This window comes from Mytilus trossulus, chromosome 9 (assembly GCF_036588685.1).
Source record: "Mytilus trossulus isolate FHL-02 chromosome 9, PNRI_Mtr1.1.1.hap1, whole genome shotgun sequence".
NCBI classification, from domain to species: Eukaryota; Metazoa; Mollusca; class Bivalvia; order Mytilida; family Mytilidae; genus Mytilus; species Mytilus trossulus.
The window spans coordinates 34,382,061-34,443,135 of NC_086381.1; the positions used below are offsets into that span (position 1 = coordinate 34,382,061).

At 31.0% G+C, this 61,075-nt stretch overlaps 2 protein-coding genes across 3 annotated transcripts; both read right to left on the reverse strand.

Annotated features, from left to right (window-relative positions):
• Positions 1-5,373: 5,373 nt before the first annotated feature.
• On the reverse strand, positions 5,374-21,162 carry LOC134685632 (excitatory amino acid transporter 1-like). Its single transcript, XM_063545557.1, has 11 exons — positions 20,900-21,162; positions 20,315-20,389; positions 19,171-19,293; positions 17,560-17,638; positions 10,907-10,949; positions 10,047-10,173; positions 8,640-8,766; positions 7,469-7,702; positions 6,696-6,890; positions 6,006-6,140; positions 5,374-5,714 (listed from the first exon to the last, which is right to left on the reverse strand). The coding sequence occupies exons 1-11, from the start codon at positions 21,042-21,044 to the stop codon at positions 5,666-5,668; spliced, it is 1,332 nt and encodes a 443-aa protein (XP_063401627.1). The 5' UTR covers positions 21,045-21,162; the 3' UTR covers positions 5,374-5,665.
• Positions 21,163-25,515: 4,353 nt separating this feature from the next.
• On the reverse strand, positions 25,516-42,221 carry LOC134685631 (excitatory amino acid transporter 1-like). 2 transcript variants are annotated; one of them, XM_063545555.1, is made up of 11 exons: positions 41,959-42,221; positions 39,827-39,901; positions 38,090-38,212; positions 37,526-37,604; positions 36,338-36,380; positions 35,012-35,138; positions 34,481-34,607; positions 33,746-33,979; positions 32,530-32,724; positions 26,696-26,830; positions 25,516-26,154 (listed from the first exon to the last, which is right to left on the reverse strand). In XM_063545555.1, exons 1-11 carry the CDS (start codon positions 42,101-42,103, stop codon positions 25,947-25,949), a joined length of 1,491 nt encoding a protein of 496 aa, XP_063401625.1. In that variant the 5' UTR covers positions 42,104-42,221; the 3' UTR covers positions 25,516-25,946. The 2 variants fall into 2 exon arrangements, with proteins under 2 accessions (XP_063401625.1, XP_063401626.1); XM_063545556.1 differs by lacking the exon at positions 39,827-39,901.
• Positions 42,222-61,075: the final 18,854 nt, after the last annotated feature.

Below are 61,075 nucleotides of genomic sequence, written 5' to 3' on the forward strand. Positions count from 1 at the left end.
TTGTTTATTAAATTATCAATGTTTTATTTTTTTATTAAGGAGGTTTGCTACACAGTTCCAAAATAAAAGCTTTTCATAACACTAAAATATATTGATAAGGGAATAATAAAGAAACAATAAAAAAAAAAATAATAATCGGTCAATATGCTTGTTTTCGGGATATCAGCCATTGGAATTTTGGTGGGAATATGTTCTCTCTTGATTTTACATAGCTTTATCATTGACAAGTTTAAGTTCTCAAAAACTATTAAAAATAACAAAGAATTTATAAGACTTTGACAGGTGACTTATAATGAAACACGTAAAAGATTAATAAAAGGAAAAATGGGGTCAATGGGCAAAATATTTTAAGACATTGAAATGGATAAAATCAGAAGATTCCGAAAATATACCAATATATAGATTAAAGCTTAAGCTGATTGTCGTTCGGAGAAAGTTTCAATAGTTATAATTATGGGAAATGAAGCGGATAGGACTGAACTAATTAACTTTATTGACATGGTGTGCATGTCCACGGCAATGTTAAGTAACGCCTACATCAGATTATTAAACTTATATAAAGCCGGACTTTAATTTCATTATTCATAACCAGCACGATGGTAATCATGATATAAACGATATATAAGTGTAGCTATTTGATGATTATTAAATTTGAAGATATGAAAAAATATAAATTTTCATTATTAAGCAGAAACAACTTCAACATCGGAAAAGAACGGACCCAAGTTATAGAAGTTTGAGGTATGATTTTGGTTATATATCTGTGTTTAATTATCAACATTTAAAAAAAAATTTACAATTTGGTAATTCATGGGTTTATGCGTCATGAATATATATATACTAGTCAACAAAAGAAACGATACACGACTTTAGAATAAAATTTATCAAAAAGAATTATAACTAAATCAAAATGAATTACACTATTTTAAAAAGCTTTCATTTGCAATGTATGCACATATGATAATGAAAATCACAATCTGCTAGAAAGGAACTAGATTCCATGTAAACGATCATAGGGTGCACATTATTTTTGCGGAAAGTTGGACACAAAATCGACACATAATTTTCTAAGGACTAAATGAAATTTCAAAATTTGTTTTAACATATTTAATATGCCAATTAAGTAATGTTCATATTGTTCATATGCAGAAAAAGAAAAGAAATGTTTTCGTCTCAAATAAATGTTTTAGATATGAAAACAACACACTGTAAATATGGAACCTTTCGGATTAGTTTTAAGGTTATTAACGTTTTTTTTAATTCACTTTAAACATACTGTCAATGGTAAATCAATTGATAATGTTTACATTTTAACGATTTCTTGTGGTGCCGAACTTTGCTTTACAAATAAACAAAGAAAATGTACGATTTTAAAAAAGAATTGATGGCAAACATTGTCTTTATCTTTAAATGGGAGGTTGGCATAATTAGTTGGAACTTCTGTTTTTTAAAATGGTCGTTTTATGAAAATTTTGTCAAACAATTTAAATTTCGCCAAATGACGTCATGAGAGCAAAAAAATTATTTTTTAAACGGATTTATATTTTCATGGTCATTAAATATTGCTACCTTCAATATCAGTCCTATAAACGGAAAACTTCATCTTTAATTTGAAAAAAAATCGAGTAGTATCGTTTCTTTTGTTGACTTGTACATGTTGATCATTCATAGATACGATGAATTCAAGGAAAACGGCGATGCATACTCCTTGTTGATGAACATGTTTACATACTCTTTATGGACCTAAATCGTATTAATTTTAATCCAACAATTCAAATGCATGACTGCAATGTTACTTATGATGATTATCCGAATTGTGAATGAGAAATGTATACTGTGTATCATGTTGAATCAGAAGATATCTAAGAATAAAAATTTGCATTGCCCTTACTTTAAGATTCGGTGATAATTTAATGGAACATCGAATTTAAAGTAAGCGGCGCTGCATTTTGCAATTTTCAGCAGCTACTCATTGTACACTTTTCATCATGTGCTCTTTTTCACTTTTTTCACTTTTTAGTTTAGCCTCTGCATGTAGTTCTTTTTTATTTTCTGTTGGGCTTATTTCATTCAAAAAAATGCTCGTATATTATTATAGGCACACGTCTGATACAGTGTACGTTCAAAATAAAACCATGTTCAATCCACAATTTTCTACAAAACAAATGCCTGTACCAAGTCAGCAATATGACAGTTGTTATCCATCAATTCGTTTGATGTGTTTGGGCTTTTAATTTTGCCATATGATTAGGGACTTTGCGTCTGAATTTTTTCACGGAATTCCGTATATTAGTGATTTTACTTTTTAAGTCGTGACAATTAGAATCAATCAATAGTATACCTAATGAAAAATTAGGGGAAGGGTCATTACGGCTTTTTTAATAGTTATCAAAGGTACCAGGATTATAATTTAGTACGCCATACGCGCGTTTGTCTATATAAGACTCATCTGTGACGCTCGTATCAAAATATTTATAAAGCCAAACAAGTACAAAGTTGAAGAGCATTGAGGATCCAAAATTCCAAAAAGTTGTGCCAAATACGGCTAAGGTAATATATGCCTGGGATAAGAAAATCCTTAGTTTTTCAAAAATTAAAAGTTTTTGAGAAAGTTTCAATAAATGTAATGATAAGAGGTCGAGAATTAGAACGGATACAAACGTGTACTTTAGTGTACAAATATCACAAATCCATGTCATGTCAAAGTAAACGACAAAAAATGTTTCCGATGAAGATATTAAAAAAAAGTCCATCATTTGTGAAGACACTGCGAAGGATTCATAAAAGTTTTCCTAGCTATATACGTTAGAACTGATTCATTGCAAAAACAACCCTTTAACCTTGATTGAGATTGCAAATACTTCCAATTTATTCTTTGTGTAGACTACATATCACAAAGTTCAAAAGATGTACTTTGTCTTTTCCGTTTGTAGACACACACAGTAGTTTTTAATACCTTTTTCAACTCTTTTAACACAATAAAATGATTAGGTTACAAAATAAAAGAGATGAGCAATCTTATTTAGAATGAAGTGTCATAAGATGAAGACATAACCTTTCAATCAGTTTAATTTAGGTTTGAAGCTGGCATGTAATTAACTGCTAGCAGACCTTTCTTAATTTATGTATCATTGTCATTTTGATTAGTTTCTTTTTTTACCAACGCCTGTCCTAAATCTGGAGCCTCTGGTTTTTGTTAGTCTTGTATGTTTTTTAATTTTAGTTTATTTATATTTTTTTGCGTTTAATGTGATGTCTATTTTTATTGAACTAGTACACACGTTTTTAGGGGTCAGCTGAGTACCACCTGCGGGTGCGAGAATTTCTCGCTGCGTTGAAGACCCATTGGTGGCTTTCGTCTGTTGTCTGCTCTATGGTTGGGTTATTGTCTCTTCAACATATTTCCCATTTCAATTCTCAATTTAGTTATTTACATTATGTATTATGATAAGAGGTCAATAAGGAAAAGTGGATACAGATGTGTATTATAGTGAACAAATATGACAAGCTCCATGTCATTTCAAGGTTGACAAAAAATATTTCTGAATAAGAAATAAAAATAAAACATGCCAAAGTCTATCATGCTTTCATGTTGCACAAAGTAAATTCACCAAAGCCGCATCTTTTTATTTGGGGGAATACATAATATTCATATATATTTTCTTTTCTTTACGTACTGGTTCCCAATTATGATCTCTGAGTTTCATTTCAAAGAGAAATAACTCTATAGGGAATTTCACGAGTTAAAAAACAAATGGTAGCCACACAATTTAATTCTAAGGCAGACCCAGTTCGAATTTTAGTACTAGTTTAAACTCTAAGAATTTCGTGGCTTATACATGTTTTGAATATACCACACAGTCCTATATTTTGACTTTTGAATAAAATAGTAGTTCATATCAACTTTTCCTCGAGGATAAGATTTTTATCGAAACGTCATTGTAAAAGTCGCAAAGAGAAATTACATTGTCTATATTTATAGCATCACAACTAGAAGAAACGGTGAATGATTCACACAATTTAGTCAAAGATCAGTTGGATGGTTATACGGATGAATACATGAACGGGTAGGCGGATAGGTTTCTATTATACTATCTTTCAGCCGCCTTAAACAACAGAAGTAAAGCAAGATAGCAATACATTGAATGATCTAATGACATGCATACAAATGACGTCATCAGATATTTTAAAACATTTGAAAACCAAGGATGCTATATTGACAACAGTTGTTTACGATGTTTGGCTAGCCACAAAACTAGTTCTCTTAAAATGTCCTGTACCAAGTCAGGAAAATGGTGGTTGTTATCTTAAAGTTCATTTCTGTGTATTTTGCATTGGCTTTATTTTTGCACTTCAGTGTTTCTGTTGTTTTGTTTTGTTCCTGTTATAGTTGATGTGTTTACATCAGTTTACGTTTGTATCCCAGATTCGTTTTCTGTCAATCGATTTACGATTTTCGAACAGCGGTATACTATTGTTGCCTTTATTTACTGAACATTTAGTGGCATGCATCAAGAAAAAGACAAATTCCGGTATTACATAAAACTGATGTCATCACATAAACTTCAAAAGGATCGAAACTTGGTGCTTTTACATGATAAGCGAACACCTAATGTATCCATCACATACTTGATGAAACACCAATGTAAAATACCTTCTTTTGTGGAAGAGACTAGGACCATATTTACATGCTTATCACTGATGTTTAGGTTCATAGGTCTTGGAATGAAACAGTATATTGTTAAATATAAGAGCAATTATAACAATCATATTAATAAACATATTTTCTTTTCATGTTTGCATAACTATTTGAAACTTAAAGAAAAGAAATTTATAGAAAATACACACATGACAATACATACATTACAATACAAGACATATAACTATAATCCTGGTACCTTTGATAACCATATAACATTCATTTATGTGCAGTACATTTAATTCAAAAGGTGTAATTTGGAAACTTAAGCTTGCATCGGGATGATAGTATTATATCCCGCTATAGGAACCGGGATAGTTTGTGCTACCCTTGACCATCCGTTCCATTTTGTTTCGCACTATACTTGAGTTTGCCCATTGCAAATGTTATGAATCGAAAAAAAAAATTGCAGACAAGGTTTGAATTTGGAAAGCGATTCAGTAACCACGTTAGAGTTATGTCCTTTTCCATGTCAAACTTTTTCTAAATCATATTTAATAAAACTCATATAAAATGCTTTAAACTACATAACGCAGACAGATGACGAATTTGAGTTGTGAGTCGTTTGCCGTTCTAGAATAACGCCCTGTTTTAACTTGTAAAGCTTAAGCGAGGACATTCTCGTCTTCAGACACATTCATTTGTTGTTTAACAATAAAAATTAAAGAAATATACAATGGTGGTCAAATATATTGAGTTCATTTTAATGGATTATAACAGACTTGGTATTATGATCAAAGAAAACCTATTTTAATGATATTGAAAGCTACAAACTATTCCTAGGCTAAGGGAAACTAAGCAAATGATATCGAAGGCATTGTTTTAATGTTTACTCTTGTAAGTGTTTTTCATCATCAACCACCAACGCTAATTGTATTCCATTGCCGTTTTCATTTATATCCGGAATGTCTTCCTCGTCTTTGTTTTCAGTCATTAAAGAAGACAAACACAGCCTCTGGGTAACCACTACACAGGTCGATTGTACGCTGTAGTTGTACATGACCTCATTCTGTCTCTGAAACAAGATAAAAAAGACTCATAAAATTTTCAGAAGTACAGTAAAGGTTTGTCCTATGCATATTATTTCATGTCCATTATACGTAAATAACAAGAAATGATATCTTATTTGACGCACATTTTCTCTCTCTGTTTTGATATCACGCGATTTCCTGCGTTTTCCTTTTGTTTTTATTTTACGTTCAAAATATTTAAACGAGATAGATATATTAAAAACTGCAATTGAATTTTTCATATAATTAATATGTTAATGAGACACAAGTAAGATGGCATAGTAAGGTATACTTACAGAAGCCATTCGAATGAGAAAAGAAGAGCTGCCGCTTCCGGTGGGATATTAAGTGCGGTGAGTAAAATGATCACAGTAATCAAGCTTGCCCCAGCCACAGACGGTACAGCCAAGGACGAAAATGCTGTCAAAATACTAAAAGAATTATTAAACAAAATTTAGAAATATATTTCACTCAACAAAGTGAATATGGAAAGCCTCATTAACATCACTAGTAATATGGAACAGTTAATCGGAATGACTATGATGCAATCTTTAAATACCGAGATGGGAATGTATATTTTGAAATAACACAACGTTTTAACAACAACATACAACCCGAATCGTATTCCGTCTTGAGACCTTTAGACGTATAAAAGTATAGCAATCAAGACACAAATTATGTGTGAAATCTAAACCGTATACAATATAAAAAAAAAATACAGGATTTCGAGAGGATGTAGGACCATACTTAGTATTGGTAAATATAATGCAATATGTATTCATTTATGTTTTAAATATATCAAAAAGAAAATAAATGTAGGTACGGAAAAACAATATTTTAAGATCATGTACGACGTTAAACTTATAGCCTTTAGAAATAAGTTTAATCAACGGATTCCTATTCATACTTGTTTCGCTTTTCCTATGGTGCAGCTAACAACTATAAATTTGTAAAACATGTAATATACTTGAATTGTGAACACTCACATGACTAAAATAACGGAAGCAGCGTCCACATCCTGATCGGTGATTTGCATGACAAACAAACATGATATACTTATGTAAATACAGCTTCCACAACGTCCAATAGCAGCACATAAGGGTATACTAAATCGAGTCACTCGACGATCCACTTTGTTTGGTCCTTCTAATTGCCGAATACTCTCAGGAATAGCCATGGCTCTATTATGAGAAATGTTTAAGACCACCATTTTATGTATTGTATTTAGTATTTCTTTATATGCAATAGCGTTTCTCACGAAGGTTACATGTTAAACGTATTGGAACGAGACCATGCGAAATACACAAAAACATTGCCCATCGATTTCTTTCTTATTCATTCTCTGTGTTTTCATTGTCGATTTGTTACGATTAAATATACTTTTCAGGTCCTTTGATTATTTGTATATACAAAAAAAAATACTTCGGTACACAAAGTATTAATTCCTTTCAAAAAGTGTGAACCAATATTTGAAAAAAAGAATGAATTACGTGCTTATTATTGTGTAATATATGTTTTTTGCTGGGGTTTAATTTTATTCTTTGTATTCGTGTGACATGTTTAAGGCTTGGTGAATGCTATATTCAATGATTTGATTGTTATATGCTTGTTGTTCTAATATTGAGATAAGCATTTGACTCCAAAATACTGTAAGTCTCTCTCAGTTACTTTGATAATTGACAAAATGAGTGTCTATATATATTAATAACCACAAATAATATCTTGTCATTAACATGTATTAATATTGTGTATTACTTACGTGCTAGAAGTAGCAAAAACTATAACAAAAGCATTAACCAAGGTGAAAAGGAATTTGAACGGATTCATTTTCATCAGAGTGAAATACGTAATTGGTACTGCTGCTATAACTACGAGTAAATAACCAATCATTTGTGTTGCTATGTATAATCCAAGTCTACTGAAATCATCCTCCAAGTTCTTTGTTCCTCCAATAGTTTTACCAATCAAACTTGCCACACCAATTGGTGTGAACCTGAAAGAATGTTTTTTTAAAATAAGATTATGAGCAAGTACAATCGTAACCTTTATTTCACGGTTCACGTAACTTGAACATGGATAGTACGAGCTTGGAACGTTATCCTATGTTCATTGTTGATTTTACTTGAAGCCTACTCTTAATATCTTTGGTTTTTGAAGGAATAAAATGAAAAAGATACTTTATAATTCCAGGTTATCACCAACAAATTGAGTCAATTTGATCTTATGTCAACTTAATATGAAGAAATTCAAACTTTTTTTTAGAAATTTATAATTAAAAAAAACGTACAATTTAAGAAAGGTTTGTTTTAAAACATTTCAGAAACTAAGTTATAGCTGGAGTGCTACTGAGCTGATGATATCTTCGGGGAATGATAGTTCACCATCAGTGGTATCCATCAGTTTTGTAAATAACTAATGATATGTATGTGCATACAACGAACACTTTATCATGGTTATGAGGACGAACTCAAATTGACACTTAACAAATTGATTGTCGACATTGCGAATTACTTTATCAACATGAAGTGCCCGTGTACGATCTGACGAGTGAAATGTAATCGCCTTCAAAAAATCTAAGGACATAACAATTAGTCGGCTGATCTGTAAATCTGCCGTTAGTATCAGTTTCCAATTATTGAAAATCAGACGCTAGATTTGTATGGTTGGTAATGAATGCATAGCAAAAGTCGCTATCCTCATGTACTCGCCTGTATTCCCTCCTGGCATGAATACTAAATATATATAACTTCCACATGCAATTTGTAAGTCCATATCTTTTTGCACATAAGTGTATTTTTGTATGCAATCACTACTATAGCATGTATAGGTGACTCATGGTGTTTTCCAATGTTTCACCTTAATTCAACTACTAACAAAACATCAAATTGTTAAAACACAAGAAATAACATCCACAAATATATTTTTCTTACCAAAATAGCTTTCCTAAAATCAATAAGATAATTTCAGTAGCTGAGTAGAAGAATTTGAAGAAAGGTTGTCCAATTTCTTTTGCTGATGCTGTGGCAATTCCGAACACAGCACAAGCAATCAAAATACCTGTCATTGAAGAATAAAACCGACCATGTAATTAACCATATTTGGAGAACCTAAATGTAAATGTGTGATAAATAACAGTCGATTTCAATGAGTGTGTAGCTTAAGGAAATATCTTCAGCTAGCTTGTTTGTCAGCTAGACCGTGAAGTCATTGTTAGGTAAAGTATACTACCTCCTTTTGAAGTAGCCTACACAGCTACTTTTGCAAAGGTACTATTTCTGTACTGAAAATCTGTAGCACTGGAAATTTACCTTTAATATTTAATACAATTTCTCTACTTAAGAATTATTGTAATATTCAAGTACTTGTATTTTCCAGTACTTGATTTGTACTTAAAGTATTGGTACAAAAAAAATACCAAAAAATGATCACAGTATTCCATGTTTAAACATCATAACTTTTAGAGAATTGAAATAGACAAGCTTTAAAAATGCTGAAAATGTAACTGTGCAACCAAAAATCTGTATTATTTAAATTTCAAGTACAAATCAAGTCCTGTAAAATACAGGTACCTAAATATAACAATAATTCTTACATTGTAAGTAACAAAATAATACTGAATATCAAAAGTAGATTTCCAGTACTACATATTTTTGGTACAGAAATAGTACCTATGCAAAAGTAGCTTTGTAGTCCTACAGACATATAGATTGGTTATCTTTCTGACTAAACTACTCCCAAAGGAGGATAGTTTACCTAACAATGACTTTACGGTTCATCTAGCAAACAAGCTAACCAAAGATATTACATATGCATATACACTCATTGAAATCAGCTGTAACAAAATTTGAGAATAAATATATTCAAAGTGATGAAATAATTTGTCTCGATTTTATGAGAGTGTTTATATGTTGTTGAAACGGATTCTTGCAACGTAATTTTCAAATTGTGTGACTTTCTGTTTTGAATTATAGTTGTTCAAAGTAATATTTTAGGACAAAGTTACAAAACTCAGATTTATATTCAATTGGTAAAACACTGCATATGTTTTTCGATTGTTATTGTTTATTTTTTTGCTACAGGAACTGAATACAAAAAGTTGATTCACAAATGCAATTTGGATGCCTTGATAATATACAAAGAATAAGATGAGTTAAATACCACCTCTATTTACGTATACTATGATAAAAAATAAAACTCTGTTTGTGCAGAATACATAGAATCATACTAAACATACTAAACTGATAGTTTAATTTTTGTATTCAGTAATTAGTATTCATATTTAATATTTGTTTTATGATAGAAATAATTTAAGTAGCTAGCAAGCTCAATAACTTTACCTAGAATATTTGTACTATTAGCAGACGACAGATTTTTGCCAGTCACCACAGTTTTTATAACTTCTACGATTGTCCCATTTACTGTTTCATTAACCCTGTATTGTTCTGTATCATAGCTCGTCATTGTCTGAAAAAAAACCACCCAAAGTTGTAAGATATATATCTTTGTCAAACTTCAATGTAATGCTTCGGGTAGTGTAGTCAATTTGATAAAATTTTGGATGCTCAATGCTATTCAACTTTGTACTAATTTGGCTTTATTTATGTTGATATGAGCATCACTGATGAGTCTTATGTAGACGAAACGCGCGTCTGGCGTACTAAGTTATGACCGTGGTACCTTTGATAACTATCATGAATCTGACTAGCAATGTGTCTTCAGTGATATATGATAGATGCCTTAGCGTTTTTTCATCCAAATCATGATGAAACCTTGAAAAGTTGATATATCAGAAGAGTTACAAAACTAAAGAGACCCGGGACTAGTAATCAGTGCTATACACGAGGGATAACACTTTTTTTTAAATGATATCCCAAGGTTTATTTCTGCAAATTTTATAACAATAGATATCTGTATTTTGTCTTCACTACCCAAAGTATGTAGGTACCGGGATGATAGTTCCTTCTGGAACTAACAGACATCCCTACTCAAATGTGGATTTCATATCCTATTTGATTTGAGAAATAATATGTAATTTTTTTTACACTAAATGACTTTTCTGATATAAGAGTACATACGCACTTTTATTGTTAGTATCATACACTGGTCAATCTGAAAACGAACCTTTAAGGTTCAACGTGCTATCATGTTTTAAATTAACAGTTTTATTTCCGATTTCATAGATGAATTGCAAACTTACCTTGCGAAATGTCGCAGCTATCAAATTGCCAGGAAAAATGTTTCTATTAAAAGAATATCAAAATGATAACACGATATATTGATAAAAAAACGAAAAATGTACGAACGTATTATCAATACTGGACTTAAATTTATATATGATAATTACCCTTCACAGACTGTAAAGGTAATTAAAAATGTAGGATAAAAAAAGACAACATAATTTATGGCAAATCATTGCAATATTATACATATATAGTCTTCCTGATCGATATCACAATAGCAATTCTAATATCATTATCAGGTTTTTTTATAAGGAAAAAATATGATTACAACGCGTTATAATTGTATTTGTCCGACGCACTCTTCTGGATTAAGATTCATCAGGAATTAACGATAAAAGCCGAGTATTTGACCATCAAGGACGTCTTAAACCCGAAACAGTCAAGGAGCTATATGACCCAAAAAGGACCCAAAGTAACCAAATCAATAAAAGGTCATTTTTGCATCAGGTAGTTGAAAAATATAGCTTCTCTAATTTTTGTGCTATTTTCACATTTCCTGATCGGTGTGAGAAAAATATTTTTCCTCACCAGTGCAAATCGGCAAATGATTAGTCGAAATTTGATTATGACGTCTTACTGTTTTGATTTCTTCTGAATTTTCCTATTGTGACGTCATGAAAAAAGACGACAATGGCTGAGGACGTCGCATATAAAGAACACAAGTTTCTTAAAATCTTTGAAAAAGAACGATAAAAAGCATTTGAGAAACAGATTTCGACACTATAACTCGTGTATTACGATATTTCTCCACTCTCGACAGTTAAATTTTATTATTTAAAGAGCTCGGCAAGCCTCGCGCTTTAAATAATAAAATTCAACTGTCTCGAATGGAGAAATATCGTAATACACTTGTTGCAGTGTAAGAATCTATATTTCTCTGACTTATAATTCCAAAATTTATAAAGGGACACTTTTAGAAATGTTTGTTATGAATCATGTTAATTCCGAAATACTGACTCCAGATGATATTCCACCACAACACGTATTTGAATTTAAGTATAATCCAGAGTTTTTAATGGTCATGTAAATCAACATAAGGTAGAGTCTAAATAATGTATGCTACGACATTGGTATTGTCTAAATAAAACCACGATCGTTCAAGTCAATCAAAAACAAATTCTGTTGTTTGTATTTCACATCTTCAAAATTTCAACACAATAATTAATAACAACACAGTTTCTACTTCTACTATCAGTACTGCTACAGTACTTGCAACCTTAGGCGTTACTGTTTGACGTGAACTTGACTGATCGGTGAATGATCGGTGACGGATGTTTGACTGATCGATGACTGATCGGTGATCGGTGACCCATAGGATCCGTCAGATAAGTCAAATAACCTATGTGAGAGTTACCGTGACAACGGTCATCGATCGATCAGTAAATCAAATTTATGCACGGATCGGACGGATACGTATATATTTCAAATTCTTATGTAAACCGAACTCAACATTGTTTACGATCCATGAACGCGGACCTCGACGAAGACACCATAATTTACACGTTAATTTGGTTGCAATAAAAAAAGTAAAAATAGTATAACAGTTATATTAGATTCTTGATTAAAGCGTTAAATTGTTTGTGTTGATTAATAGTTTTGTATTAAAAATTGTATACATTAGAAACATATATAATACATTATAGGATTATATGTCTCAGTTAACATGAACTTCTACCTACAAAAATGCCGATAATCCGCCATTGGAGTTTTGAACTTTTTATAGTTTAGAAAAGGTCGTTTTTCATAAAATTAAAAGAATTAAAAGAAAGGCATATTTAAATTTTATGCACATTGTTCAAAACTACCAAAAAATTCTCTTTTATTTAAAAAAAATGACACTCTTTTCTTTGAAATCAGTTATTTCAAACAACTGGAGATAAATATTTTCATTAGAATTGAGATAATAAGAATTAAAATACTTAAACTTTTATTTTTATGGAATAAGAATGCAGTGATTGATTTATTTTGATAAACATTATTAACCGTCATATCATTTCGGTACTTTTTGTACATCAGGATTGGCTGTTCTTCATAACATATGCTTACTTTAAGGAAAAAAATATTAAATTTTTGTATGCGTTGCCTAAAATGCAAATATTTCTTCTTTATTCTAAAAAGTATTGACCGCCATTTGATTTTTGTACTTTTTAAAGTTTAAAATTTTTTTTTTTCATGAAATTAAAGGAGTGTCATAGAAATCATACTTAAATTTTATTTCCATTGTTTAAAATAACTAAAATAAGTATTCTTTTTATTAAAAATGATGCTTTTTTATTTAGAATTAGTTATTTTTACAATTTTGAGACAAGTCTTCTTATTAGAAATTACACTTTAATTTTTGTTGAATAAGAATGCAGTTCTTGATTTATTTTGATACAAATTATTAACTGTCATATGATTTCAGTACTTTTTGTACAACAAGATTGGCTGTTCTTCATAAAATATGCTTACTTTAAGGAAAAAGATATCAAATTTGTGTACGTGTTGCCTAAACTGCAAATATTTCTTCACTTTCCTAAAAATTATTCACCGCCATTGGATTTTTGTACTTTTTATAGATTAGAACAGGTTTTTTTTCATGAAATCAAAAGAGTGTCAGAGAAATCATACTAAAATTTTATTCGCGTTGTTTAAAATAACCAAAATTAGTCTTCTTTTTATTAAAAATGAAGCTATTTTATTTGAAATCAGTCATTTTTACCATCTTGAGACAAGTCATCTAATCAGAATTGAGATATACTGATAATTTAAATACTTAAACTTTTATTTTTGTTGAATAAGAATGCAGTTGTTGATTTATTTTGATACACATTATTAACCGTCATATGATTTCAGTACCTTTTGTACAACAAGATTGGCTGTTCGTCATAAAATATGCTTACTTGAAGGAAAAAGATATCAAATTTTCGTACGCATTGCCTAAACTGCAAATATTTCTTCACTTTACTAAAAATTATTCACCGCCATTGGATTTTTGTACTTTTTACAGTTTAGAATAGTTTTTTTTCATGAAATTAAAAGAGTGTCAGAGAATCATTCAAAATTTTATTCGCATTGTTTAAAATAACCAAATTAGTCTTCTTTTTATTAGAAATGATGCTATTTTATTTGAAATCAGTTATTTTTACCATCTTGAGACAATTTTTTTAAATCAGAATTGAGATATACTGAGAATTAAAATACTTAAACTTTTATTTTTGTTGAATAAGAATGCAGTTATTGATTTATTTTGATACACATTATTAACCGTCATATCATTTGAGTACTTTTTGTACTTCAGGATTGGCTGTTCTTCATAAAATATGCCTACTTTAAGGAAAAAGATATTAAATTTTTGTACGCGTTGCCTAAAATGCAAATATTTGTTCATTTTACTAAAAATTATTGACCGCCATTGGATTTTTGTACTTTTTATAGATTAGAATGCTTTTTTTCCATGAAATTAAAAGAGTGTCAGAGAAATCATACTAAAATTTTATTCGCGTTGTTTAAAATAACTAAAATTGGTCTTCATTTTATTAAAAATGAAGCTATTTTATTTGAAATCAGTTATTTTTACCATCTTGAGACAATTTTTTAAATCAGAATTGAGATATACTGAGAATTAAAATACTTAAACTTTTATTTTTGTTGAATAAGAATGCAGTTATTGATTTATTTTGATACACATTATTAACCTTCATATGATTTCAGTACTTTTTGTACATCAAGATTTGCTGTTTTTCATAAAATATGCTTACTTTAAGCAGAGACATATATTATATGTCTCTGCTTTAAGGGAAAAGATATTAAATTTTTGTATGCGTTGCCTGAAATGCAAATATTCCTTCATTTTACTAAAATTATTGACCGCCATTGGATTTTTGTACTTTTTAAAGTTTAGAATAGTTTTTTTTCATGAAATTAAGAGTGTCAGATAAATCTCACTTAAATTTTATTCGCGTTGTTTAAAATTTTATAGGCTTTGATTGTGACAGGAATATAAAAAGTCCTTGCATTATGATAAAAAAAAAAAATTAAAGGATTTTATCATGATAAGGATACAAAAATTTTGAATATAGACTACATCTTTCAATAACTGATCCTTTCATTTTGCTTTTCCCGAGTATGTTTGGAAAATAATAAAATCAAAATCGCGATGTAGACGCCGTTTTAAAACCCGCTGGGTTTGAAAATATATTACCTAAATAAAACAAAAAGACCATTCTTTAATAATAATATATTTATGTTAGGTTTTATCGGTACATTTCTTTTCAATTAAACTTTGCTAAATTATTATTATTAAAGCAAAATGTATCATCATGATCATTGAACGTTCGATTTTCACTAGTCGCCATTTTAATTAAACAAAACGAAACTAAGATTCCGTAATTTGTATTAGTTTATCATGTGACGTATTACAGGTCAATCCGTCATCAAGGTCGATCGGTTCTATCCGTCCGATCAGTCCGATCAGTCAATTACTTTTACTATAAGTCTGACGGATTGCTGACTTGAGTTTGACGCGAACTTGACTGATCGGTGACTGATCGATGACCGCTGATTGATCGCTGAAATAGTAACGCCTAAGGTTGCAAGTACTGTAACAGTACACATATTTCGTGTTTCTTGACTAAATTGGGCTCCCAATAATGATAATAAAAATAATTTGAATGTTCCCTTTTTTACCATTATGCAAAAGGATAGTGATCTCAATCGCACCCATATTTTTTTTAGAGGTTTCATTTCAGAAAAAAATATTGAAAAACAGCTTTTTATATATTTTATTTGTCCAAAGACTTTTCTGGCTTATTTATTAATCCGAATATTTTTAAAAAAAGTCAACGATGTAAAAAGAACTTAAACAGTTGAAAATTGTTTTATAGTACTTCTTCGTTTTTACTATTCACATTTGATTTCTAACATTTAATCAACTAGACAAATGTATTCTCAATGCTAGATATCGTTTTATTCAATACTTATGACATAAATCGAGAAGAAAAGTTCCTGGCAATTTTACCCAAATGAATATACACTTGACTTGATGTATTTTTATTATCACATAAATAGACAAAATGCAAAGTGTATCATATTTTGATATTGATACGAATTGAATTCGCTGAAGTATAGGGTTACAATTGCAAAAAAATTTGCCTATCTAAATTTGAATAGTCATGATAATTGATCTCTTTTAATTTTGATACGTAATTATAAACAATTTTCACATTATTCAATGTATTCATTTCAATGTGCCATATGCATTCCAGTGAACAGAATGTTTTAATTTCGATACAAGTTTTTCCTTTATTGTATAATTTTTTTTCCAGTATGCATTGAATGTTAATTGTTCTTACTTAAAAATATCAACCTATATTCCTTTTTGGATTATGGATACATCAACATGAGCAAAAGTTACACATGCTGCAGCTGTAGAAGGAACCTTTACCTTTTCTGAAAAAACAGTATAATTAGGTACTAGTTGTCAGATCCTAAAATGTAGCTCTTTATGGACAACTATTAGTCTTTTCGTATGGTTTTCATTTGGTCATTGCATTTTTTGATTTATTTCGAGATAGGATCCCTCTTATTTCTTGTGTCCCTCTTTTAATTACTCCTTATTTAACCCTCTTTCTTTTTTTCAACTGAACTCGGTAAACAAAAGAGAAAGTCGGTAAGGGCCGATTTTGTCCTCAAATTTCAAGTTCATCTAACGAAAGATTTTGAACACTTTGTAAACAATTAAATGTCTATTTGAGTTGATTCAATTAGTTTATGTGAAATATTTTTTACTGATTAAGTCATTAAATACGCTTCGATTCAAGCATAAATATGAAAAATATGTAAAAGAAAATGTCACTTTTCAGATGGTTTTTTTTGTCAAAAAAAAAAGTGGCCGCATCCGTGTTTATCCTCAACCTGTATATATGTTATGTATTGTCATCAAATACAACTTACATTTCAATATTAAGAATGATCACGAATTCGTCCACTTTTATTTAAGATGGAAACCGTCTAAAATTTAACAAAAATGCTAAAATTGTGAAGATTTCAGTAATTTAGCATGACTTAATGATGCTAGTACCCGATATATGTGCATTATATTGTCTAAAACAGCCCATATTTATGTAGCAGAAGCATTCTACTTTCGAGTAAATAACTAAAAGTTGACATTTTAACAATTTTGTAAAACTGCTTTATTTTTGGGACAAAAAGGGGTCTTACTGGACATAGTCCTCTCAATAAACAACACAGTATATTTGACTGATGAAATGGAATTACAGTTTAAACAAAGGTAGATCAACGGAATCATTCCTCGATACAACAAATCAACTTATATAATTTAAATTATTGTGTAAGGATACATTTTTTTACTTTTAAAAATGCTTATAATAACTATTGAAATATTGAACATGTCCCCATGAATGTTCAATAATAGGAAAGCTTATAATAGTAATATATCTAGAGTGGTAAAATAACAATAATAAAAAATCCACAATGTTTCATAAAGAGAAACATAAAAACACTGCTTGTAAATATACTCATCATAGATCCCAGGATTAACATTTGTATATATTGAAGTTTTGATATGTGTCTGTACAGAATATCAAACATTATTTCACCACTAGTTTACCTCAGTAAATCGGCAAAAATATCCTCCGTTTCTAAAGGAACTGAGTTAAAAGCTTGGACTTCTGTTTTATCAATTTCCCCTAAAACAGAAAACATATCACACTTTTCTTAACTTCGATTCACAGAAAATGCATTAAATGATAGTATCATGTGACTAATACATAAATCATGAACCAGAAAAGGCTTTTACATGTATCAGGCTTACAGTTCTCTACAAAATAAATTACACATTTTTTATATTTTTTTTTAATGAAAACACAGATACTTTCTAATAAAGATATATGAACTCTAAAGCAACTGTATTTTTGATTCATTGTTATGAAAAAGATTGACTATGACATAGCTACTAACAGTGCACCATTAAATGAAAGATTGAACTACTTGCGAGTGTAGAAGTGCCCTTGATATATGTCGACATGTCTAAAGACTACAATTATATATCAGTTCAATTTATGCAATTGAAATTGTTAAATCCATCTGACAGGGTTTGTTAAAATTTAATAAAAATATCAGAACAGAATCCTACATGTGACTATGACTTCACAAATGTTGTTTGACAGGACTACGGATTGAGATATTATTATCATTATAAAACTCTTCAGGCAAGACTTTTTTCTATCAAAAGTATATGCATTAAAAAAAAAAAGAGTTGGAAAATACCAAGTTGATATTCGAACACATAAGTGGAATCAACGTCTTTACCAAAAAAAAACCCAAAAGACAAACAAATAAGCCTTAGTTTTGGTTTGATTTTTTTTGATGTTCCGATAAGCGAAGCACATCCTTCATGCTTCACATCGTCATGTTGTTCATCTAAGTGCAAATTTTGTGATAAGTCTAGTTCGGTGATTTGAAGGAAAGAGTACATGATTGTGATACAGCATTATAATATGTATCTAAAGGGGTGATATTATTTCTAACGCGTTCGTTTTCAATGAAGTGCTCATGCTTTATGATAAACTAATATATAAAGTGTTCCTTCAGAAAGATTGTAGACACTTTAATCAACTCTTCTTCTAAATAGTCAACATATCCTGCTTCCTTGTAATTAAAAGTATAAAATATCACCCCCCTTGTACGTTAGTATCTAATAGATGTAATAACATACCTCCTTATAAGTAAATATACAATTATTATAAGTATTTATTATCAATTGAATGTGAATCATAATGAGAGAAGTAATTATCATCCAATCGCTATTAAGAGTTATATCAGAACTTCCTTTAACATGTTTAAGTTTTCTATACTTAGATCATTAAAGTATTAAAATGATATTCAGATCATATGAATTGTCAGTTTCATATATTTTAAACTTTTATTTCAATCTCAATATTAATTCAGCATTGCAAGACAAAAAAGACGAATAAACGTTAACAACATCTTTTGACAAGGGATTATCAAGTACAGTATTTGTGGTACTTGGCTGTCGAGTGGTCTAAGTAATAAATTTATAGCAAACACTAGCCTGTCATCAATGAAGTAGGAAGTTCAAATCCCGTTCATGATATTTGGTTTATATTGTTTTAAATATATTTATCTGTTTGATTGGTTTATTTATGTTTTGAAAAAAAACACTTTATCATGTGTAATGCTACAGAAATATACATCTCACCTGGTCGGACAATAATGCAAAGTATACTTCCAACTAAACAACCAAGGAAATTCATAGACATAATATAACCCAGACACACTAAACTTATTTTTCCATTAGATTTAGGGTCTAGAGTTGCTGTTCCTGTAAATAGTACAAGCATGTCATTTACTGTGAATTCATTTTTATTCGTTGGATACCAATATTCGTGGTTTTCGTGGGTACAGGTGAACCACGAATTTAAATGTTCAACGAATAACATATTTTCTATAGGTGTTGTATGCAGATATTGGCAAAACCACGAAATCAAATATCCACGAAAATACGGGTTTTCGTCAATCCAAAAAAATGATACCCACGAAAATATATGAATTGACAGTATGCAACATAGTGTAAAGGAATATAAACAAATAATATTGTTTTAGATACAATTGTAGTTATCTATCAAAGATTGTTGCAGTTGTAAAAATCAAACCATATGAAACACCAAAAAGACAAATGATTTCGAATACAGTGAGAAATAATGTTGCATTGTATCAGGTTTATGTAAAAAGCTTAAGTTGTATACCTATACAGATGATCAGAACATCTGTGTTGCCGTTAAGTGTTCGTCTCATTGAGGTATACTTCGCTTTTCTTTTTTTTCATTCATGTCTGTTTGGGATGGTCAATCCTTTCTTTCGTTATGAAAAGAACTATTAACAACAGCTTTTCAACTAGGAGGTGTAGTTAACTACAAAACCAGGTCTTTTAATATGTCTGATCTTGAATTTCGGCATGTGTGTATCTGCATTAACTTTATTTGAAACACGTTTATATTTCTTACATCTTATATTTTAAAAACAATTTCATCGTACTGTCGATAATGATTCATGATGGGTATGCAAAATATTTTTTTTTTATTCTGAACTGAAAAATTAAGGATGATTATAAACATAAAAGCGAAAAAGGCAAAAAAACAAAAAACAAACCTAAAGGAAACCGTAAATAAACAGCAACTGATTTGTATTACATTACATATTATGATTTTGTCACAATTAATGGTTCTTTGTATTTGAAACAAATTATTTATTTTTTCTTATCTTATATTTTGAAGTTAAGCGGTTTTTAGAATTGAACCACTAAACTTCGACACAAGCACTTTCATTAAAGTCATGTTCATTACCTGTTATAACTGAAGCTACTATCAGAGGAACAATCATCATTTTCAACATGTTTAGGTAAACCTCTCCTAAAATACCTGACGAAATACAAATCATTATTGGTAAGCATACAATTGGTATTAACAAAATGTTAGTGAATTCAATGTATTAAATAAAACACTAGCAAAGACATACATCAAGACTTAGTATTCTCTAAATATCGTTTACTAGTATTTTTAAGGGATCTTAACCAGTTGTTAGTTGCATATAAACAATGAGAATAATTAAGGATGAAAAAGAAGCTATACTAGTATGTAGATTCCTACCGGTTGCAGTATCCCTAATTTGTTTTTGAAAACGCACAAAATCAGTAAGTCTGGAACTTTCAATTACATGTCTAAACTAAAAGTTATCAAAGGTTTATGTTATAGATGGAGAAAATAAACAACAATAAAATCCTTTCAAATAACCTTGGATAAAGAAGATGACCAGTTATTATAAATAGATTTGTTTCAATGCCATTATATGATATCTCTTATCTAAACTTGCTTGTTTGTTTTACTGATTAAGTTAGCATAAAGCACAAAGTAGAAACTTGGTTTACTTACCAACCCACATAAGTGTGCTGTCTGTTGGGTTTGTATTCCGAACAATCACACCTATAATGAATCCAATTGCAGCCCCTACTAAGGTCAAAAGGACAAGCAAGTTTGCCTTCACAATCTCCAAGCATTTTTCTCTGCCTTTTGGCATATTGAAATTATTTGTGAAGAGTCGGTATGACTGCGTGTCATTAATTCTTCAAATGTTAGAGACGTTTAGCCAGAGTCATATATATATCTCAAAAGTACTTCATTTGTTGAATAAGAAAAGGTGTAGATTTTTCATTTTAAAAATGTGTCGAATTTCATCCATCTACATATCAAGGATACGTGATCTTAATTGGGTTCGAATTCACTGTTTAACATAGCCAGATGATCACAACCAGGAACAACTCAAAAAGACAGAAAGAGTTCTAAGTGTGTTATATAGAATATGAAACCAATTGAATAAGGCGTCCAGTAACTTTTTTTTCAAATTCAAGTACTGAAGACTGTGGCTTACGTATTCTAAAGCTTTTTTGAAAGGTTTTATTGAAACTAAACTTTCAAACAGATAACCTCACTCAACCATTTCATCTATAAATTCCTTTTTTAAGATAAACTCATACAAACCACCAATGTTGGCACCGGTGTTGTCGTAAAAGCCAAAAATATATATGTTGTGTATAAACCAAAGATAAATATGTATTGAAAAAGTAGAGATATATTTGAAGTTCTATGATAGTTTTGTTTTATAAAACGTATTATGTTTATTAAAAATGCCTAAACTGATATATTCATTTATATATTTATAATATATTTATATTTGTTGCCCAATTCATCATTGTATTGATAAATAGATTATTCAAATTTTAATCAACATATAGTTTGTTTGATCCCATTAGTTCACAGCACTCTAATGATTTCAAGTGTTCTTGTATTCATCTAAAACATGTAACGTCATGAAAAATGTCACCATGATTGATGACGTCATAAAGGATAAACACATCTTTTAATACTAGTATAAAATATTAGGGAAATAGAATAAATGTGTATGCATGTCATTAAAACATCATCAGAGGAACAGATTCCACCACACTAGCTTGTTCAAAACGATATTTGATTTACGTTTTTCATAGATTGAAATAATTTGTGCATGTTTTCACTTTTTGCAAATTTAGAGCGTTTTGTACACGCACTTGATCTGTAAAATGTTGAACATTCTTCAAATTTCAAAGGCAGATCAATTCCAATCATGATGAAATGTCTATGTGCATTAAAATATAAACAGGAGGGGGCTGATCAGATATGTAGGTGTTTATGAGTAGGCACACTACAATGAACTTGTTTTGCAAAGACCATTCGATATTGATGGTTTATCTCTTCGTGTAAGGTATTTGCAATCGATGTCAAACATTGTGATTTCTAGACAGATGTATTTAACCAAAGACGTTATTTACCTATTCTCGATTTTAGCAGTATTTTTAACATTGCCATGAAAGCGTAGAGTTTGGCTGGTTATTAAACCAGGTTAAACCCGTCATTTTTTCCTAAAATTACCTGTACCATGATGAAATCAAATAGACAGTTTCTATGTATTTTGGAGTTTGATTTTTTGTTGCAGTTGAATGTTTCTGTTTTCCTCTTATTGTTGATGTGTTTTCCTCGTTTTAATTTTTTACACAAGATGCTTTATCGATTAATGACTATTGAACACCGTTTACTACAAATGTTTCTTGTATTAATAAAATGTATTGGGACACACTATCATCTGCTCATGCGACAATAAGTATTCTGTCTTCCGAATATTGCGGTTAAAAAGTATCAACATAACTTATCTTGATCTGATATTGACATATGTTGTAGTTTGCGAAAATTTCGTCGAAACTATATGACCTTAGAGGTAAAAGAGGGACGAAAGATACCAAAGGGACAGTCAAACTCATAAATCTAAAACAAACTGACAACGACATGGCTAGAAATGAAAAAAGACAAACAGACAAACAATAGTACCCATGACACAACATAAAAAACTAAAGAATAAACAACACGAACCCCACCAAAAACTAGGAGTGAGCTCACGTGCACCGCAAGGGTAAGCATAACCTGTGGCACCCGTCGTGTTGCTTATATGATAACAAATCCGGTAAATAGTCTAATTCGGTAGGTCACATTCACGAAAGGGAAGGAGATTGGAGTCACGACGTAAGGAACATATCCGATATCTTTTGTAAAACGGTTATTCCATAACGGTCAACCAACTCGTGATGGCGTCCGTAAAATTTACAAATTGATAATCTCAACTTCATCATTTGGCACTCTTTGTTTAATAGCATCCTTGTGAGCAGCAATCCTCTATCAAGAAAATCATGATAGGAAATGCAAGCACGGGAATGTCGTATCAATTGCAAGATATATACCTCGTATGCAGGTGCTGCTGGAATGTTGCTACTTAGAAATGGAAGGTTCACAATTGGAAAGCTGAAATCATCTCTTTTGTAGTAAAAGTTTTGTTTTCAACTGACCCTCATTGTCAATTTCTAGATGTAAGTTAAGACATGAAGCCGATTTAACTGTATCTGTAGTATCCTTTATCTTTAGTTCGATGGGATAGATGCCATCCACATAGTCACCAAATTTTGATCTATTTAGTGAAAGAACATCTTCTTTATAGCAGAAAGTAGACTTAAGGATATTGCTAACTTCTTATCTTTCTTTCTAAGAAATTCATGCATGACGTCAGCCTAATAATAATAAAGAAACAAGTCGGTAAGTAGAGGGGGCACAGTTTGTTCCCATTGGAATTCCGAGTCTGTTGAAAAACACTTCCTCCGAACGTAACAAATATGTTGTCAATCAAGAAATCAAGAGTTTTATGTTTAAATCAGAGTGATCCTCTACAAAGTAGAATGTATCCCTCCCGAAGACAAGATACTTATATCCATGTTGGCCATTTTGTTTTCATGAAGCAAAGCAATACCAACTCTTTCGATTTGTCTTTTAGTTTGGAATGTGGAAAACTTGTGTAAAGAGTAGAAAAGTCAAATGTTTTAATACTATTACAAAGTATCCACATCTGATTTACGCCACCTCTAGAATAGGCCGTTTCACAGTAACTTTACAGCCCATCTTTGGTTGCTGATAAAATAGATGTTAATAATTTAGAAAGAGGAAGACCCAGCAGTATACCGTTGTGTGTGAGGACACTTATGTAGTTTAGGTATCCAATACAGTGATGGAAGATCCAGGTCTTCATCTTTGGTTGAAATTCCAAAGGAACAAAGAACAGATCTATGATTATCTAGGATTTTCTCTTTGGTAAGTGTCGTCAGGGTGAAGTTGAGTTTCCAAGTGAATCGTCAATATCTAAATCGTTTATCAAGCAGTTAATGTAATGAGTTTTACACACACAACGATGTTGTTTGGGGCTTTATCTGCGGGGACATCAACATATTAAAATTCAGTACATGCATATGTTAATCTTAATAAACTCATGTCTATTTAAAATTCGTCCTTAGTGAGACTACTGTTTCATAGCCATCATTCAGCCCACACATTCTCCGAGTTTTACTCATGCATTAAAAGGATTAACTGAATTTGTGAAACAATCAATCATAGAGCAGAATTCCATTGAAATATTTTTTAATTTATCAAAAGTGAACGCGATAAATTACCATCGAAATGTGATATTTTAAAACCCTACATTCTGTCCTTGGGACATATTTAAAAAAAAATCTGCATCATCTTGACACTCTACAACAAGCCTAATTCAAAGAACATCATATAACATGGGGTATGTCGGTCCATTCAATATTTGATTTATCCTACATGTCCTCGCACTAGAAACAAAAACCGAGGTGTTGTTTGAAATTCGAAAAGCTAGAAAGGGAGAGTCAATCGTGCATTTTTGTTTACAACTTTCACACTCAGGGAAAGAGGTAACATGTCAGACCAAAATGTCAAACCCAAAGTATAGGCTTGTTGTGAGTAAGACCTTTAAATATATTTTGTCGAACCTTTTAACGACACGGCTATGGTTGTATGGTTTTTAGTTTAATCAATGTATCCAGTTTCAAGACGGAAGATTCACAGGGCCTTTTCAATATCTATAGTTAAGGAAAATAGGATAGTATTGTAACCTTAAAACTTAAAAAAAAAACATTTTGCAAATTATGTAGAGATATATACGCGATTCCAAATTTTGTTGTGAACCACGCGTTCGTAAGTTTGACACGGTAAAAAGATTAGAATAAATATGACACCAATGTTCCTCCTGACTTAAATATATTTTTGCGATCCTCTTTTTGTCAATTGAAAGTGAACATTTCACCGAACTTATTTAGATTGGATCGTTGATTTTTGCCAGGACATGTCAAATGACTGTGTAATATCAAGTGGAATTTGTTGGAGGAAAATTACTACTAGAGGCGGATTTTTAGAGGGCAGGGGACCAGGCACCCTTTGTTAAGCTACACATATGATTTATGCATCAGCTTTTACAAATGTCATTCCTAAAGTTGTTTTCCCGCCTCTTTCAAATTGGGTCGATGCCACTGCTGGTGTAGTTTAAATTCCCGGAGGATATCAACAGCCCAGTAGTCAGCAAGTATGTGCTGACATGAATTATTATTGATACGGTCATATATCTAAAAGATGGACGAAAGGTACCAGAGGGACAGTCAAACTCATAAATTGAAAATAAACTGACAACGCAATGGCTAAAAATGAATAAGACAAACAGACAAACAATAGTACATATGACACAACATATATATTATACAATACATATGCAATACAAATGTAAAGCATAATGTTCTATCAGTTTTACAACCTTTAACATTATATCGTAAAACATACAATATGTATGTAATATATTATATTTATGGTTATAAAATGTGGTCTATTATTGAACAGAACATATATTTGGTATAATATTTTAAGGCATTACTTTTTCAATTGAAAAAAAAAATACAATAAAGTTTTTTTGACAAATACACTGGATACATTAAAATACCAAAAATTGTAATAGTTGTATGTAGAATTGATATATAAACATATGAGTTTGATAAGTCTTTTAAAGGCGTTGATTGAATGTTTCCTCTGATAAGTATTTATCGTCGTCAACCATCTCAGCTATTGGAATTTCATTTTCTTTTTCAATCAATACATTCAATGTTTCAACATCTTTGTTATCAGTCTTTAATGAAGACAAACACATCCTCTGAGTAAACACTACACATGTCACTTGCACGCTGTAGTTTGTAATTGACCTCATCCTATCTCTGAAACGGGAAAATTATCAGTTTTAAACTATGACAGGATGAATGCATCAAACTATGTACCTCCTCATTTTTGAAAGGGGGATAAATCTAGAACAATAAATACTTAGCAACATAAATTCAAAATGCTGTGGTTCTCAGTATTCTGTAGTGTTTCATAAAATATGAATGGGCAAAACTAAATTTTAACAGTGCTAAAACATGTAAAAAAAAAAGGAAACAATTTGCAATGTTCCAAGTTATAAAATGGCCTTAATATAGAACGGTAAGTGACTTAGTGTCCTAATTCTAACTCTGTCCAGAGGTTTGGTTCATAATACTGTGTTTTAATTTCATAAAAATTTGCTGAGGCATTAAATAAAAATGTGGACATTAAATTTGGATGGCCGGGAGGTGAACGGAAAGCCGGACGGCAGGATGGTCAAGGGTCACACTTGATGACTTTGTTGCCTACGGTGGAGGAATACGAAAATTGTATAACTCATCATATATAAATATTCGAAGGATAAGACGCTTTTCATATTGCATTGTACGTTATACTTACAGAAACCACTCGAAAGAATACAGAAGTGCCGCCGCTTCAGGGGGAATATTTAAGGCAGTGAGTAGGATGATGACAGTAATCAAGCTAGCCCCTGTCACAGATGGTATGGCCAACGACGAAAATGTCGTTAAAATGCTAAAAAAAAATCGTCAGTACCGAATTATTTATACATTATAGTATTACTAAAACTTATTGTTGTTACAAGTTTTTTTGTGTTAAGGTAGCACAATACAAATATTTTATAACTCCAACTCCCAAGTTTTAAAATACTGTAACTCTCTTAATATTGCTTGAAAATTTAAAAAAAAGTGGTAGTTTTGGATAGCTAACAGATTACTCTTTCAAACTTAAGCAATATTAGTATTATGCAACAATTGTGTAACCAATTATGATGTTAACTGTGTCTAAAATATTTCTCACCAAATTTCCACTTTCAAATGAAATAAGCTTCTGCATAGGTATCCCTAAAGGATTGATTTTATTATATGTTGTTCCTATACTATGGCCATTATCTACAAAAGGGTGTCTCAGATTTCAGATAGAATGTATAGAACAAATTTCACACATAATTTAACATTATCTTCTTTTATGTGGTTTGGATGTTTACACTAATTAGAGATTTATGAGAGAATGGATTACCATAGAGACAATCTGAGACACCCTTTTGAAGCCCAGATTAAGATTTCTTTAAAAGGGTGTCTCAGATAGTTAAAGAGATGATAGAGCTAAATTCATTCAAGTGAACTTACCCAGATTGTGCCACTAATTGCATAATAATTGATTACATAATGATTGCATAATAAAATATTGCATTCTTTTTAAAGATTAATCTTTTATCTATCTTTATATACCTCTTTTATTATTTTCTATTCATTCATAAGAAAGTTACAGCATTTCAAAGGTTAGTGATTGGAAGTAAACGAATCTTTGTATTGTGCTACCTTAATACGACGATAGAAGAAGAAGAAGAAGAATTGTTTATTATAGTGCAACCTGAATATAAAGTATATCGTTACATTAAATACATAATATACATCTTCAGCCAGCCAAATAGGCTTATGATGCACTGTTTGAATCGTTATTTAACATACATATAATTAAGAGACTTTATCATTGTTAATAAAATTTAGTGTCATGTTATAAATATAAGCGAATTGCAAAAAAGATAAGATAAATAATTTCAAATCAAATGATCATAGTGTTATACTTCTGATATGATAACAGTCTGCTATAAAATTTGCCACGAGTTTGCTAAGTTTGTGGTTAGAAAGAAGCTCACACAATTTATCAGTGTCAGACAGACCAGATATATCACGGAATGTTACACAAATATTTTCAAACAGTTTGTTTCTTTTCTCTGTATATTTTGGACAGTGGATCAAATAGTGTATTTCGTCCTCAACGGAGTCTGTATCGCACATTTTACAAGTTCTGCGTTCTACTGGAATGTTTCTAACTCGTCCCTTTTCGATTTCTAAAGGAAATGTCCCACAACGCATACGTGAAATAGAAGATCGTTGACTTCTAGTTAAGCAACGTTTCAGAAAAGTTTCTGTTTCAAATTCTGTTTTAAAAAGTTTGTACGTTCTCAGTTTAGGCATTTGTTGAATATTGTCAAACCAAGATTGTTTATGTTCGTTTTCTAAATGAGTTTTCACAGAATCGATTAAGTATGGCGTTATATATAATATGTTGATTATCTAGAAAAAGCACATCGTTGAGTCCGCATGAATCAAACAATTTCTTTGCGTGATTGAACCACGTATCACGATATCTGGTAGATACATTTTGATCCCAGACGAAAACTTTACGACATATTCTAGTGTCAGGTAATTTGACTAGTCTACAATAAAGACGCACAATATTGACCTGAATTCTATGGTGAATCGGATACCATCCCATATCTCCAGTGATTGCGGGTATCGGCGTTGTTAGACTTACACCGAGAAAAGTACGTATAGCTCTATATTGCAGTCTTTCTAATGAATCATAGCGTTTATGTCCCCACACACCGGATCCATACTCTAGTATAGGTAAAACTGTCGAGTCAAAAATCTTCGTATATGTATCAGAGTCCATTCCATCCATTGCATAGTATTTCGACACAAGTGAACCCAATGATCTGCTTCCACTTGAAACTAGTTCGTTTGTTGTTTCCTTATAATCCAAATGTTCATTAATTACAAGTCCAAGATATCTGTATTTCGAGACTGTTTCGAGAGTCATATTGTTTAACTAGAACTCGTAATCGTTCTTAGGTTTCGAAGCTTTCCGTACGTGCATTATCTTCGTTTTGTCCGTATTCACTTTAAGTTGCCATGTCTTTGACCAATCGGTTACACAATGAAGTAATGATTGTAATCCATCTACTGTATCTGAGATCAGTACTATGTCGTCGGCGTAGAGAAGACAGCTTAATGAATCTGTTCCAATGTTAATACCTTTACCAATACTGTTTATTTCCGTCACTAGATCGTCAACAAACACTGCGAACAGAGTCGGTGCTAAATTATCACCTTGACGGACGCCTGCCTCTACTGAAAACCAGTCTGTTAGAGATCCGTTTAAGCGTACTGCTGCTTGAAGCTTTTCATAAGTTGACTTGATCGCTTTGTACATATTTCCATGAATTCCAATTGACAAAAGTTTGTGAAAAAGTAGGTTGTGATCTACGGAGTCGAACGCCTTTTGAAAATCGATGAAACAAAGAAAAGTGTCTTTATTCGCAAGTTTTCGATTTTGGAGAATAGTGCACAAACTGTATATATGGTCCAAGCATGATCGGAGTTTCCGAAATCCATTCTGTTCTTCGCTGAGTGAACTATTTTCCTCTAGATATTCAAGAAGTCGAGTGTTAAGAATATTGCTGTACGTTTTCGCTATTGTGGAGATGAGGCTTATACATCGATATCCTAAAGGATCTCTATAGTCTTTTCCCTTCTTCAAAAGAGGATGAATGAAACTCTTGGTCCAGTAGTCCGGAACTATTCCATGCGTAAAACAAGTGGTAAAAAGGCGATGTAGGACCGTTAGCAGTTTTTCGTTCTTTATTATTTCATTCGGAATATTGTCCAGTCCTACGGCTTTCTCGTTTTTCGCTTTTCGAATCGCACGTTTTGTTTCTTCTATCGTAATCTCATCGTTCATGGTACTTATGTGTTGAGATTCATTATCATCTACAATTGTTCGAATTCTAGCTCCCATTGACTGTTAAGTGCCTAAATTCTCTCCATGAACTCACTATCAACGTTTGTAGTGTTTTCGGAGAAAAGTTCTGAGTATTCTTCTTTCCATCTTTCTCGGATTACATTCGGGTCGTTAGAATAAGTGCCATCATCCATCACTACGTTATCGATGGTTGTATGTTTCCTTCCAGGTCCTAATTTCCTGATCTCATTCCAGAATTCTTTTGGGTTCGATGTATTCAGCGTTTGTATCTTTTCTCTACGTTCCTTCTTGAATTTTTGTTCTTCCTGTCTCAGTGCCTTATCGAATGTTTTTCTTTTCGTCTTAAATTCCATTTTCAATGTAAGTTTCCTGCGATGATCACCTTTGAATCTAAGATAGTTTTTTTCCGCGTTACAAGCTCGTTTGAACAGATTCTACAATTCATTATTTCAATAGGGTTTGCCTTTATTTTTCACCTTTTTAGTCGATGACCTGATATCTTTGTACAACATATGTTCGCTCATTTCATCGCGGAGTGTGTTAATAAGGGTATCATAAATTGCGTCGATTTCGTTTTTGACGTTCTGTACTCTTAGTAGTGAGTCTATAATGCCGCTAAGTGCTACGACGCACCGTTCGCTCGAGAAAATGTTCGTAGAGATACTTTTGACATTGTATTTTCTTTTGAGAAAATTGTTTGGGTTATCCGTATTCCTTGATGCTTGATCTTGTTTTTCAAAGTTTATTTCATTCAGTTTAGAATATCTAGATAGTTGAACAGAGCACTGTAAAAACGACATGATCCGGAGGATTTGAATTCGATGCCAATGGAAGATCGTGATCAGAAATGACATCAGAAACGAGTTTCACTTCAAAGTTTTTATACTGCGTCAACAAGTTGTACGGTACGATCATATAGTCCACCACCGATTTACCGATATTTGATACATACGTGAAATTGTTTTTATCTTCTTTCCCCCGACCGTTTAACATACAACATCTACTGTCTTTAAGAAAATTCACCAAATGATCACCAAACGCATTTCTTGTATCGTCAACCCATTTTCGTTCTGGAACTAAGTCCATCATATCGTCAAAATCTTGAATAGATCCGACACGTCCGTTAAAATCGCCACAAAGGAATATTGGAACATCATTACTGTATAAAAAGATTTGTTACAGTAAACTGTCGTAAAAATCTTGCGCTATATTTCCCCTGCTTGAACGTTCAGGCTGTAAATAGCATACACAAAAGTACATTTTCATGTCTTGTATCCATAAGATGTCATCTCGATTATTGTCTAAAATGTTCACCTCAAAATGTTGTAGCAAACTCGATTTCAATAAAAATCCAACACCCCCGCTTCCCCGCCATGAGTTATGTAAAATGTTTCTTCTATTTGAGCCGATCCATTTGTACCCAAGTAAGTCGATTTTATCATCCCCTTTCAGGTGCGTTTCGCTTAACCCAATTATATCACAATTAAGGGCGTGTAAAATATTCTCTCGCAAAGTTCTACTGTCATCACAATGATGGGACAAATACCACCCATTACAATTCCAACTATCTATTAAAAGTTCTGAATCAAAGTTATTTGGCTGGCCGAGTAATCAATGTTCTTTTTGAACGATTCGTCCGCTTTTAAATTCAAGATCCGGGATAGCCTTCACTCTTCGCCGCATGTTGGCGTCTTGCATCCGTTCGCGTCTAGAGCGATCTGGCTCTATATATATGTTACTAAAGTTTTCGTTGTTTTTTAACTTGCGTTTGTTTCTCAAAACATTAGTACGTTGAGTTTCATCAGCAAAAGATACGATTAACGGTTTTGGTCTTTGATTGGGGCTTGCGGCGGTCCGATTAAGGTGTGCGGTGATCCTTTCAACTTTCAATACATCAAAGTCAAGCTCTAACGCACGCAGTAGACCGTTAGCGTATACCTTTAAACTTTCTTCACCCTCGTTATCGATCGGTTGTACATTTTTAAACACAAGCTTTGGGTGAACACTATTCGCACTATTTTCAATGTTTACATTTTGAGATAGTTTAAATTCTACATCTTTCATCTTTGTTTCAAGTTCTATAATTTTATTGTCAACTTGTGCGAATTCTAGCGTCATTTCAGATTTCACTTTGTCCATGTTCTCTTTGATTTCACTGGTAAAGTTTTTTTCTAAATTTGTCATTCTTTGTATTGATTTTCTCATAGATTCTTGATTGTCTTTGATGGTTATTAGAATTTTGAATAGATCGTCAACAGATTTTCTGTTTTTGCGGCGTGTGATGGTGATGGTGATGGTGAGGTATTTGTAGATGACATCGTACTTATTCTTTTGGGGGTGGGACAGTAAGATTGATCGTTGTCAGTGTCAGATGAGCTGTAATTACGGGCGAATTGCGGGGCAAAGCTGGGCTTGTTTTTGTATCTTGACATTTGTTTATGAAGTCATGCAGATATGAGTGCTTTGCAGAGTTACCATATCGTCAAATATTGTTCTTGATCTTCTTTTGCTGATATTTTGAAAACAATAACACGGAGCACTAAATAAAGACCGTATATTCATATTTGGTGCTCGTCTTTTGGAATTTTTAAATGTATATCAATTTTATTTTATGTTAAAACAATAGTCATCGTATACAAAACTAAATATAACGGTTAAACACTCACATTACTAAAACGACAGAAGCAGCGTCCACTTCCTGCTCAGTGATTTGCATGACAAACAAACAGGATATACTTATGTAAATACAGCTTCCACAACGTTCAATAGCAGCACATAATGGAATAACAAATCGAGTCACTCTGCGGTCTAATTTATTTGGTCCTTCTAATTGCCGTATACTTTCAGGAATAGCAATGGCACTAATAAAAAAAACCCAGGTTTATCGTGCATGAATTAGTATGCTGTACTTATTTGAAAACTCAAAAGTGCTTCTTATTTAAATGTTTCAATAATGTTTTGTTTGGAGCAAAATTCGATTACTACCATGTTACATATTTATAGATAAAACAATGAAATGACTTCAATACTTATTATTAAATTTAAATGAGTAAACATATGTAAGATAGAGTAATATTGATTTTAAACACTACATACGTAGCACTTTTCCACTCATAAACGCAAAATTAGGTATTAATTTTGCAAGATGTCTTGTCGAATTTTATGAGTAATATGATTATAGTTATCAAAGGTACCAGGATTATAATTTAATACGCCAGACGCGCGTTTCGTCTAAATAAGACTCATCAGTGACGCTCAGATCAAAACAGTGACGCTCAGATGAAACAGTTGCTGTGGCTTTATTTGGATACTCACGAGAGTTTTATAAATTCTAGTTCCATCATACAATTATAATTGTGTTTATGGGTAGTCTTTCGTGTCTGTTATATAGAAACGTGTTGTCATACATGTAGGTATCTGATGCTAAGTGAAATACACAGCAATATATCAATCAATCTTCGACACAATGTATTCAACCTTTATGATATGGTACGACAGATAACTCATTTTGAATACTAGCATTTGTATTGCAGGTTTCTTTTAATCTGTCGATTTCATTTTTAAAGTATGTGAAAATAAATGAAATTAAACGAGATCTGGATTGACTTTTTGTAAGGCGTGTTCATGCTGCTTGTAATTCTGTCCTTTTCATATTTAGTGGTGGTGCAGAAATGTCTGTATACACAACACTCAATATGTCTTCTGTTAATATAAAAAAGAAGATGTGGTATGATTGCCAATGAGACAACTATCCACAAAAGACCAACATGACACAAACATTAACATTTATAGGTCACAGTACGGCTGCTATAGTAGTAATTTCTGATATTTAGTAATAAGGAAACGTGCTTTCAAGTTTAATTACAAGTTTGTTGTACTTACGTGCTAGTAGTAGCAAACACTATTATAAAAGCATGAATCAGAGTGAAAAGAAATCTAAACGGATTCATTCTCATCAGTATAAAGTATGTTAATGGAACTGCTACTATCATGAAGAGTAAATAACCAATCATTTGAGTTGCTATGTATAAACCAAGTCTACTGAAATCATCCTCCAAGTTCTTAGTTCTTCCAATAGTTTTACCAATCAGACTCGCCACACCAATTGGAGTAAACCTGAAATTAAACTTCATAATACATAGTTGCTAACGCCAACAAACATTATTAATGCAATAAATGGCAAACCAGATATTAAGTATGCACTCATACCAAATCTTCTTATTAATATTTTTTTGGGGCAAAACACCTAATCATTGATTTTACTGAATCTACATAAGCTCTGAATAACTTCACTACATGATATTGTAGATATACCATTAACATCATCATTTGTCTTAATTTTTTTTATTAAATCGGAGATTTAGTGCATGTGACAACTGATAATTAAAAATGTGATCAAGTCGATATGCAATATAGTTCTATCAACCCAATTACCATAACAAAGTATTCATAATCATATATAAAAAGACCATTCATCACAAGGGCCTAACACTTTTAACGTCACTGATTGGTTTGTTTGTGTAGCTAAACGCGCGTCTTTTTCAAGTCTGGTTTCTCAAACGAGTTGATTGTGATTTGCCAGAAGATAACGTTTACAAACTATTTTTTAATCCTTACCAAATTAGTTTTCCTAATATTACTAATATAATTTCAGTAGCTGCGTAGAAGAACTTGAAGAAAGGTTGTCCAATTTCTTTTGTAGACGCAGTGGCAATGCCAAATACGGCACTAGCTATCAAAATACCTAAATAAATGAAGTTATGTTTTAACAGATATATATCAAGGATGTGAAAAAGCTGACCCACACTTTCCCACTGACATGTATAGATCGAAACATATTCGAGTAATTGAATAAATGATGATTGTAGTGATATGAAAAAGAATACTTTTGATAATTTTTGTGACTGTAAATATTTTATGTAAGCTATCGTCATTTAACTTTTACACATAGCGTATCTGTATGTATTGTTCTTCACTTCTGAGGGTTTGTTTACTTTTAAAACATGTCAACATGGTTACAAGTTCAATTGTTGGTGTACAGTAACTTGGTATGTGTTTCCTGATCATTTCTTTTTAAATAAATTAAATACGTATTCGTTAATATACATGTAAACATTGATCATAACAATCTCTATGGCAGAAATATACCTAGAATATTTGTGCTATTAGCAATTGATAGATTCTTTCCAGTCACCATAGTTTCTATGACTTCTACGATCGTCCCATTTATAGTCACATTTGCTTTGTACTTCTCCGTATCGTAGCTCGTAATTGTCTGAAAAAACAGCAAACAAACTTGTGGGATTCTGATGAAGACATGTATGTTTTTTTTCTTACCTATATTACGATATAAGACAGACGTATAGTTTTCGACGGCTTTTTGCATGCATTGTTATTGAAAAAAGTGAAATCAAAACAGAAAGTCCCTAATTAAATCGAATGTCAAAATCAAAAGCACAAACACATTTTTGAGGAAATTTGAGGAATACATAATAATGAAGCCTAAAATAAGGTGAAACGATACTTAAATGGGCATTATCTACGAGATATAGAAAAATGTAATTAATTAATCTTTAATTTGAGTTTTCTCTGTTGAAAGGCATTTGGTGATGTTTTATGAATATTGATTGTTAAGCTAGAGTATAGGTTTAAAAGCGGGAGGTTTGGCTAGCCACAAAACCAGGTTCAACCCAACATTTATTTCTTAAAATGTCCTGTACCAAGTCAGGAAAATTGCCTTTGTTATTCTATAGATCGTTTCTGTGTGTGTTGGGTTTTCGTGATGTTGTTCTCCTCTTACATTTGATGTGTTTCCCTTAGTTTGCGCTATACACCCGGATTTGCTTTTTTCTCAATTGATTTATGAATTTCGAACAGCGGTATACATTGTACTACTGATGCCTTTATTTAAGCTTGTGTCATTTCGTAAATTTTACATGAAACTACTACACCCGTTTACCTTGAAATTATGTAGGCGTCTAAATAATGCAAAACATAGGTCTTATCAATTAGAAGATGCATAAGTAACTATTAGAACTTTGTTTCAAATGAGTATTTTGCGGTAAATAAAGAATTGAGAAAAATATTGTATTTCATAAAAAGCGAGGTAATCACCATATACTTGAACGAATTATTATTATTATTATTACTATTATATTAAGATATCTGTTAATGTTTTATTATTATAAATACAGGATTTGAAAATCAAACAGAAATTAGGGAACATTGGCAATATGAAATAAAGTCCTACGTAACTTAGTTTCGAGAAGATGATATACGGAAAAACTAAAACTAAATCTATTATATAGTAAGATAAAAGGAATAAAGAAAAATGTTTGTGTATGTATATTATAATAGTTCATATATATGGTTAGTGAGAAACACCTAACATTTAAGTAAATGAACTTTTACTGATGGACACGTGTACTGCAATATTCCAACACAACACATATTAAACTTATAACAATATTATACCTTGCGAAAAGTTGCAGATATCAAATTGTCGGGGAAAATGTTTCTGTAAAACAAAAACCAAATATTTGATATATCGATTGATAAAAAGAAACTACATGAAAGCTGTCCTCAACAGACATTTTATTCGAAATAAATAAGAAAAATAATAACTGGCAATGTTTATTGAAACAGGAAATTTGCAAATTTCAATATCATAAGATTTCAAATACAATTCACCAATCCAACAACACTAAGAAAACTATCAGGCATTTATTGATTCAAGCTTATTTCTGTATTGTGCCATTAAAGTTATCTTGCATTTATGTAATTGTTTCTTATGTTTTACACATAAACAGGCCATTAAGGTTGCACCTTATGAAAACAATTGAAGTTTAATCCGTATCAAGTATAGTACATGTTACTATAAATTTTGAAATTATTAAGAAACTAAGGTTTCCACTCCCTCAGGCAAAGTTGACTTTAGATGAATTTTTGGTTATTTATTTTATGTTTTTTTTTGTCATATAGCTCTTCAACGAGTTCGGTACTCATACACCTGCGGATTTCAAATGTTTGGCTTTGAGCATTCATAATGAAGGTAGTTCCAGAAAAGAGCTTCGGACGCATGAAATTATTAACTGTGTTATTTTCCAATTTTTACTATTGATGTTAAAGTTAACAACAGCGTGATCGTTATAATATATTTCTTCTTTCTATTTGAAATCAATCAAACGGATAGAAACCTTCAAATGACCGTATAAAATTACATTTGACAGCGGTAACATCAATATTACCACTGCTGGTAATGATAGTAATGATAATACGGAATTTAATTTTCACTCATGTCATTGATATACAATTGTATAACACCCATTGAGCACTTTTATGGACAAATCAGTAGTATTAACATTGAATTGAACTAATCTGACCGCAAAATTCGACAAAAAAGTCTCCTCGAATACACAAGAATTCAATCTTGTAACGATTGAGTTTGAGATTCTTATTTTTTTATATTTTTTATAGTTTATATTGTATAGCTTATTGTAGTGTGTTTTTTTCGGTTTTTTTTTTCGTTTTTTTTTTTGTTCCATTTGGTAACAAGATTGTGTTTCATTCGTGGATTATATTGAGTGCTCTCTTTGTATCATCTGAATACTAAAGATGCGTTGTAAATTTAAAAGGGCAAGTATAATTCTCTCCTTACTTTACCTCAGTAAATCAGCGAAAATGTCCTCCGTTTCTAAAGGAACAGAGTTTAATGCTTTAACTTCTGTTTTAGCTATTTCACCTGTAATCAAACGATAAAACACTGTTCTAGACTATTTGACCATTAACAGTAATCTTAAAGTATGAATAAAGTTAAGTTAAGCCATGCAATGAAAGATAAAAATATAATTTACAGATTTAACTCGGTTTTATAGATTTAGAGTTATATAACGTATAAGAGATGTATTTAATTTGTTTTCAACCATGTTGAATATTGTCAAAATTGAATGTCTTTAAAATTTAAAATGAAAAGCGAATGACAGATTTTGAGAGAGATAACAATTCGATAAAGTTAAACATACTTTAAAAAGTCCTTTGTTCATGAATAACGGATAAAACGGTTAAAAGTACACAAGATACTAAACTCAAATAAATTTAAAGTACATTTAATCATTCTGTTCATTGTGAATCAACAAGTGTGTAAATTAAATAACTTTGTGGTTTTTTTTTTTACAGAATAAATAATTTGCTTGAAGTATTTATTGCCATTGAATATGAAAATATTACCTGGTCGAATGATCACACAAAGTATACTGCCAACTAAGCATCCAAGGAAGTTTGTACTCAAAATATAACCCAAACTAACTAAGCTAATTTTCCCATTTGATTTAGGGTCTAGGGTAGATGTTCCTGTTTAATCAAATAAATTATCATATCAAATATTAAATGTAAGAAAATGTGTTATTTTGTTTATTGTTTTTTACAAAAATAATGCATTTTATCCTCTCATATGAATTTGTTCCACATTTTCAATGCCAGGACTTTTATATCTTGGTCTATGTGGGAAGGGTTTTGTTCATTATTAAAGACCAAACAGTGACATAAAGTTGCTAGCGGCTATATCATTTGGGTTTCTGGTGGAAATTTGTATCATTGGCAATCATAGGTCATATACTAAACCTATTGACATAAAAGGGGTCTGGTTGACTTGTAACATCAAAAGTTACAGTTTTTGGAAATTAAATAGTTGTTAGGATATCAGATAGATGACAGTCAACCATACGAGACTAAGATGTTATTCATGAGCATTTCATCATTCAAAATCTTCAATATCTAGCAAATAATTTATGTCACAAGTCTTAATTTTCAATTGAAAGAAGAAATGTTCAACATATCTACATGTATGTTCTTATAACTTATTGGGAAGAAAATAAAGTATCCTGTACTCTGCTTTCCGTCATAAAGATGATGTTCTATCATTTAATAATTTTGAACATGCTCTGAACATCTATCACATCGATCTTGATATAAAGGATATAACAGAAACGGTGACGTCTGATCCATATCTTAACTTACATCTACAAATTGACAATGAGGGTCATTTGAAAACAAAACTTTAATTCAAAAGAAATGATTTCATTGTCCCAATTGTGAACTTTCTATTTCTATGAAACAACAATCATTCAGCAGCACTTGTGTATTGAGTACATATATATCCCAGTTGATACAATATTCATGGACTAGTATTTCCTATCAGGATTCACTTGATAGTTGGTCGCTACTCACAAAGAAGCTATTAAACTGAGAGTTTCAACTAGTGAAGTTGCAATTATCCCTTCTAAATTTTACGGTCGCCATCACGAGTTTGTTGACCGTTATAGAATATCGGTCTCACCGATGACGACGGATACGCTCCAATTATCGTACTGGCAATCTCGTCTTCTCTCCCCAAATGTTACCTACAGAATTGGTCTTATCATTAGCTTTGTATTTACACGAGGAACACGACTGTCGTCATATGTGAAACATGATCTGCTTACCCTATTGGAACACCTGAGATAACCCCCAATTTTGGTGGGGTTCGGGTATGTTGCTAAGTTTTTTAGTTTTCGATGTTTTGTTTTGTGCACTTGTTTGTCTGTTTGTCTTTTTCTTTTTTTGCCATGGCGTAGTCAGTTTATGAGTTTGTTTATCCTTTTTGTACATTTCGTCTATAATTTTTATAACCAATCTTATATTATATGACCCAAGTTTATGATAATAATTTCCATACTACGGAAGACACATAGTATGAAATGTTTGACTATTAATAAAACATTTAAAATCACCAGAGTGCTTTACCCCGTTATATTTTCTTAAAACACTTTCTGAATTATAAGCCTCTAATGAACCTCGTTATGACGTGGTTGTCATTTATAAGGCTTTGTATTTGAAAAAATTGCTGTAAATGGGGCCTTTCCTTTTGTTTTGTGTCAATTTCTTTTGAAAATGTTTCCCTTTAATCAAAATGATCAACCTAATTACCTGTAATTACTGAAGCCACTATCAGAGGAACTATCATCATTTTCAGCATGTTTAGATAAATTTCTCCAAGGATACCTTAAACAAAAGTTAAAGCTGAATCATAATTTGTTATTTTATTTGGTAACTATATATTTAAACAATGTTTGCTATATGAAGACAAATTTTTCTGAATCTTTTTTGTTGTTGTTTTAAACATGAAATCACCGTTTTTTACTGGATGCCAAGTTATCTTCGCAAAACATATTAATTTTTCGCTCTACAAACAAGAACACTGAGTCTCGTAACTTTAATAATGTGATTAAATATAATATGCTGTTAATTTTACTGGCTGACAAGCCATAAGCTGTAAACTGAAAAAGAGAATTTCATACAAACGCTCGCCGTACGTCATTATTTGAAAGGTAGATAATAAGAAGAAAAAGAAATAAAAGATGTGCATTAGCACTGTATGAAAAGACTCTGTGAATGTATCATAACCGAAATATAGCTGTTCGTTTAAAAATGTATAGCTTACATACCAAAATATTTTAATTTGACAAAGCCAATGATTTGCAGTAAACAAAACCTCAATTCAGTAAGAACATATCATATAATAATGCACTATTAAATAAGTAAAAATAGAAATATTGCGTTTTATCAATAAATAAATAAAAATTGGAATAAAAAAGGAATACTTAATTTATATAAGATTAATTAAACGTTTAATTGAAATCTTCCGAAATAGCTTCAGTATATATATAATGATTCGTTTAGGTTAATTGGAAAACATATTTATATGCAATGCAATTTGCTTTGTTGAGAAATAAATTTGAATGTTTAAAGTCTAAATCCTTGCAATAATAAAAAAAGATCTCTCGCTTGAAAAGTAAGCAATATGAAATTATTGCACTGTTTTTCGGTATTGGTATTTTGTTATACAAATACAACTTTTATTCAATAGCTGGACACACAAGGACACAAAAACAAACGGGTCATATAAAGTTCAACTCATAGTTTTTATTTTCTTTAAGAATGCACAAGTGTTTATATACGTCAATATAAAATTGAGAATGTGTCAAATGACAATTATCCGACCAAAGAGCAGAAAACTGACGAAGGCTACAAATGGGTCTTCAAAACACCATGAGAATCCCACATCCGAAGTCGGACTTCAGCTGTCCCCTAAACACAATGGATATCGTAAAGCACTGAAATTTCACGTACGAAACTAAAACCAAAAATTGATACTAGTATATTACTAAAGATCTGCCACAAAGTTTTAAACAAAAAGTACACAATCAGAAAAATATATCGGAAGTAACTTTTTTGTTCATTTAATTTTTTAAAATAAGGAAGCAGTTGAAATATACAAAAGAGAATAAAACTGATTGTTTAAGGTATATATGATTTTTCTTTCTTTCAGAGACTGGTGTTCTAAATATGAGTAGGACGATTACTTGCAAAATTATTTATTTTAGTTAACAGTCAAATCATATTTATTACACTACATACAAAAATAAGACGATGTGGTATGGTTACGAATGAAACAACTCTTTACAAGACAGATATTATCAAACTACAGGGGCCATTGTATGTACATACTAGTACATGATATAAGCTATGATTGTTTATATAAACATAAATATTAAACATTTAGTTATATCTTTATTTACTAACAACCAAATCAATATTTATACGAATAAAAACAATATTCGAAGATCTAGTTACAGTGTTGAATTTGGTAAACGTTTAGAATGAGTTTGTTTAAAGCCATTATTTTAAATACAATTACTAGTACAATTAAGTCACTACAATAAGTTTGTTGTTCAAATTCTTGATATGTTCCATTCTATATTATGTACAATAATTGAAATACGGCGTACAATATTTATCGCATCAGTTATTATTCTACCTTTATACATTCACTTTACTTGTGCGGTCTTGAGGACTTAGCTTCAGTTGTTGAAAGCATTACTGGTGATACAAAAGATGCAGGTATAGGTGAAAACAAGTTGAAGTAATGAATATGATTAAAATGTAACGAACTGTTTTCTATTTATCTGAAAGCTTAAGATTTGTACAGATCCAGTCAAACAAATGATTTTTTTTTCATAGGTCAAATTAAAATACTAGAGTAACTATTATTTACTTACCAACCCACATGAGTGTGCTGTCCGTTGGGTTTGTATTCCGAACAACCACACCTATAATAAATCCCACTGCAGCACCCACTAAGGTCAACAGTACCAACAAGTTTGCTTTTAAAATCTCCAAGCATTTTTCTTTTCCTACTGCCATGTTGCAATACAAAGAAACTCAAAGATCAGGGCAATTGGTATGCGTTTTTCATCGAAAAATATGAATTTTTGAAATACTGATATACAAGTAAATATACATCTTTTAAATAAGTGGTTTATTCCTAAGCGTAGGCCTTTCATAAAAATTAAATGTCAGGTAAAAGCTTTAGATATCAATGATAACAAGCTGTTTAAACTGTATACGCGTTATAAATACGTTATGGTACATTTATTACTTTCATGAAATAAAAAAATAAATATGTGGGCATCCGTATATGAAATAGAACATTATAGTTATATCACCATTTTATACGTTTTTACGCACCTAATAATAACCTGAATTTATTCAGTTTCTTTCATGGTTAGTCATGGCTACTGAAAAACAAGATTCATCACGAAAACGTCCACCCAATTTTAGAATAGAAATTCCTGGTGACGAAACTGTCAAAAGTAGGATTTTGGAAAAGCTTCAAAAAGTAAAGGGTTATTTGACTTCAACTTTGAATAAGCCAGTTAACAATAGTTTAATTATAGAGGAACTTTTAGACTTTTGGATTAAATAACAACTTGGAAGTGACAATTCGAAAGAACTTCATCCTTTTCCATCCACCTATTCCCAAACAAGAAGCCAGTATGTAGACCAAGGGCTATTTGTTACTGCAGAAAAGTCTTTGGACACATATGGAGAACTCTTTGAGGCACATACCAGTATTTGTGATGGATAGCTTAAAGTATTGAAAAGAACTATGAAAGGACATGTAACTCTGTAAGACTGATGTGTAACAAGGAAAAATCACATTCCTATTGATGGTCGTCATCATCTTACCTTCCGAATGATGAGTTCTTGGTCAATCACAGGATTTGTCATGCATTTTATAGTAGTGGACTTTTGCCAGTACATTACACTAGATTTGTTAATGGGGGCAGGAATTGGCTGCATCACTAAAGAGAGAAGATCGAAATTCTTTAGAAAATATAAAGAACATGCTGAAAATGAAAGCATTCAATCAATTGACAAACACATATAATATATGAAAATTTGGAGAATAAGAATGTGTCCATAAAAATTCACGCACATGACAGAAATTTGGCTGTAAATAAATTTGTGAGGGACACTCAATTTACCGTTAATCAGAATGACTTATGGCATGCTGTCAAGGCTGTAAAAAAAGCTGTCACCAAGATTTCCAATGGTACCAAACGTTCAGAGGGTATAAGTTGGAGTGTACAGCTAGGAGATAAAGTTGAACCCATAGCAACACACATTAACTGGGCTGTCTGTAACTGTGAGCAAAATTCTCTAAAACTGAAGGAAAGTTTGGATAACATTGTTAACCATTATTGTCATAAGCATGAACATTGCAATCATTCATCAAGGTGCAGATTTGATTCAAACTATGAGCCATCTAGGACTGTACTTACAAATTTAAAAGCCAGAAAAATGTTAGAGATTGCTAGTAAATCTTTCAAAATGCAGTTTTCTATTTGCTGACGAAAAACTCCCATGGCTACTTCTGATTATTTGCTAAATCACCCTGAACATCCAAATTTTACACAATGATCTAAAAATCTGGTCCGATGTCAAATGCGTGGCAGCTATATAACTTTATACTATGTTGTATGAACATTCTTAGAATTTAACGTAGTCAAAACTAATTTCGCCGACAGCCTGTTGGTCTGAAATGACAGAAGTTGTATCATTATCCTTGGTGAAACCAGCACTCATAAAATGCACTAAACGGTATTTGTTTGGAAGTACTCCACCATATTATGTTCACGAGGGACATACACTTAGCTCCCCATACTGCTAATATTATAAATTTCACAAGAGCAACAAAACAATGTTAAAATTATAAATTTCGCAAGAGCAACAAAAAAAAACCTCTACTGTCAAGGCAAGTTTATTCTAAAGAGACATATAACTTTATATTACTATTCTATATAATATAAGACACAATTTGCATGATTCTACCATAATATACATACGACCATATATATACATATACAAAACGATATCTGGTACTTTTGTCAACGGTATCGACAATCTACAGGCATCTGAAAACAATGTGGTGGAAATGACAAAATGCATAACCGCTTACTTTAAATTCGATTTTTACCGAATATTAAAGAAAGGGTAACGCATATTATCTGTCTTAGTTTAAACAATATTTTATTTCAAGAAGTGCACAAAAATATTATTATACAATATGAAATACAGGGATTCGGAAACAAGAAAAACTTATATAAATCCGTCTCCCTTTAAAAAAAAAATGACAAAATTAGGAACATAGTATTTGAATCTCGTATAACGTAATTTTCAATTCTTAGCTAACATGTTTATTCTGTGGTTTGCCCGTTGCTCAGAAGTCAGTTTGATCGAAAAATGTGATCAACTCTTATTTAAATAATTAAGGTGCATGTAACTGAGAAATATGTTAATGTTTCGAAAATAAGGTTACATCAAATAAAGTTTCAAAATCTTAAACGACATCGACATAAAAATAATTGTTACGGACCAAATCTCCCTGTTTCTAAAATAAATCTTTGTACAACTTTAAAAATATTTTCGTTTTCCTCATCACTGATTAGTTCACTACCTGATAATAATGTTTGTATATTATATATTGGTAGTGTGAATGGTTTGTGTTCTGATGAGTCGATAATTATGACATTCTAGCAAATAGTGTTTGCTGCTCTCAACTTGCCCACATATACAGAGACTGGAAAGAACAATATTTTTCTGGAAAAGGTGTTCATTTAAGCCACTGCAGTTCAACCGGAGGCTGGCGTGAAGTATTTGGCCTTTTCTACAACAAGCATTATAATGTGTGTGGACACTCTTAGTATCTCGATTTATATAATTTTTAAGTGTAAAATTTGAAGGATTACATCTAACATCTTGTGGAAGCCTGTTCCAATCACGAATTACAGATGGTAGGAAAGAATTTTGATAAAAAGCAGTTCTACAGTTCATATTTTGAACATTAAATGCACTTCTAGTATTATAATTATAGACCTGATATAGTTGTTGAGGAACGAGACTACAAAGATAGTTAGGAGCTTGATCGTGAAACATTTCGTGAAACTTAATAATTTTATGTCTGGATCTTCTTTCACTTAGAGACACCCAACCAGTATCATTATAAAGATTAGATTTAGAGCAAAGCTTAGTGGCACCTGTGACTATACGAGCCGCTTCTATTTGAATGCTCTCTAGCTTGTCCTTTAAGTAAATTGGTATGTTATCCCACACAGTGTCTGCATATTCGAGAATGGGCCTGATGAAGCTGATATATATAACTTGTAGATTATTACGCGATAGCTTAAACTTTAAACTCCTCATAAGATTTAAGCGAGGCGTAGCTTTATCAATAATATATATATAGTTTACATGACTTTCCCAACAACCGTTTTCTTGAAAAGTTAACCCTAAATGTTTATGTTCCTCAACCTCTTGTATCAGTGTATCATTCATATATATTGGTGGATTATGGGGTTTTGCTCTTTTTCTAGATATAGTCATGGTTTTTTTTTTGGATTAAAATTAACTAGCCATTGTTGAGACCATGAGTGAATTTTTTCTATATCAGAGTTCATTAATTCAGCTGTAGCATACTCGTCCTCAACAACTATATATAATGATGTATCGTCAGCAAAAAGTCGGATGTTGCATGATATGTCACAGACAATATCGTTTATGAATAATAAAAATAATACAGGGCCTAAAATTGAGCCCTGGGGGACACCTGCTTTAATGCTATACACATCAGATGTCTGTCCCCCTATGACAACTCTTTGTCTTCTCTCGGATAAATAACTTTTAAACCATTTTAATAAGTCCCCTCTCATTCCATATTTTTCTAGTTTGTGAAGGAGGCCTTCATGCCAGACCCGGTCAAATGCTTTACTGATATCACAAAACACAACTCTTATTTCATTTCCAAAATCAAGGGCTTTAGCAATATCGTTGGTAATATAAATAAGTTGATTAACAGTACTATCTCCAGGCATAAAACCTGACTGCAAGTTTGTAATTATTTTATAACGAGAAAGAAAATTGAATAAATATTTAAAAAAAACATTTTTCCATCGTTTTACCAATAATTGATAACAGAGAGATTGGTCTATAGTTTGATAAAATTTCTTGAGAACCACTCTTGAAAACTGGTATTACATTTGCTATTTTCCATTCATAAGGATAAATGCATAACTGAAGTGATTTATTGAACAACAGAGCTAGGGGATAACTTAATTCTAAAGCCGAATATTTGAGAAATCTTGGACTAATGCTATCGGGGCCGATTGCCTTAGACACATCTAACAAGAGAAGTTGGTCATAAACTTGCTCTTGCGTTATAATTATATTATCTAAAGTATGTATAATTTCGTCTAAATTTAGATCTGGGATATTTGCAGACGAGTCATCAACACTCGATTGATCACAAAAATAACGATTAAAGGCATTTGCTTTATCCTTATTATCGTCTAAGTAGGTATCATTTAATAAAATAGGGGGGTAGTCTGAGGATTTAGAAGGAAATCCAGCCAGGTTACGCAATTTCTTCCACCAATTCTTGATGGAATCTACTTGTAAATTTAATGATTCACATTGTTTTTCAAAATAATGGGTTTTTGCTAGTTTAATCATGTTTACACATTCATTCCTAATTTTCTTAAAGTTTGCCCAAGACTCAGGAGTATTGTATTTTTTGGCTTTTTTGTGCGAACGTTTCCGTCTTCGAATTTGTCTCCTTATAAGTGACGTCATTCAGGGTGGATCTTTTGTGCGAACAACAATTAGTTTACTAGGTATATGCTTGTTAGCAGCATCTAGAATTTTTTATGTAACAATGGAGACTGCATTATTTAAATTTGTATCATATAAACTATCCCAGTCAACTTGTCTTAACTCCTCACAGTAGAGATTGTAGTCCCCTTTTTCAAAATCCCAAACTTTACGTTTAAATTGGGTATATTTCGGTTTGTGCAAATTTAGTATTCCACTTACTGGACAATGGAACCTAGTATTTGCTTCTAAAATATTTTCACTCACTTCGTGATATGCAAGAATATTGATATCATTAACTATAAGGGGGTCGAGGAGTGATGAGGAATTTTCACAATAAAATGTTGGCTCAGTAATTGCTTGGTGCATACCATTTTCTAATAATATGTTTTTTTAAATTATTACGGTTTGCCAGTAATAAATTTTCGTTAAAGTCGCCCATGACCACAATACTTTTTATACCGCTGTTTACTGCGTTTTCAATTGACTGTTTTATATGATTCCAAATATGAAATGGTGAATCCGGAGGTCTGTGAAATAGGCCAAACAGTACTTTACAATCCCTAACCACTACTTCGACCCATAAACATTCGAGAGTATTGATTACTAGATCATTTCGTCGCTTACTTGGGATGTTTTGTTTTACATACATCATGACTCCCCCTCCAAGCTTATCACCTTCTCTGTCGTTACGAGAAGGAGCCTTAAAGTTTGATAATACAACTGAATTGTCGGATATGTTCGGCTTTAACCAAGATTCTGTAAACATAATTATATCTCTATCCCCAAGCTCTGCTTCCAAAATATCAAGTTTTGTTTTGACACTTTGGATATTAATGCAAGTAAATGTAATCAAATCGCGAAGATCTTAATTCGAAACTGAATCATTTAGGCTAAGATCATTTGCAAATGATGGCCCAGGATTTGTTTCAATATCACCAGAAAGCAAGATAGTAAAAACTACAAGAAATATCAAGTAACAAATAAGCTCAGTTTTCACAAAAAAACATCTGAATACTTCTTTAAACACTTTGGTAGTTAATCGTGTACTTGAAAATGATGTTCTTGGAAGTTGATCTAATTAAAAAATAACAGTATATAATACAGCAATTGTGATCCCTAAATAACCATATCGAAGCATAAGTGAAACAAGAACAACAGTATTCATGTCAATACATTTTTTATGATGCAGTCGAGTTGACCTAAAATTTTTTAACCCCACCCTTATTCTGTAAGTAGTTATATCAGTAGACATATAAAGTTATATAAAAAAGGTATACAAAGTACAAGGGTGGGGCTTCAACAATGTAATAAACAATTTCAAACAGACATAAAGCATGGGAAACCACAAAACAGGCATATTAAACAAAATAAAATAAAAAGAACAAGATAAACATATATACACAAATTGTTTAGTTGTTGGTAAAGGCTGTGTGACAATGTGACTTTAATTATATAGATCAAAATTAATAGTAAAAGATCTTTCCTTATGTTTTCAGTTTGTGCTGGAAGAAAAAAAAGTTTTCTTTTTGAATCAATTTGGACAAAGTATTAAATACAATTCAAATGTATCTATAGTAAAATTGAAAAAAACAAACAAAACAAGCAAAACACAAAACCCAAGGAATTTAAAATAAAAAAAAGACAAAACAGTTCATGTAATTGGTATGCTTCGATTTGAAATCAAAATAATAATGTTAATGAATACAGAGAAATCTGTTAGCTTAATATGTTTATATTTTCATTCATCTAAAAGTATCATGATATGTACTTTATTATAATATCTTTTCAAACGTTTTAGCAGTGCATAATACTTTCAGAATACTGCCTATAGTACTATCTGAGAAGACAACTTTTAATAACATATTGAGATTAAAATAAATGTAGAAAATGAACTGGTTCTTGGCAATAAGTCAAGTAAAGACATTCGAACAGACCCTATATTACAGTTACAGATATTTCAAAAAAAAAAAAATAATACATATATTTTTTTTTTAATCAAAACAGTTTCAAATTCCTATTTCAGACTTTGTTACAAGTATTATCTTATATGTGTAGACAGCGGTTTGCAAAAAAACAAACAAGTTCTAGATAGACTTAGTTCCCGTTTCCCATCACTACTTCATCAGATACAGGTTGTTTTTCAGGAGTAGATTCATCATCCGAGATGTCTGTGTCGATATGGCACACACTCAGCATCTTGGCGAATTCAATTTCATTCCGGATAACATGTCTAGTTTCTGATAAGTCATATACATACATTTTACCATCTACCACAAAAGTTGACTTGATTTTCTTTCTTCTAAGTAGCTGTCGTGCCTCGTAAGCTAGACCACTTCTGGCTACGGTGAGATCTTGATTTATTGAAATACCTTGTGGATCAGGTCTGTCTTTAAGTTGTTTGGATGCCTTGAGCAGTTTTCTTTTTAGATTATGATTTGGTATTCGAGCAATAATTTGTCTAGGTTTAGCTCTCCCTGTACGATGACTAATCAGTATATCATTTGGCTGCATATCAACACCTAATTTATTGGCGATTTCTATAATTTTGTAATCGGTATTTTCACCTATAGTATATGATACTCCGCTCTGCCTAATACATTGCTTCCTGCTGTGCTGTTCTAGCTCGTCACATTTAATTTTAAGATAGTCTATCTGGTTTTTAAAGTTTTTGACATCTTCTCCATAGGAGAATTCTAATTCAGATTGCTTTTGTTTAATTTCTGCTAGTTCAAAGAGAATAGGCCTCTGTTTTTCTTCGATAAGGGCTTTGAAATCATCAGACAAAATTTGCTTTACTGCTATAGCTATTTTAGCGATATCACTGTCACTAATGCTAACAGTGGGTTGTTGGTTGGTCGCTGCCATGCTATCAGTAGAGCTATCAATGTCAGTGCTTCTGATCAGATTGGTCTTTTTGGCAATATGTGTGTTTTGGGGAGATGGTCTGGATGAGTTGCTACGTCTCCGCTTTTTTAAATTTAAAGTCTCAGGTGTATTGCATTCATCACCCTGCATTAAACTGTATTTGAATTCTTCAAAAGTGTTTGACACAATTGTTTTATATGTTTTATATTTCAAGTTTGGTTTTCAATGACAAATGAATGACAGGCACTCGAATAACATAGTCTATATCATGAACGGAATGTTTGTTTGTTTACCTTTTGTTTACTTTTAAAAGGTGCACTCGAATAATACTATAGAAAACATTATACCTGTTCACATATCGTAGTTTCAGTTACATGTGATTCAAAATTCATATAATTGATGTCCGTACCGTACATACATTAAAATAAGGCACTAAAGCATTTTAAAGTCACATATGGAAGCTGTTTTCTTGAGAAATCACATTTTTTTTAACGGAGCTTCAAAACACGTCTGTTCCTTTCAGGCATATCTGTCTTGACACAGCTGGAGAAAGATTGTCTTTATCAATAATTTTCCTTAAAAAATAAATTGTAAAATTAAGGATGATCATCTGATTTTTTTTATTCGAGTAAAGTGCTGTTGAGTTCACTTGTTTGCATTTGTGTTTTAAATACATCTTAAGATGGTAAAGTGTAGATTATACACAAACACTTATACTTAGTACATATAAATAACTTGTACGTGTGTCTTTAGTTGAATTGTAAAATTGAGTCAGATGTGTACTATATGTAAATAAAAACAATCTACCTGATACTTGAAGTTTCGGCTTCTTTTATACATTTAAGTTTTAGTAGGTGGGAGTTAATATGATTCCATTATAAACACGATTAGCATGATTAGCAGATTATCTATTTTTATTGTTTTAGTGACTCTGTAAATATATATATATATATATATATAAAAAAGTGCGTTTAAACTCCGCCCACTGAAACATGTTGCGGATGGGAATTAACGATAGATTATTTTGTAAAGTACATATATATTATATGTAGTATAGACACATGACACTCTTATTAATATATTAACATGATACGGAAAAAATATTGTTAGTTTTTAATATAAAAGATTAAATTTACAATCACAATCAATAAATATCATTGATAAACATAATATGGACACATATGTCTTACAATAAGTAAAAATGGATATTTTCTTAGCTTCTTTTTGTGTTCTAACAGTACTCAATTTTTTGAAAGTTATCATGTAACACGATTGATAACTTATGTAACTTTATCCAAATGAACTCATAATAAATTGTGATTTTGTTATGTGTAAAATTCACCTGTATATGTAATAATGGAAATTTCACTTTTCAAAACAAAACCACATACATCTTTTAATTTAATAATTAAATGGTGTGTGTATTTTAAGGGTGAAAACTAATATATTCTGAGTAAATTGATGGTTTAATTCCAGACGATGACGTATTTTTCTAACAATAAGTAAAGAAGAAAAAAGAAGAAAGGCTGAGATATGAAAAAGGCATCAATTGCAGTATACAGTTGCAGTATATTTGCATGTTGTTAAATCTTGTTTTTTCTGATCGTTTTAATTACAACTTAAAGTTTCTTTGTTTTTTTCTTAATATAAAAAAGTAAATCGTCAATAGTACTCGCATATAATTTGTATTTTAGAGTCAGAACTATCAGTCACTTTTGCTATTGTTGTGTTGTAACTTTGCAATGTTGAATTTTAAATTTGTTGTTTCTTTCGAATATTGGTTTTTCTATCCTTTGATTGAAACATGCGTTTCTTTCCATCAAATTAAGCCAAAACGTATAATATTTTTTAGAATAAGTAGTGATTTTCATTCTATTAATAAGCATCTGCTCTTGGTTCAAGTTCTATAATTGCAAGATGTTAAACAATTTAACAGTTTTCTTAAAATAACCCAAGTCAAAAATATGAACAATTGTTACCTTATAATTCGTTTCTGTGTGTGTTGCATTGTTGTTCGATTTTGTAGCACTTCATCGACTCTGTTATGTCGTTGTTTTACGGTTGATGTGTTTCCCTTGGTTAAAGTTTTAAATCCGGATTTGTTTTCTATCAATCGGTTTATGACATTCAAACAGCAGTTTACTTAAAACCGGGTTCAACCCACCACTTTTATTCCCCTTTAAAAGTGTCCTGTACCAAGTCAGGAAGATGGCCATTGTTATAATATTGTTCGTTTCTGTGTGTGTGTTGCATTTTAACGTTGAGTCGTTTCTGTTTTCTCTTATTTTTGAGATAAGACGTGGCACGGTACTTGTCTATCCCATATTCATGTATTTGGTTTTGATGTTATATTTGTTATTCTCGTGGTGTATTGTCTGTTGCTTGGTCTGTGTGCTGTTGCGTTTCGGTGTTGTGTCGTTGTTCTCCTCTTATATTTAATGCGTTTCCCTCGGTTTTGGTTTGTTGCCCCGATTTTGTTTTTTGTCCATGGATTTAGGAGTTTTGAACAGCGGTATACTACTGTTGCCTTTATTTGGACTATATAATATGTCTGTGTACCACACAGTAACTGTTGTTTGGCTTTAATGCCACAAAATGTTTTATCTACAAAACTAGAAGTCTTAAACAATATTTTTAAGCTTTCTGCCTTATGTTTTACTGGTTTTAAGATTTTATTCCTTGCTAATTTTTAATGTATGCCACACATCTTTTATTCATACTAAACAAACTTTAACATTAGTTTGTTTTGACAATTACAATTTTTAAGTATGCTGCTAAGGATGCAGTGAGAATGTCTGATTGAAATATCTTATCACTGAATTATACTGTAGGCGTTATAGCCATTTAAAACATACTATACACGAAAGGAACAAATTTATACAGTCGTAGGTACCACCGACGCTAATCTGTATTTAGAATAAGAAAGGATATGTTTTTACTTACTTAGCAAACAGGAGAATTGATACATTTATTTATGTCTTTACAAAAAAGAAGATTTATCGGAAATACATGTAGATTTTCATAAAAAAGTCTCAATTAACCGAGAAGAAATAAACTGTGTAGACAACAAAAAGTTTGATCCCGCGAGCCGGAGTTATCGTCTACATTGTAAACTTGTAATAAAATGCTCTTCAACTTCGTACTTTATTTGGCCTTTTTAACTTTTTTGGATTCGAGCGTCACTGATGAGTCTTTAATAGACGAAACGCGCGTCTGGCGTATACTAAATTTAGTCCTGGTATCTATGATGAGTTTATTTACAACAGTGTTTTCTTGAAATAATGTGGAGATAAATATAGATGTAATCTGTCTAATCAATTTAAATGATTTTATCAAGTAAGATAACGGTTAAAATGTATATGTTTTTTCCTGTATAATTTACTTATATAAAAAATGAAGAGTTGTAGTGTGGTTGCCACTGACACAACTATTCACCAAAATTCAAAGAAATGAGAGTAAGCAATAAAAACAACCGTACGCAGCATTCGACAACAAGACAACCCAATACCATATAGTTGTCTATTAAAAGCCCCGACATGAAAATATGAAACAGTCAAATTGTAAAGTGTTTTAATCATGTATCACGTTTTATGGATTGAGGTAGCAGATATTTTATTTGGAAAATTGGTGTCATTTTTCATAATGACAATAAAACTTAAATATCAATTTTCGTTTATTTTTAAAGTATTGAGTTATAGATAGTTTATTTAATTTCAGACTTTATAAACACTCCCCTGTTTACAAAAAAGATGGAAATGAAACAAAAAAACACGAATATATGCTAAAGGCGTTTTATTAAATGAACTACGACATTCTCGATCTAATTATGACGTATATCATTAAGAAGGTACCGCATGCAGACGCTTTTTTTGTACATATGACATTAAATTTTTATCAGGAGAGAGGTATCACCGTTATTAAATCGTACGTTAATAAACCTGTTTGAAATTATAGATAGTTATAATATAAGGCTTTATAAATATTAATGTTATTACAAAAAGGAAGGAAAGAAAAATAACACAAACTTTTGCTGTAGGCGTTTGCAAATAGACATACATCTACTACATTCTTAATTTGATACCTCATATATATAAAGCCTTATAACTGTAGAAAAGAAAAAAAACAAAAACCAACAAACTTATGCTGTAGGCGTTTGAAAAAAGAAATATCTCTACGTATATATATATATCTTCAGAGATCGTATGTATCAGCGACGATAATTCGTACGTTATTTCCACAATTTACTTAATGCGGAAATTATAAAACAGGAAAAACAAAACATTTGTGTTTATTAGGGTTTATGACATAACAGGGTGTAAATTAGTAAAAACTGATGTGTTTTGTTACTTCAAGTCATTCAAGTTCAAGGAGTGAACAAAATTTAACAGGAAATGTATTCAACACGAGATATTAAAAGATTATAAAGTATTAAAATCCAAGCCAACACTATGATGCATTTTCTCTATACTGATATACTAGTTAATCTAAATATAAAAATGACACAATAAAAACCACAATCTTATTCAGAAGGCGTTTTCAAATAGACATACATCTACAACATTCTTAATTTTATTCCTTTTATCTTGAGAAATCGTACTATCAACATCGCTAATTTGTTCGTTATTTTAACACTCAACTAAATGCAGAAATTATAATTATTAAGAACAGTTAAGACAAAATATTTTAATATTTGTGTATATTAAGGGTTTATAACATAACAAGGCGTAAAATTAATTAAACGAATGCATTTTGTTACTGTAAGGAGTAAATAAAACTCAGGAAATGTATTAAGGAAACACGACAAATTAAAAGAGGATACAGTACAAAAAGCAAAGTCATTGTCTTTGTACTTATGTAGTAATTAATCTAAAAATAAAATATCTATTTCGTGTATTATATCAAGATAAACAGATCTATAATTAATAATTAACGTAGTGGATCACAAATGCAACTATTTAGTGGTATAGTTTTCTGATATCACACTCAAACACTAAATATATCTAAAGTAATAAATACAGTTTAAAAAACAGACATGTTCCCTTTATTTGCTACAACCTCTTAATTAATCTGTATTAAAACTGTGCTACATTACTACATTTAGGAAATAAACACAACTAGTTGCAGTATATTTGAATATTTGACCACCGAAATTGACACATTGATGTATGGATCATTATAATAATACCAGGCATCTTTTATTGAAACACTTATGCTTAGCAATCATCGAATGCAGTAAGTGTATATGATAGTATTTGCCCCTTTTCCGTATGTGATTACTGTTAAGTTTGAAAATAAACAAACAGTTTAATTTTTTTAATTTAAAATGATCTCTTATTTATGAAATAAGTATCATACGCACATTGGAGCCTATCTTCTTCATTCATATGTGCACATACATTTTTAAAGTGTTATAATAGACCCTTTGAAATTCATTTACACAAAATAATGAAAGTAAATAGTAATATTGTGGCATATTTTTGTTTACGTCTCAGCATACTATGAATGCCCGAAAACACAATATCAGAGATTTATGTATGCTCATTATCGATCCTCAAGAACGATAATTTCCTCAACTTAGAGATTAAATCAATTTGGTTACCGTTGTCCTTTGCTGTTAAATTATACAAAGACAAGTACTAGTAATAAAAAGAAATTTCGTTTTTGAAAATGCTTTTTACATCAAAATTGAGCACTGACTTTTTTTTGAGAATTTTATAATTAAGAAACACTATTTAAGTAAATGATAGAATTCGCTAAGATTAAATTTTCAGTAGGAAATTTACAGCTTATATTTTAGTTTTATTATTTTTATCCTGTACGTTAAACACAATTTATCACATACATATCAATAAATAACTAATTCATTTCAATCAAAATTATCAGCAAATTCCATATATACTTAGTGAAAAGTTGAAAATTTCTACCCGACTCCCCTCCATCAAAAAAATTTCAATAAAAGGAAGCTTGATAGTTTTCTTTATTAAATAAATTATCAATGTTTTATTTTTTTTATTTAGGAGATTTGCTACTCAGTTCCAAAATAAAAGCTTTTCATAACACTAAAATATAGTGATAAGGGAATAATAAAGAAACCAAGAAAATTAAAAAATATATATCGGTCAATATGCTTGTTTTCGGGATATCAGCCATTGAAATTTTGGTGGGAATATGTTCTCTCTTGGTTTTATATAGCTTTATCATTGACAAGTTTAAGTTCTCAAAAACTTTTAAAAATAACAAATAATTTATAAGACTTTGACAGGTGACTTATAATGAAACATGTAAAAGATTTATAAAAAGAAAAATGGGATCAATGGGCAAAATATTTTAAGACATTCAAATGGATAAAATCAGAAGATTCCGAAAATCTGACAAAAATCTCAAAACATGACAATCGAACATCCTTTATAACATGAAATGTAATGTTTTGTAATCATATCATATCTATATATCAATATATAGATTAAAGCTTAAGCTGATTGTCGTTCGGAGAAAGTTTCAATATTTATAATTATGGGAAATGAAGCGGATAGGGCTGAACTTATTAACTTAATTGACATGGTGTGCATGTCCACAGCAATGTTAAGTAACGCCTACATCAAGTTATTAAACTTATATAAAGCTGGACTTTAATTTCATTATTCATAACCAGCACGATGGTAATCATGATATAAACGATATATAAGTGTAGCTATTTGATGGTTATTAAATTTGAAGATATAAAAAAATATATAATAATTTTCATTATTAAGCAGAAACAACTTCAACATCGGAAAAGAACGGACCCAAGTTATAGTAATGTGAGGTATGATTTTAGTTATATATCTGTGTTTAATTATCAACACTTAAAAAAACAATTTAAAATTTTGTAATTTATGGGTTTATTCGTCATGAATATATATACTAGTCAACAAAAGAAGCGATACATGACTTTTGATTAAAGTTTATCAAAAAGAATTATAATTAAAACAAAATGAATTACACTATTTTAAAAAGCTTTCATTTGCAATGTATGCTCATATGATAATGAAAATCACAACCTGTCAGAAAGGAACTACATTCCATGTAAACGATCAAAGGGTGCACATTATTTTTGCGGAAAGTTGGACACAAAATCGACACATAATTTTCTAAGGACTAAATGAAATTTCAAAATTTGTTTAAACATATTCAATATGCTAATCAAGTAATGTTCATGTTATCACTAATGGGTTGAAATATTTTTTTTTTTTATATTTTTGGTAAAAAAAGTGTTTATTGAAATCTCATAAAATGCAGAAAAAGAAAAGAAATGTTTTCGTCTCAAATAAATGTTTTAGATATGCTAAGGACTAAATGAAATTTCAAAATTTGTTTAAACATATTCAATATGCTAATCAAGTAATGTTCATGTTATCACTAATGGGTTGAAATATTGTTTTTTTTTATATTTTTTGGTAAAAAAAGTGTTTATTGAAATCTCATAAAATGCAGAAAAAGAAAGGAAATGTTTTCGTCTCAAATAAATGTTTTAGATATGAAAACAACACACTGTAAATTTAGAACTTTTCGGATTAGTTTTAAGGTTATTAACGTTTATTAAATTCACCATAAAAACATACTCAGTCTGTCAATTGTAAATCAATTTATAATGTTTACATTTTAACGATTTGTTGTGGCGCCGAACTTTGCTTTACAAATAAACAAAGAAATGTACGATTTAAAAAAAAGAATTGATGGCAATCATTGTTTTATCTTTCAATGGGAGGTTGGCATCATTAGTTGGAACTTCTGTTTTTTTAAAATGGTCGTTTTATGTAAATTTTGTCAAACAATTTAAATTTCGCCAAATGACGTCATGAGAGCAAAACACTTTTTTTTTTAAACGGATTTATATTTTCATGGTCATTAAACATTGCTACCTTCAATATCAGTCATATAAGCGGGAAACTTCATCTTTAATTTAAAAAAAAAGTCGTGTATCGTTTCTTTTGTTGACTAGTATATGTTGATCATTCATAGAGACGATGAATTCAAGGAAAACGGCGATACATACTCCTTGTTGATGAAGATGTTCAAATACTCTTTATGGACCTAAATCGTATTAATTTTAATCCAACAATTAAAATGCATGACTGCAATGTTACTGATGATGATTATCCGAATTGTGAATGAGAAATGTATACTGTGTATCATGTTGAATCAGAAGATATCTAAGAATAACAATTTGCATTGCCCTTACTTTAAGATTCGGTGATAATTGAATGGAACATCGAATTTAAAGTAAGCGGCGCTGCATTTTGCAATTATCAGCAGCTACTCATTGTACACTTTTCATCATGTGCTCATTTTTCACTTTTTTCACTTTTTGTTTAACCTCTGCATGTAGTTCTTCTTTCGTTTTCTGTTGGGCTTATTTCATTCTTCAGCATTTATTTCATTTAAAAAAAATGCTCATATATTATTATAGGCACACGTCTGATACTGTGTACGTTAAAAAAAAAAAACATATTCAATCCACAATTTTCTACAAAAAAATGCCTGTACCAAGTCAGCAATATGACAGTTGTTATCCATCCATTCGTTTGATGTGTTTGAGTTTTTATTTTTGCCATATGATTAGGGACTTTTCGTCTGAAATTTTTCACGGAATTCCGTATATTAGTGATTTTACTTTTTAAGTCTTGACAATTAGAATCAATCAATAGTATACCTAATGAAAAATTAGGGGAAGGGTCATTACGGCTTATTTATTAGTTGTCAAAGGTACCAGGGGCCTGGTTTTCGAAAGTATCTTATGACTAAGACATGTCTTATGATAGTCTTATGACATGTTATAGTCGTAAGATATGTTTTCGAAAGTGTCCTAAGTTACGATTTGTCATAACTTTTGTCGTAAACTTAAGACCCCTCGCGAGATGACTTATGATGGTCTTATGATTCTCAAAATAGATTTTAATCACTTTCATGTACTATTTCATGTTAATTCCAATAAACATATTTGTTGTGTTTCTCAGTTAGCTGAATGGTAAAGATTTAATTTTTGTCAACATCGTGAATTAGAATTTGAATCTCCTGCGACATATAATTTGGAACTCTTTTCTAACTCATGGTTTTGTATAATAAATATACAAACTATTTCGTTCCTAAATTATTTAATAGTTTTATATCAACGTATGTGCACGAGCATTTCGTTAAGCGGGTACACGATCTACTGAATCTAAAAAGTAATCACAGTTAAATAACAATGCATGTATGGGGGGGGGGGGGATGGGGCTATGTATGATCATATACGAAAGCACAGATTTGCTATATATTCCCAACTAAATTGAAACAAATTATCAAGTCATATTTCAATTCATTTTTTTTGTATAAAATGAATGTTCATTATAATGAAAAAATAAAATATTCATAAATATTAAGAATAGCAATAATTTGTATGTTCATACTTTTAATTTTCATTCTTATATTCATCACTTGTTAATCATTATTTAGAATAATAGAAAATAATATTCAATTATGACAGTCATAAGAGCATCATAGCTATGACTCTCTTAAGACAGCTTTGATTTACATCCTATGACATATCATATGATAGTCATAAGATGATCATAAAATATGTCCTAAGATATATCTTATGACATATCTTATGATACTTTCGAAAACCAGGCCCCAGGATTATAATTTTGGTACGCCAGACGGGCGTTTCGTCTATATAAGACTCATCAGTGACGCTCGTATCAAAATATTTATAAAGCCAAACAAGTACAAAGTTGAAGAGCATTGCGGATTCAAAATTCCAAAACGTTGTGCCAAATACGGCTAAGGTAATATATGCCTGGGATAAAAAAAATCCTTAGTTTTTCAAAAATTAAAAGTTTGGTTAACATGAAATTTATAAAAAAAATACGACATTATTGATATTCATGTCAAAACCGAAGTGTTAAGTGTCCCTCTCAAAGTGACCAGAGAAACCCAATAAAATAATTCAAACAAGCAATGAAAGAAATGCTCAATCTCATTTAGAATTAAGATTTTGAGAAAGTTTCAATAAATGTAATGATAAGAGGTCGATAATTAGAACGGATACAAACGTGTACTTTAGTGTACAAATATCACAAATTCATGTCATGTCAAAGTATACGACAAAAAATGTTTCCGATGAAGATATTAAAAAAGATATGACAGAGTCCATTATTTGTGAAGACACTGTGAAGGATTCATAAAAGTTTTCCTAGCTATATACGTTAGAACTGATTCAATGCAAAAACAATTTTTGACTTTGATTGAGATTGTAAATACTTTCAATTTATTATTTGTGTAGACTACATATCCCAAAGTTTAAAAGATGTACTTTGTCTTTTCCGTTTGTAGAAACTCACAGTAGATTTTTTTTAATACCTTTTCCATCTCTTTTAACACAATAAAATGATTAGGTTACAAAATAAAAGAGATGAGCAATCTCATTTAAAATGAAGTGTCATAAGATGAAGACATAACCTTTCAATCAGTTTAATTGAGGTTTGAAGCTGGCTTGTAATTAACTGCTAGCAGTCCTTTCTTTATTTATGTATCATTGTCATTTTGCTTAGTTTCTTTTGTTACCTACGCCTGTCCCAAATCGGGAGCCTCTGGTTTATGTTAGTCCTGTATGTTTTTTTAATTTTAGTTTATTTATATTTTGTGGCGTTAAATGTCATGACCATTTTTATTGAACTAGTACACACTTTTTTAGGGGCCAGCTGAGATCTAGGCCACCTGCGGGTGCGAGATTTTCTCGCTGCGTTGAAGACCCATTGGTGGCTTACGGCTGTTGTCTACTCTATGGTTGGATTATTGTCTCTTAAACATATTCCTCATTTCAATTCTCAATTTTGTTATTTACATTATACATTATGATAAGAAGTGATACAGATGTGTATTATAGTGAACAAATATGACAAGCTCCATGTCATTTCAAGGTTGACAAAATATATTTCTGAAGAAGAAATTAAATAAAAGATGCCAAAGTCTATGCGTTCATGTTGCACATAGTTAATTCACCTGTTTCCCAAGCCACACCTTTTTATTTGGGGGAATACATAATATTCATATATATTTTCTTTTCTTTACGTACTGGTTCCCAGATATGATCTCTGTGTTTCATTTCAAAGAGAAATAACTCTATAGGGAATTTCACGAGTTAAGAAACAAATGGTAGCCACACAATTTAATTCTAAGGCAGACCCAGTTCGAATTTTAGTACTAGTTTAAACTCTAAGAATTTCGTGGCTTATATAGATATAGGAAGATGTGGTGTGAGTGCCAATGAGACAACTCTCCATCCAAATAACAATTTAA

Excerpts from the sequence above, each read along its gene's own strand:
- LOC134685632 (XM_063545557.1), bottom strand. The coding sequence starts at position 21,044 with ATGCCAAAAGGCAGAGAAAAATGCTTGGAGATTGTGAAGGCAAACTTG. Across the intron at positions 19,294-20,314 it reads AGTAGCTTCAGTTATAACAG|GAACAGCAACTCTAGACCCT; the intron begins GTAATGAACATG and ends TACTATTTACAG. Across the intron at positions 10,174-10,906 it reads TAGCTGCGACATTTCGCAAG|ACAATGACGAGCTATGATAC; the intron begins GTAAGTTTGCAA and ends GTTTTTTTTCAG.
- LOC134685631 (XM_063545555.1), bottom strand. The coding sequence starts at position 42,103 with ATGGCAGTAGGAAAAGAAAAATGCTTGGAGATTTTAAAAGCAAACTTG. Across the intron at positions 36,381-37,525 it reads ATTTTCGCTGATTTACTGAG|AAACATTTTCCCCGACAATT; the intron begins GTAAAGTAAGGA and ends TTTGTTTTACAG. Across the intron at positions 26,831-32,529 it reads GCTTCTGTCGTTTTAGTAAT|CATTTTAACGACATTTTCGT; the intron begins GTGAGTGTTTAA and ends ATTTTTTTTTAG.